General features: G+C 37.8%; 2 protein-coding genes across 3 annotated transcripts; one reads left to right on the forward strand and one right to left on the reverse strand.

The window, feature by feature from the left end:
• Positions 1-6,278: 6,278 nt before the first annotated feature.
• On the forward strand, positions 6,279-25,020 carry TDO2 (tryptophan 2,3-dioxygenase). Its single transcript, XM_045997857.1, has 12 exons — positions 6,279-6,542; positions 6,765-6,870; positions 8,092-8,182; positions 10,317-10,387; positions 11,832-11,959; positions 13,593-13,779; positions 15,417-15,524; positions 18,940-19,051; positions 20,214-20,271; positions 21,844-21,923; positions 22,658-22,748; positions 24,454-25,020. Exons 1-12 carry the CDS (start codon positions 6,451-6,453, stop codon positions 24,605-24,607), a joined length of 1,278 nt encoding a protein of 425 aa, XP_045853813.1. The 5' UTR covers positions 6,279-6,450; the 3' UTR covers positions 24,608-25,020.
• A 3,349-nt stretch (positions 25,021-28,369) lies between these two features.
• CTSO (cathepsin O) lies at positions 28,370-58,312 on the reverse strand. Of its 2 annotated transcripts, none has more exons than XM_045998057.1 (8): positions 58,143-58,312; positions 49,931-50,039; positions 48,825-48,964; positions 39,827-39,994; positions 38,239-38,360; positions 32,847-33,010; positions 32,198-32,290; positions 28,370-29,780 (listed from the first exon to the last, which is right to left on the reverse strand). In XM_045998057.1, exons 1-8 carry the CDS (start codon positions 58,287-58,289, stop codon positions 29,746-29,748), a joined length of 978 nt encoding a protein of 325 aa, XP_045854013.1. In that variant the 5' UTR covers positions 58,290-58,312; the 3' UTR covers positions 28,370-29,745. The 2 variants fall into 2 exon arrangements, with proteins under 2 accessions (XP_045854013.1, XP_045854012.1); XM_045998056.1 differs by having other exon boundaries at positions 32,847-33,013.
• Between the last annotated feature and the right edge of the window lie 13,777 nt (positions 58,313-72,089).

Consider the following 72,089-nt stretch of genomic DNA (forward strand, 5'->3'; position numbering starts at 1 on the left):
GGAAATTATAAAAGTTTTAGGAGTTGTATCAGAAGCTAGGGTCAATGACCAAATATTAGAACCAAAAATGTTCCTAGTGCTCTTACCACTTAAGAAATTACAAAAAAAAAAAAAAAAGATATGAAGTCTAACAGTTCAGAATTACAAGGCAGCAGATGTGGGAGAAAGGGAAAATACTTTAGAATGAGCGTTATCTGCTTATATTCTGGCTCTGTCCATTACCAGCATCTGTGGTCTCAGTTCTCAGAGGACAGAATCCGTGAACCTATGGAACAACCCTAGCATAATGCCTGGCATATAGCAGATGTCACAAAAACACAGTTATTTTCTATTTATTGAATTTTCTCCAACCATTTGTGATAATCATTTCACAAATATTGGCCAATTACTTGGAAGGATCAATTTAATCTCAGACTCATGAGAATTCAAAATGCACAGAAGATCATTAACTGCACCTGAACTTTTACTGAGAAGGTACCTAGCAAATTATTGACTCACTGACCTGGCTTTGTGCACAGATTAAATATTACAATACAACACATGGTACCTGAAGCTTCATAGTTTTGTTTTGTTTTGTTTTGTTTCAAAATTATTTATTTGAGAGAGAGACAAAAGAGAGAAACAAAGCAGTGGAGAGGAGCAGAAGGAGAGGGATAAGCAGACTCCATGCTGAGTGCAGAGCCCAAGGTGGGACTTGATAGAAGCTTCACAATTTTTAAACAAACCTCATTGACTGGTTATCTATGTTTTACCTTCTTCTATCCATGTTTTACCTTCTCATGTGTCTCAGTATTCTCAATAAACTACTTCTCCGCTTGATACCTGAAGTTTAAAATGCATCTTTGACTCTGTTGGACAAAGGTGATGAAAAGATGAGATTCCATTTTGTTGAGAAATAGTTGTGTCTTTATTTACCTGGCTTGAAGCAAAAGTCAAGAAGAACACACAGTACTACTTGTCTCCAGGAAATAGGACCTAATGAGTAAAACAGGCAGAAAACTCAAAGATAACGATGACATGGGATTAAATCTAAGAATTTACATACAAAGTGTTGTTGCGTCACTGAAGAGGTGGTAATTATGTTACCTAGGGTACATCTTTTTTTTTAAATATATTGTTTTTATTTTTTATTTTTTTAAGATTTTATTTATTGTTCTTTCTGGTGACCCTTTTTTAACAGACAGAGATCACGAGTAGGCAGAGGCAGGCAGAGAGAGAGAGGAGGAAGCAGGTTCCCCGCTGAGCAGAGAGTCCGATGTGGGGTTCGATCCCAGGACTCTGGGATCATGACCTGAGCTGAAGGGAGAGGCTTTAACCCACTGAACCACTCAGGTGCCCCTACCTAGGGTACATTAGAAAGAGGAAGTAATATTTAAAATGTCTTTTAAAGAATGGGTAAGAGTTCAGTAGGTGGAGGGACAGAGAGATTACTCTAAGCAAGGAGAATTTAGAAGATTCCAGAACTTAGTACTATGCTTGGATTTATTTCAAGACATTTGAGTGGGAAGTGATAGAGAATGAAAATTGAAAATTATACAGTCTAAGAGTGTGAAGTCTTGGGTTCTCTGCTAATAAATTAAGGCTTTATGTATATTTTGTTGAATATTTAAAGATACAAGTTTATTGCAGTAGCATCAGAATTTCCTTCCCTCTTCTTTTTTCAAAAAACAGACTTGTCTATTTCAGCATTTTGCAAAATTTCCAGAATCAAAACCCCCTTTAATAGTATTTTTATGCACAGTATTAAATATTACTTTAATGATAATAAGATGAACCATATGAAATTGCTGATATCAACCATTTGGACTTAAAAACAGTAATTTCAGATGATTCGAACTATATTATGGCTACTGAACTTAAGCTTTTTCATCATTTCATTGATTTTATTTGGTCAATTGATTATAAAGTATGTTCTTAATGCTTTCAAAACTTATTTATGAAGATTTTATCATAGTTTGTTTCTGTACAAGTCATACTAAACAGATAATGTTAAAATCATTTCTCATTTATAAATATTGCATTCATCTAAAAAATTTATTAAATGTGATAATGAAAAACATTAATTTGTGACAAATTTGAAATGACAATATATCTAATTTGACCTGGGGTGAAGAATAAATGTTAAAATGTCGATTGGAGTTTTACAACACTTTACATCATCAAAGTGGATAAAAAACAGTTTTCATAACCTTGAATTCGAAACTACTACAATTTACTGGGATGCCTGGGTGGCTCAGTTGGTTAAGCAACTGTCTTCGGCTCAGGTCATGATCTTTGAATCCTGGAATCAAGTCCCACATTGGGCTCACTGCTCAGTGGGGAATCTGCTTCCCCTTCTGAGCCTCCCCCTTCTCGTACCCATTCTCTCTCTCTCATTCTCTCTCTCTAAAATAAATAAATAAAATCTTAAAGAAACTACTACAATTCACATTTGAAATATCAATGGAACTTTTTTTTAATGTCCATGGTTCTTAAGAAATAAGGAAAATAAGGAAATAAAATATGAGTTTATCCGTAAACATTTTCCACAAATATCACATTCCATAGTCCAGGATAACAAAAAAGTCACCTGGTTCACAGCTCTTTTCTGATACTTTTGCTTTGTGAGATACACAGTTTTCTCACCTACACAAAGGCTTAAGGCCACCCTTACATAAACACATCTCCCAATGTATTCTTTTTCCCCTTGGAAACCAGTTACCTTAAATCCGCATGAGTAAAGAAATAATCTCCTAATTGATCCCTTCCCTTGAAATTAGTGTCCTAATAGTTTCTTGTTTGTCTTTTCTTGGATCTGTCCTAATAATAACAAGCAAATATCACTTATGCATGGCCATACTCAAGTTTATAAGATTGACTTTGAAAAAACTTCTATTGTATAACTAAACCCCAGTAAAGGGATTTAATTCTCTTCGGGCTGCCATCTTTGAGAATCAAACAAAACAGCAGCAACAACAAAACAGTATCAACAACAAATGACTACTTTATACAACAAATGGTAACTCACTGTATCAAACACAGAAACTTCTTAGCTGAGAAATTAAAAAATATTTTTAAAAATAAAAAAGTAAGTATTCAGTTCCTAAATGTATTAGATCTCACAGTGAGTAAGAGCTGTATGTATTAGTTTGGCTTCTCCAAAGCAATGCCTGAGACGAGGACCTGGGAGACATTCCCAGGAATAATAGCAAGAGAGCAGGGAGCATGAGACAGGAAGGGAAAGAAGAAAAGCCAAAGGATTCCTTAGTGAGGTTGGTGCTGTGAATAACTGGGATTCCTCCAGGATATTTGGAAAAGAGTGCAGAATGCCTTCAAAAGAGGGTTTTGAAGGGGTGGGGAGGTGGGAGGTTGAGGAACGAGGTGATAGGGAGGGCACGTACTGCATGGAGCACTGGGTGTGATGCCAAAACAATGAACACTGTTATGCTGTAAATAAACAAACAAACAAACAAAACTATCTTCTAGAAAATAAGATGCTGGAGCATTTATCCATGAGAACTCCTTTCTTGGCTTGACATTTCTGTGTCTGCCACAACACTTAACTGTTGACTAAGAAAAAATGTGAACAGTTGGGTTATAGAGCAGGGGTGGAAGTTGCAGGACTTCTAAGCTTTGAGGGTTATGGAATAGAAGAACGTGTAACATTTTATAACTGGTTACATAGAGCCTTTTTTTGGGGGGGGGACTAATACTGTGATGGTTGAAGGAATAAAGAAAATTCCTATTCACTTTGCAAATTTAGCCCAACACCTAATCCTGCTAATTCTTTCTTTGTTTCATCTTCCAGGCTCACTTCTCTATGTCTTAATCTTAAAAAAACACAAGGAAGAACCAGAGATGTCTGTTTTGGTTTTAGTAGTCTTAATTTATTGTTTATATTCTTTTATGAGATAAATTTTTAAAAAAAGTTTCTTTCTTTCTTTCTTTTTTTTTTTTCTTTTGGAGAAGGAGAGAGAGGTGTCAGGGAGGGAGGGAGGGGGAAACAGAGAATCCTAAGCAGGCTATACAGAGCCCAGTGTAGGGCTCGATCCACAACCCTGAGATTATGACCTGAACCGAAATCAAGGGTGGACACTTAACGGACTGAGCCACTTAGGGTGTCTCTCAGGTTCTTACTATTTTTACTTCTAAAACAGATTATGTTGTTCCTAGGCTCAGAATTGGTCATGCTCTATGTCTTCCAAATAGGCTTATCAGTCCATTTTACCTTTAGCATAGTCCTTCTGTAATTAGTGTGTACACAGAACTCAATGCATATACAATGAGTGTAGATCTTACCACAAATCGTTGCCTTTTACCCATACGTTCTCCTCTATTTAACTGCTATAAAGACTGAGGCTCTCATCCTTATATTTGATTCTTTGAGTGAAAGTGTATTTCTAGGAAGTTTGTGTAAAATATCTGTACGTAAAATATCTTGGGGGCAGCAAATACTGTATTGGTTAGATGTTTTTCATCTGATCATTAAGGAAAAATTTTTTAATCCGAGGTGAACATCAGATTGAGATTGGTTTCCGGGGCCCCTGGGTGGCTCAGTGGGTTAAGCCTCTGCTTTCGGCTCAGGTCATGATCCCAGCGTCCTGGGATCAAGCCCCACATTGGGCTCTCTGATCTGCAGGGAGCCTGCTTCCTCCTCTCTCTCTCTCTCTCTCTCTCTCTCTGCCTACTTGTGATCTCTCTTTCTCTGTCAAATAGATAATAAAATCGTTTAAAAAAAGAGAGAGAGAAACTGGTTTCCAAGTGGCAAGATTTAAGTGTTGGCAAGATGCTGACCATATATTTATATATTTATAACCAGTCATAAAACTTATAATACTTTCAGTTGCAAAAATTAATGGGAATATAAGTATTTGAGGGAACTGCCATTATAGTTACTGTCCCAGCTAAAGGCAACAATACTTTCTTAGATTAATTTATAATTTCTCTAATGCATTAAATTTAATTTTTCTAATTTATAGTGAAAAGAACATTTCCTCATTTCTTTCACTAGTATGTTCACCACCAAGGGAAGTCCTCTTCTCAGCGCCAATTATTTGAATCAATTATTTAGCTGTATTCTTTGTAAACACATACCTAGTTGAACAATGATTTGGGGAAAGAAGAGTTATTAAACACTTTCTGCTACCAAACACCATGGGCCAGGGCCCTAAGGACAGTGACTCCAGCTCTCCCACAAAACCCCCTCTCCAATGTATGAGCAAGGCCAGAGTCACCTGTAAAATCCCCAAGGGAATATGAGGGGTCCACGGTACGGTTTTGATGATTTCTCAGTCCTCTTACAACACAGCACTTTTGTGTGGTCTAGCATTCTGTAAACTGCAGCAAACACGGTCATTTATTAAGAATTTCATAAAATCAGGATTTGGGGGTGGGTCAGGATCTTTGAATTTATGATCAGTTTTGAACACTTTCATTTTTTTGGGTGAGGAAGTTGATACTTGGAGAAGTACTTTTCCCCGAAGCATATGATTCATCAGTGGCAGAGCGAGGACTAGAAATAAAGTTTAGAATTTCGGTTTAGAACTGAGACCATAAATAATGTGTTCTAGGAAAATACACTTTATCACTGACATTGTTCAGAACTGTGGGCCCTTTATTACTGTTCTTAACTTACCTCCAAAGTACACCAGTGTGGATGACCCCCAGGGTCCTATAATTGCTCTGCTACAGTTAAATAGTAAATGAATAATGTCCATGTAAGTTCTAATACAATACAGTAGCTCACAGGGTGCCTGGGTATCTCAGCAGGTTAAGGATCTGCCTTCTGCTCAGGTCATGACCCTGGGGTTCTGGGATCGAGCCCCCTGTCAGGCTCCCAGCTCAGCGGGGAGTCTGCTTCTCCCTCTCCCTCTGCTCCTCCCCTTGCGTGTGCTTACTCTGTCTCTGTATCTCTCTCAAATGAATAGATAAATAAAAAATATTTTTAAAAAATACAGCAGCCTAACTGCTGCTAGTTAGATGAGATTTAGGCCAGACGAACAGTAAAAATGAGATGGAAATGGGATTTGTGCATGAACTCTGCCTCTGTCATGCTCCAGGACAGCTTTGGCTTAACAGTTACAAGAATATCCAAATCTGAACTGAGAGACTAAATATTTGTTTTTCTTTACAAGCTCACTATATTATATATGCTAACACTATGCCAAGTGTGTCCTTGGAATAGAGTAACTCAGTGTCATTTTAAAAATTTGGCCTCCATTGATTTATTTAATGTTTGCTTTTTGGGATATAAAAGCAGAACTTAGCTAGTCAAATGATCTGGTCTGGCGGAATGCTCACTTTTTTAGCAAACATACTGTCCCCAACACGGACCTCTCCAAAGTTTACAGAGTTCAGCTTCTGTCCCAATTGAAATAAGATCCTGCCTAAGAGCACACAGAGAGGGCTGATTGGCTGGTACAGAGAGAGGAGGAGAGATAAAAGGCAGCTGTAGAACATCTGGGAAGGTCAATGATATCATCGTTCCAGAGTCAAACTTCAGTGCTTCACGGACGGTGCATTTTCACCATGAGCGGGTGCCCATTTTTAGGAAACAACTTTGGGTGAGTATTTACCTCTATTTGAAGGATGGTCAGGATCTTAGAAATGCCAAGTAAGAACACTGCAATTTCTGATTTTCAAAAGCATTCAAAATTGCCAACCTTCTTCTCTTGTTAAAAATCTCCTTTAAAATCAATTAGCGAGAGAATTTTGATCTCTCATATTATTAGTTATTACACTTTCTCAAGATCTCCTGTTTTTCTTCTCCCTTATTAAATCTGCAGGGGTGCTTTTAAAAAATTATCCATAGGAGGCAATGAAGAAGACAAATCACAAACCAGTATGAATAAAGCCAGCAAAGAAGGACTTGTCTACGGAAACTACCTGCATGTAAGTGGTAGAGCTTAGCTTCCACGGTTAGGTGCTAAATTCTGCGAAGTAACATTTTCATGTTTTGGATGTTTTGTTTTGTTTTGTTTTTCTCATTCACCAAAAAGTTTTCTGGGTGTGAAGACACAGATGTATGCTTTTCAACTTTCGTCAGCACAATTCAGGTGACTCCTATATGAAAATACACCTCTCTGACAGAGATACGGTCCAAGCAGAGTGCAGAATCTTAAGCAGCAGAGCGTAAATGATAAGATAAAGTGGAGATAACTGGCAGACATTGCACAGATAGGACATAGTCTGTATATCCCAGCCTGGATCATTGCAAATGTATCCAAAAAGATGATGTTTTTTAAATCCCTTATTGGAAAGCAGAAATGTTGAAGACACATGTTTTCTTGAAATCATTAGTAAATGCAAGAAGGATATTACAAATGCAGTATTTGGAGACCATAAATGTGGTCTGTTTGTCTTCTGTATTTTTTTAGAAGTGAGATGTTTAGAGCCTTTGATGTTTCATTGATGGATTTCTAGGGATGAGCTGATAAAGAATGTTTAAATCTTCTTAGAATAGGCTCTTTGGAGGATAAAAGAGTAGAAGATAAAGAGTGAGCTAAGTAAGTTACCAAGCTTTTATCATACTCATTTCAAGAGATAAAAGGGTTACGAATTTCTCGCTGAGTACAGCTGTTCTTTTATGTAGAATCCTACCCAATACAAGTTGTTCTGAAAAGAATAAAAATCATAAATTTAACTCATTCTTTATGATTAAGACTCATGAATTGTTTAAAAGATTGCTTCTGGATAATTTGGGAATTTGGGGATTTTTTTGATATTGTATTCTACTTACTAAAAATGATTAAAAATAAGATTTACAGTTTCAAAATTAATTTTTCTTTTTTTAAAAAATTTTTCAGCTTTATTGAAATATAATGGATGTATAACATTGTGTAAACTTAAGGTATATAACATGTTAATTTGACACACTTATATATGGCAAAATAATTATCACCATAACATTAGCTAACATCTGCATTGTATCACATAATTACCATTTTTTTTTTGTGGTGAAGACATTTAAGACCTACTCTCTTAGCAACTTTCAAGAATATAATAAAGTTTATTAACTATAATCACTATGCTGTATATTATGTCCATCCTATAACTGGAAGTTTATACAAAATTAGTCTGTCTTTTTTGTTTGTTTGTTTGTTTTGTTTAAAGTTGGAAAAGGTTTTGAATGCACAGGAACTTCAAAGTGAAATAAAAGGAAATAAAATCCACGATGAACATCTTTTTATCATAACTCATCAAGGTAAGTTGCACAAAAGATTGGATGGTAACTATTCCACAGGTATTTCCCAACGATAATGAGGAAAGCATGCTGAAAGATCAAGGAATCACCTCCTGTAGAAATGCTTCAGAAATATTTTGCTGCTGGGTGAATTTTCATAAAACATATAATCTATAACAGTCTTCTTTATGTTACTTTACTGCTAATTGGACCAGGTAGGACTTTAGCTCTTTCTTAAATCCAAGGGAATTTTCTATCTCTTGGAATTCACAAGGAATTTGCAAGATAAGGTGGTACTGGTTTTCAGCTTGGAACTTTAAATAATTATTTTCAAAGGATGTCTGGGTGGCTCAGTTGGTTGAGCGACCAACTCTCAGACTCCTGATTTCAGCTTAGATTATGATCTCAGGGTTGTGGGAGGGAGCCCCACATCAGGCTACTTGCTGGGTGGAGTGTCTGCTGGAGATTCTCTCTCTACTCCTTTCTCTGCCCCCCCCAAATAAATAAACTATTTTCGAGAATTAGACATTCAAATTTATTGTGACTTTACATAATTATATGTAGTACTAAACAAAAATATAAAATTTGTCTAAAGTGTGCATTTATTCTCTCCAGACTTCTTACCTCTGGGCAGTGGTTTTTAATGTAGGAATACATGATTTCAGGAGTTTGGAAAGTACCTGACTCATTGAAATTGTGCACAGAATTAATGAATATGTGTCTTAAAGAGGTCTGTAAGCCCAGTGTATTAGGGTTTACTCTAAGATTGTTGGAGGCATAATAGTGTCCTCTGTCTGACCAGGTCCAACGATTCATACTAGTCAGTGCCCCATTTCTAGACATGTTTTCTTTCCCTACCTGTTCTTTGTGTCTTTTCCTCAAATGACTGCTTGCTTCACCGACTGGTTAAAATGATCAGCTCCTTAGAGTAAAAAGATGAAGGTGGAAAATAATTGAGTTGACGTGTCACCTCTCCTGTTTTCATGTTACATTTTTATTGGTGATTTAGGCTAAGACAAAAATCAATAGAAGAGGAATCATGGCAGGGTAGCACATATTTGGAATCAGAAAATTGTTCAGAATCCTCTCTCTACCACTGTAAATTTATGTGGACTTGGTCAGGTTTCTTGAGCAATAATTCTATTTCTCCACCTGTAAACTGGAGACAATTATTTTATCTTCTTATTCTATCTTCTTATTCATGAGTTTTTGTGAAGATAAAATGAGCTAATGTGCATTGAGCACTTAGTCGAAGTCTAGCACAAGATAAGCATACAACAAATGGGAGCTGTCATGATTTGATAAGGAGACTGTCCTCCCATCCTTCAGTTATGACACACGGTCAGTGGTTCATGGAACTAGTCACACAAAGTTAAACCTGAATAAAAAGATACAGAAACTGATTAATAAATATTTGATTTTCTCTTGGTCCAGATATGAAAATTAGATTCCTGGAAGTCTTTTAAGATACAATTTAAAATTACGATCTGATTCCTCCACTTAGCCATAGCCTTTACCCATACAATAGCACCAAATAGAACCCACCAGATATCTCTAAGATTTTTGATATTCTATGCTCATCTAATGACTACACTGGCTATTTAGTTCATTTATTCATAAAATGACCACCCAATGTTTATCTCATGAAAGCACTGTGCTAGGTACTCAGGGATAAATACAATGAAGTTTTAGACTATTCACAAGCTTGTCCTCTCCATAATATTCTAAGCGTCCAGAAAACAAAATTTTGTCATATTCTTCAGGTTAGTGATTATTAATATCTCAGTATAAAATGGAGATGAGTGTTACTTCTGCTTTCCCATAAACCTCCAGCTTCCACACAGGAAATTGGAATTAGATTATGTGCTAGATCTTAAAAGACCTAGACAATTTATTTGTTGAAAGAAGTCAAAATAATAATAATGAATATGAAGCATATTGAAAACATGACGGGCAGAGTAAAACATTCAATGAAAGAAGACTATTATAACATTAACACTAATATTTGTTTATAGTATAAATATAATATTGTATTAGCATTTATTGTTTTAAAATTACATTTATTTCTTTTTTGACGTGTTAATTGTCTTTTATGTAATTATTGTAAAAAATGCTGCCATAACTTTTGAGTTGATGATGATTTTTCTCATTGCAGCTTATGAACTCTGGTTTAAGCAAATCCTCTGGGAATTAGATTCTGTTCGAGAGATCTTTCAGAATGGCCATGTGAGTTCTCATGTCACAATGTTGGATTTATACTTTTTTTTTTGAGAATGTAGAATACTGTTAATTAGAAAAACTTATGACTAAATGATGGAATTATTACTTAATGGAAACAATTAAAAAACCCTTCTGAGTGGACAAGTGTGTAGTCATACTTTCCCAGTGCCTGTTACCCTACACATTGCTTTAAGATTCAAGCTTAAGATTTAAGCTTTAAGCAAAGCTACACATTGCTTTAAGATTCAAATTTTAGGGGCACCTGGGTGGCTCAGTGGGTTAAAGCCTCTGCCTTTAGCTCAGGTCATGATCCTGGGGTCCTGGGATCGAGGCCCGCATCGGGCTCTCTGCTTGGCAGGAAGCCTGCTTCCTCTCTCTCTGCCTGCCTCTCTGCCTACTTGTGATCTCTGTCTGACAAATAAATAAATAAATAATCTTAAAAAAAAAAAAAAGATTCAAATTTTAGTTTCAGGCCCCTTGTTTAGAACTCGATTTTTTTTGTTTTGTTTTGTTTTGTTTGCCCTTAAAGGAAGTTGTTATATATGATGGTAGATTGCCAAGATAGCTAAAATAGATCCTTTAAATAATAGGTACCAGAATTCTATTTCTGTGTGTGTGTGTGTGTGTGTGTGTTTTTCTTTCAAGGTGTTATTTCTTTTTTTTTTTTTAAATATTTTATTTATTTGACAGAGAGAAATCACAACTAGGCAGAGAGGCAGGCAGAGAGAGAGGAGGAAGCAGGCTCCCTGCAAAGCAGAGAACCCGATGGGGGGCTCGATCCCAGGTCCCTGAGATCATGACCTGAGCCGAAGGCAGAGGCTTTAACCCACTAGCCACCCAGGTGCCCCAAGGTGTTATTTCTAATGAATACTTGCTGTGGGGAGATAGGAACAATGATGAGGAAAGTGAAACAAGAAGAGAGAGGAGCGATAGAAAAGAGAAGTGGTAGAAGAAGAAGAGGACACTGAGTGGCACAGTCAGATAAGGGTCTGCTTTCTGCTCGGGTCATGATCCCGGGGTCTTGGGATGCAGCGCTCTTCCCACTTATGTTAATGGCCACTTTGAGGCTCTCGGTAAAAAACAGATTTATCCAGGTGTTGCTTAATCTTCACCCAGAATTTGCCATGTTTCCTCGATCTTTATTCCTCAAAGCCAGCTAAGAGAGAGATTTACTTTGACATCAGTGGCTGTTGTGTTCCGAAATTGACCTCTCATTTGCTTCCATATAATTTTCTCTTTTTAAAGAAGTAGAAATGACTCCTCTTTTGCAGACAATCTTTGCACACAACTCAAAGTGGCTATTATTTCAGTATATGCTTATGGCAATTTTTAATTCCCATGTTCCTCTTTAAAATAGAGAAAGTTCATAGAGGTACACTGTTGTTGATAGTCTATTGTATCTCCCAGAAAACAGGATTGATTGCTCGATGTTTCATTTCTTAACCATCAGGTCAGGGATGAAAGGAACATGCTGAAGGTTGTTACTCGGATGCACCGGGTGGCGGTGATCCTGAAACTACTGCTACAGCAGTTTTCCATCCTGGAAACCATGACGCCTTTGGACTTCAACGACTTCAGGTGTGGACTGGTGGCTTTGTAAGAAGGGTGATGGGCATTAAGGAGGGCACATGTTGTGATATGCACTGGGTGTTACATTGAACACTACATCAAAAACTAATGACATTCTAGGGGTGCCTGGGTGGCTCAGTGGGTTAAGCCTCTGCCATTGGCTCAGGTCATGATCTCAGGGTCCTGGGATCGAGCCCTACATGGGACTTTCTGCTCAGCAGGGAGCCTGCTTCCCCCTCTCTCTCTGCCTGCCTCTCTGCCTACTTTTGATTTTTCTGTCAAATAAATAAATAAAATCTTTTAAAAAAAGAACAGAAATTAATGACATTCTATACGGAGACTAACTGAACATCATAAGAAAATAGTTGTTAACTTTAAAAAAAAAAAAAAAAAAAGAAGGCAGTGGTGTTTGCCCTTTCATTCCTATGGGATAAAAGAGGAACATGTGTTCTGTGTAAAAAGCCTGTCCCACTGACACTGTGGTGGCCCTACAAACATGAAGGAGTCTTAATCACAAAGCATTTGAGAAGTTAATAAAAATATTTCTTCACTCACATTTACATATGAACATAGTATGATCGATTAATTTCATTTCATTGTTGTGTGCCCTGTTTTTATCTGAAATGGATTTTACGCTTGCTCTTACCCAAAGGTTGAAAAGCCATTAAAAAGAATTTTAGATAACTTATCAAAATGACAATATCACTGACACAACACATATAACTAAATTTTTTAAAAATTTCAAACTAAAAATAAAAGAGAAACAAGAGTTGACATGAAACCTGTCAGCAAAAGTGTCAGTTTAAGTTATGGATTGAACTATAAATGTTAACACTGCATTTCCAGATAGCCAAAGCCATATACATGTATATATATATTTTTTAAAGATTTTTTTGTACCAAAATCATAGAAGAGCTTTTCTTAAGAACATTGGGTGCATTTAATCATGTAATAGGCAGTGTCTCAAACATGTGTGACAGTCAAGTAGAAATGTACTAAAATTCCTTTATGTTGGTTTTAAAAAATTGAAGTCTTAAAACCAGTTAGATGAAAGAAACTTACAAGGATGTAAGAGTTTGGGTGACTGTAGGGTGGGAATAATAACATTTTTGATGGCTTATTTTGTGTCAGGCAATATCTCATTTGTTTTACTGATAACATCTCATTGTGTTTATAATGATGCTAGATAGTGAGATCAATGATGATATCCAAGAATATAAATTTTAGGAGGGATTGAATCTGTAAAGAATCTTTTAGTACTATAGAATAGGAAATATTGCACAATGTCCACGTGTCTTTATCTCAGGAAAAAGTTAGTACACAAACACATAAACATATATGTGTATATATGTATGTGCGTGCTTATGTATACACATATGCACGTGCATATATGACATTTCCCACACTGTGTACACATTCCATCTTTAAACTGATTAATTGACAGCAACAATGACGTTTAGGGGGCTCAATTTTCTTTCTTGGGTAAGATCAAACCGCAGGTCCAACACTAGGCAGTTATGTCCCTGTTCTTGGTGATACCTAAGAGAATAAAACTGATGACCTCTCAATAGAAGAAAGCATAACAGTGATTTACAATGTCAACCCTTCTCTTCTCTTCTCTTGCCTTCCTCCATTTATCCAGAGAGTACTTATTTCCAGCATCAGGCTTCCAGAGTTTGCAATTCCGACTCTTAGAAAACAAGATAGGTGTCCTTCAGAGTTTGAGGATCCCTAACAGCAGAAGACATTATCGTGATACCTTCAAAGGAGAAGATAATGAACTGCTACTTAAGTCGGAGCAAGAGAAAACACTACTGCAGCTAGTGGAGGTACATAGTCAGATATTATCTTTGAAGTCCTTCCCCACGTCTTGTTACTTTAGTTTCCGTTAGATCAAAATTTTAAAACTCAAGTGTTTTGTCACATTCATTGTAAATAAAAACAGAAGAATTTATAAAAATACTTAAACTCGACTAATTAAAATATTTAAAATATAAAGAACTCTCCTGAGAGTTTCAGAAATATTTATATAGTAAGCTGTGTTAATATTTAATAGCTTCATCTTATAAAAAATAATTCTTTAAAAACAAGCCTACTAAACCACATTTAATTAGCTGATTTTTTTTTCATTTTATTTATTTTTTCAGTGTAACAGTATTCATTCTTTTTGCACAACACCCAGTGCTCCATGCAAAACGTGCCCTCCCCATTACCCACCACCTGTTCCCCCAACCTCCCACCCCTGACCCTTCAAAACCCTCAGGTTGCCCCAACCTCCCACCCCTCACCCTTCAAAACCCTCAGGTTGTTTTTCAGAGTACATAGTCTTTTATGGTTCGCCTCCCCTCCCCAATGTCCATAGCCCGCTCCCCCTCTCCCAATCCCACCTCCCCCCAGCAACCCCCAGTTTGTTTTGTGAGATTAAGAGTCATTTATGGTTTGTCTCCCTCCCAATCCCATCTTGTTTCATGGGGGGGTAGGGGGATAGGAGAAGAGTAATTAGCTGATTTTTAAGCTGAGTGTAGTTAATTATTAAATGAGGTTTACTTCTTTAAAATATTCCATTATTGAACAGTTTTGCACGTTGTGTCTTCTTCTCAATTAACCTAAATTACTAAGAGTATAGTCTTCAGAATTTGTTCTCTTCTTAACTTAATTCCCTATGGATCTATAAAAGGTCTTAAAGGATTACTGTTTCTTCATAAGTAAATTATTAAATAAAGATTACATGGTCTTAATTTCCTTCAGAAGAGGTTTTTTTTTTTTTTTCTTTGCAAATTAAAATTATCTTTTAGGTACTTCTACTCTGCACACTAATCCCCTCAGTATTGTAAATGTGGATTTAGATTAATACATTGCATATAATGCCAAAAACAACTCATAAAGATAGAGGAAGAAAGAATCACAAAGCTAATTTCAAAATGAAAAATAGGTTAAATGAGAATCCAGAGATGCATGCATTTTGTTTCATTTTTACATTAAAAAAATCTTGTATATGTTCACTCTCCTGAAATTAAAGTAAATTTAAAAAAAAAAAGTCTTGTGGACTCTTAAAATAATCAAGTTGTTAATTGATTTCAAAGTTGCTAAGTACACCATGCTCCTACATTCTTCAGCTCCTAAGCCATAAGGTATTTTGAGAATAAACCAGAAGACTTCAAAGAACATTTAGATATGTTCATAGATTTATAGAACAAAGTTGGATTTCTGTAATAATCTATTTCTTAACAAATAAAGAATAAATATTTATCAATATGATTGCTTTAAAGATTAAGAAGTGAAATATAATAAATTGCTATTCTTTATATGAAATAGAAGCGAAAGATAATATTTATACACAAAAAAACATGTGACATATGTTTCACAAAATTAAGAAAATTTCCTGTTTCAAGTTCATAGATGTTAGGCACAATGTATTTTACATATTTTAAATTTTATAATTTATTTACTTAAAAAAATACTTCAGGCATGGCTGGAAAGAACACCAGGTTTAGAGCCACATGGATTTAACTTCTGGGGAAAGTTTGAAAACAACATTGTGAAGGGCCTGGAGGAAGAATTCACAAGAATTCAGGTATTTATGATGCCATAACTAAAGATAAGTTTATTACAGATGAAATATTGAGAATTTAACAAATCTCTAATTTTCTCTTAAACTTCCATTTTCCTTATATTCTTTTCCTTTCATAAATGTATCTGTAAGAAATAAATTACATAATAGACTTTATTTTATTTATATATAATAAAAAGTAAATTAAGAAGTTCATTATAGGGGCGCCTGGGTGGCTCAGTGGGTTATGCCACTGCCTTCGGCTCAGGTCATGATCTCGGGGTCCTGGGATCGAGTCCCGCATCGGGCTCTCTGCTCAGCAGGGAGCCTGCTTCCCTCTCTCTCTCTCTCTCTCTGCCTGCCTCTCTATCTACTTGTGATCTCTCTCTGTCAAATAAATAAAATAAAATCTTTAAAAAAAAAAAGAAGTTCATTATACATAAGATTTTTTTTGGATAAATATCAGATTAATAGACCTTTTTACTTGTATTGAAAATTTCATCATGACCAATTCTAGACAGAAGTAAGCTCACAAAAGACCAGTCAACCAAATATATTTAACCATATAATTTTCCCAGGACTCATACATATTTGCAGGGCCCTTCTTACTGGCTCTCAATTCAAATTTCTTTCGTCTTAAGAAAGATATTGTTGATTCTTCATTTCTCATCTTCTCTACACGACTACATTTCTTGAAAGAATTGTTCCAATTATGTATCTGGAGAGGCTGTATCAGGTAGCACTTAAAGCTGGAACTTTTAAGTCAGTCATACTGCATGGGTTCAAGTCCCACCTTCAACTTCTTACTGACTGACATGGAACTTCTTCTGTTACTTAAACTCTCTTTGCTTCACTTTCACCAATGGTAAAATGGAAAGTAAGAGTATCTTCCTTGTAGGACTATAATGAGCATTAAATTAGATGAATATCTGTAGGGTATTTAGAACATGGTTAGTGTAAGTATTTCTTTATCATCTAATCCTCAACACAATCCAGTCTGTTTTCTTGTCCCCTCATTCACAGATGGCCTCCGAGTATATAAATCCAACGGCCATTTTCATTCTACTTCATCTCCTAGTGGCGTTCTATAATGACTACTTATTCTTTCTTGGATATTTTCTTTCCCCTTGGTTTGGTACAACATTACCTCATTTAATTCTCTGGCCCTTATTGTCTTGATTTTTTCCCTTTACTGGCTCAATTTTCTTCTCCAACTGATAAGTAGTAGGATTTCCCAATGCATTGGCTTAGACACTTTATTCTCTCTCTATACTCTCACCACATGAACTCATTCATACCCACTGTTTTAATATCTGATTCTAAACCATAACTCTCTAACATTCATCTCCAGCATAGATAGCTCTTTAAATTTCAAATTACATATTTCACACCCTATTTTATAATTTCCTCCTGGTCCTCTCAAAAACATAATCATAAAACCACACTTAAAATATTTCCTCCTCCTTCCATGCTCCTATCAACTCAGTCTTCTACAAATTGAAGAAATTTTTCCGTTACAAACCACCTAATTTGTCAAGTCTGTAAGGTATAATTGATTGTTGGCACCTCCCTCTTCCTCAATCACTTCTTCAACTTATCACCAAATCCTATCAGTTTTACCTTCTGAATAGCTCTCAGGTACCTCCATTTTATCTATCACCCTAATCAAATACAAACTGCTTTTGTTTTTCACCTGGTCTCATAATTTCTCTCAACTATCCTTTACTTCTCCCCAGTGTGACTCCATTCCAATTTATTTTGCATACCGCAGTTTGAGCAATCTTCTCAAAATGCAGATCTGATCATGTTCTGCTTTTGTTTTTTTTTTTAAAGATTTTTTTATTTGACAGAGAGAGACACAGGCAGAGAGGGAACATAAGCAGGGGGAGTGGCAGAGGGAGAAGCAGGCTTCCCGCTGAGCAGGGAACTCGATGCAGGACTCGATCCCAGGACCCTGGGATCATGACCTGAGCCGAAGTCAGATGCTAACTGAGTGAGCCACCCAGGTGTTTATTCCTCCTTATTGTTTTTTTTAACAGTGGGTATTTTTATTTTTTAATTTTTTAAATTTTTAAAAATTATTATTAGCATATACTGTATTATTTGTCCCAGGGGTGCAGATATGTGAATCATCACGCTTACACATTTCACAGCATTTCGTCCTTACTTTTTTTTAAAAAAAGATAAAAATCTTTAACATAGCCTTTCTTCAAAGTGATTCATGGTCTCATGTGGCCCAACCATATTGAATTTCTTTAAGATGAATTTAGTTCTTTAATTTATCACCACAGAATCTTTTTCATGTTATTCTCTGGGCTTGAAATAGTCTTCCCCAGGTAACTTGTTCCATTATTCAAGCTCAAGGAGAACTTCTTCAGAAAGATATCCCCCTGGTGCACCTCGGTTGTGCAGTCTGTTGAGAATCCAACTCCCGATTTTGGCTCAGGTCGTGGTCTCAGAGTCCTGGGATCAGGCTTTTTGCTTAGCGGGCAGTCTGCTTGAGATTCTTTCTCTCCCCCCTTCCTGCTCCTCTCCTTGCATGCTCTCTCTTTCTTTCTCTTAAATAAATATATCTTTACAGAAAAGATCTCCCTTGACCTCTTGACTGCTGTTAAGTTGTCATGGCATTATACGGCTCCTGCTTTGTACTGTCCACACTTGCAATGTAATGACTAGGTGATTATTTGTTCAATGTCTTATTCCCACCAGATGATGTACTGCATGAGATCAGGGAACTCAATTTTGCTCACAATTTTATCTCTATCACCTTAGCATGACATTTACTAAATAAAGGAGTAATTAATTGATAATAATGTGTTTACAAGTTCTCACCACATGAGTGATTGTTCAAACTAAAAATAATTGACTTAACTGATCTTTGCTTCAGCTCAACTGAGTTGTAAGTAAAACATTTGTAGTAGGCAGAACTATAAGAATTTCCTTAAATGAATCAATTGATAGCATATGAAAAAAATATCTATGGGTGGAAAAAGTCTAAAAAATCATACTTACAATATATGATACTGAATATAGAATTTTAATTGAATAGTTTTTTTGACTGGAAAGTCTTCATTTTTCCTAAGTGGAATTACTTTACTTTCTTTTTTAAAAAATACTGTCTAAAATTAGATCATTATCAGCCACTTGTAGTTATCTGTAGTTTTGTCCCCTGAGTCCATTTCTCATGATATTTATGAAAATAATTTTTCGAGATTAACAAGTCATATAAATGAATAAAAGGATAGAACTAGTGAGTGTGAGGAAAACCCATCTCATAAGCTACAGGTTCCAGGTTGTATTAGATGAGATGGTAAATATTCCAAGTGCAGCTTTTCTCCTCCTGGTGAGTCTATTTCTCAGAAGACATGTTTTGGGAAATAAAAATCTACGAAATAAGAATCCCCTTTTTGGAGATATTAATGCAACATCTTCCCCCAAGGCTAAGGAAGAGTCAGAAGAAAAAGAGGAACTAATGGCTGAGTTTCAGAAACAAAAAGAGGTGTTACTCTCCTTATTTGATGAGAAACGTCATGAACATCTCTATAGTAAGGGTGAGTATTTTATTCTAAGGGTCCTTTCCGCAGGATGTATGACTATGAGATCAAAATATCAAATCTTACATTTGGGAAATAAAAGGAAAATTTATATTACACTCATAGAAGCAAGAACTGGGTTAATTTTATCTGTTATAACCTTATGTGGTAGGTTGACATGCCCAATCTATCTCAAATATGTTGTAGTCAGAAGATTTCATAATACGTGTCAGACATGCAGGATACCAAGAGAAATCAAATATGATTTTGCAATTTAGTTCACAACGTAATAGGTATGGAAATGAAGAAAAGCTGTGCAATTGTAAACAGTGCAGTAGTACAGAGCGGAGGAATAAGTATTATGAGGGCAAGGGTGGCTTTGCAGAGGAAATCAGTTTCCCAAGCAGACCAGACTTTCTAGCATAATTAATGTAAGGCTATTATTTTCTGAAGTTCATTGACCAGTGTCATCAATACCTTCATATTTAACTCTTCTTTTATATGTTTGAAATTTTTGTGTTCATTAGTATTTGGAACTTTTATTACAAAATGTTTATAAATCTTTTACAAATGAGCAGAGGTAAAAATTATTTTTTTAACACAGGTACAAGGCATAACAGTATATGCACTTAATATGAAATGCTACAAACTTTAAGATTGTTAGTCTCTTTTCTATACAACCTCTGTGAAGAACAGCAAAATCTTATTTTTCTGCAGATAGAGCAAAAAGCCTTTTTGTAGAACACACATATGAGATTTTATATAATGGTTGTACTCCTTGAAGCCAAGTGATTCTAAGTAATTAAGTAATTTTAAGTGAATTAGAAAAAACATATTTTAGTATGGAAGTAAAGTATTTTCTATATCAAGTTCTCCTAGCATGATACTTAAAGATTTTGAAAATTTAAAGTGCATATATTTATATTTTAAATGCATATGTTATATAAATAAAGTATGTATATACAATGTATGTATATATATTATATATATTTGAAGTGTATATATATGCATATATAGATATACATATTAGTTTGATTTTTGAATCTAAGTAATAAAAAATTTAAACTGAAACATTGTCTTCTAAAAACACATAAAACTTAATTATTTAGGGTGATGAGGCCAAATTAAAATGACTTCCCTAAATTGCTCATTAAATTGAAACTCACTATGTATCCTGCAGGTGAAAGACGACTGTCATACAGAGCGCTTCAGGGGGCCTTGATGATCTATTTTTACAGGTAAAAGCAAAATAGAAGAGTAGAACAGAAGTTGAGAAGTGGGTACAGATAATGTATCAGGTATAAAGGTTATTTGGAACTTTTATCAATTTAATCATAGTTTTAAAAAGTCATTAAGTTTTGGAGGAAAGCTTGGAAAATAATTGTAAAGGTTCATTAGTGTTTGTCTTTTAGATAGTAGGCGTATAACTTTATCCCTATAGTGGGTAGAAATATACATATATATACCCACTAATTAATTAAATATCTTTTTTATTAAATTTTACAGTATATTATATGACATTAAGTGTCCTAAACTGCCAAAGTTTAATCAACCTCAGAAACTGCCATAAAATATCTTCCATCATTAAATGATGTAGTTATTTTTGTTTTATGAAATTTAAAAAAGTGGATAAAGTGAAAACAACTTTATAAATTGTTATCTTTATTTTGCAATTTCAAGTAAAATTGTCCTCACTGTCTAAAGTGCGTGAGGTGTCCCTTAAATGTCCATATACTTGCATTCCATGTGTATGAAGGCCTTATCTTCATGTTTCATAAATTAAATGTGTCAGAAGAATGGAGAGCATACTAGCAAACATTGAAAACAAAACCAAAACAAAACCTCTATTTACTGGACCTCTTGTATTTATTTGATTTTTTAATCTTCTCAGATTCTGGGGCACCTGGGTTGGCTCAGTCAGTTAAGCATCTGCCTTTGGCTCAGCTATAATCTCAGAGTCCTGGGACCAAGCTCTGAGTCAGGCTCCCTCTTCAGCAGGGAGTCTGCTTCTCCCTCTACCCCTCCCTGTGGCTTGTGCCCTCTCTCTCTCAAATAAATAAAATCTTTAAAAAAAACTCTTAAATCCATTTCTTCAGAAACATCAACAAAACATTTTTTACTCTTTTCCTAAAATCCTCCTCAGTTATGCCTCTCAAGTTTATGTATCTGAAGCAGAAATTGTACTGAGAGTATTGAATAAATGGATGAAGAAAGGAAAAAAAAATATGTATTAGGGGAAATTAAAAGCAGTTTTTGTTTTTGAGTTTTTCTTAGAAGAAGCTGGTGAATCTGATGTAGAATATATGTCTACTTTTTTCTTTTTTTTAAGATGTATTTTTATTTGAGCGAGAGAGTGAGCAGGCACGAGTTGAGGGGAGGGGCACAGGGAGAGGGAGAATCTCAAGCAGACTCTGTGCTCAGTGTGGAGCCAGATGCAAGGTTGATCTCAGGACTCTGAGATCATGACCTGAGCTGAAACCAAGAATCAGACGCCTAACCAACTGAGCCACCCAGGCACCCATATGTCTACCTTTTAACAAGAATCAATGTTGGGTGTGATTCTGCCTGGTTACCTTGCATATATTACATGGAATATTCTAGACCCTTTAAACAAATGCTATAAGTTGAGTAATAGTATCCTCGTTTTTGAGATGAAGAAACTAAGTTTGAGAATAATTCAGGGCTGCTATAGCTCTCAAGAGGCAAAGTTGACATTTGTCTCCAGAGCCAACAGATTATAAAACTCTTGGCCTTCTGAACACATTGGATTTGCTTCAGTAGATTTCTTCTTATTATTATTTCTTCTTTAGGGAAGAGCCTAGATTCCAGGTGCCTTTTCAGCTGCTGACTTCGCTCATGGACATAGACACACTCATGACTAAGTGGAGATGTAAGTCTCCCCACCCCTTCCACCTCAACCCCGATAATCCTTCCCTCCCGTCTTGTTCCTTTATTCCTTTTCTCCATCTGTCTGCTCTCCTTCCTGCTATCTTTTCTTTCCTCCTTTGTGGGTGAATGAGTTTGTTTTTTTGTGTTCTGTTTTTTTTTTAAATCAACCCAACATTTATTCTCTCCCAGGGCCATTTACCCGTCATACACAACAAGCATAGTGCCTAGGGCCTGGACTCTCTGTGGGGGCCCATGAAAATGTTTTATTTAATAATCAGAAGAAAAAGTTAAATTTAGGTTAGGTAGAATGCCTTCATATATAATCATAACTTACTCATCTTTATGCCAATGCAATTTTAAAATATGATTCATATATATATATGTATATATACACATATGGTTTTTTTTTCTTTAAATGGAGGAAGGGACCCATGAAGGCAAAGGCAGCGAGGGCTTGTGAAAGTCATAATATTGCCCTTCTCTTCCCCTGTTATGTTCACAGGCTAGTCCATCATTATGTTGGATGGAGTCACATGCATATAGCCTGAACCAAGTCGGGTGCCAGGCAACCTACTGGTCTCATCTGGCTCTCACATGCAAACCTTCCATATGGCTAAGTGATAAGGGCTGAAGCTTTTCTCAGAAGCAATAATCATTACCAACCCCTTGTTTTTAGAAAATTGTAGAACAAATGGCAGAAAAATATCCATGGAGTTAATCTGTGTGTTTGCCTAGATAACCATGTGTGCATAGTCCACAGGATGCTGGGCAGCAAAGCTGGCACTGGTGGGTCCTCTGGCTATCAGTACCTGCGCTCAACAGTGAGGTAAGATGGGGGAAGTTCACCTGTTTTTCTTGCTGGAATCGCTGATTTTTGGTTTCTCTACCTACGTTATCTAGGAAATGTGATTTCTACTTGCTTCCGTCTGAACTCCTGACAACACATTTATACTGGTTAGATTAAGGTATTCCTACTAGAGAGGTCATTTTAAAAATCCTTAGTTTTGGAACTTCATAATTCTGATCCTGAGATGAAAAGGGGCATGGTACCTGTGGTCACACGACTTGTGAGGATATGAGGGAGTTCATCCAGGGAGGAACATTTTCAAAACAGCCTGGCTCAAGTTCAGACTAGATTCAAACACTGATCATTCATTCCACTAAAGTCCTCTTGCCCTGTGGATGACACAGCTGAAAAATAGTTTCTTGCTTCCTGGTATGACTCTATTTTATAAAAACTACTCTCGTCTACTCCAGAGAGTTCCCAGAGGGTGTTTACAAGGAAACGGGTTGAGATTTATCTAGCAATTAGAACACGCTAGAGAGATTTATAGGACATTTATATTGTTAATTTATTTACTGTTCCCAACATTATAGATGGAGATAGAGATAGTTGCATACGTACGGAAACCAGGAAACTTACAAGGTCCCTCGGAAAGGTAGAATCAGCTCAAGAACAAATTAGATATTCACACTTAGTCTCCAAAATTCATGTTGCACATGGTTTTCATTCCTAATATTACTACAAGATTGACAGTTATAAGACATGCAGGTTCAATTTTTCATCCTTTTTATACATTTTCATTTTCCCTAGGGACAAACTCAAGACTAAACAACTTATAAAATTCATTGGTTTGAATTTTCACAATCATCACCTATTTTTCTCTTTCCCTGGGGATAAATTCTGTAAGCATGAAACAGTAAATGATTGTACCACATGGACCTATATATCAGTGGATGGTGGGAATAATGAGCACTTGCAGCATTTCTAGTGTTCCATTATCTCATGAAGGCTTCAAAAAGGCCTTGTCAGAGGAAGGGGTTGTAGTTTTTATTTTTATTTTATTTAAAGTGTCTGGAACCAAAACACTGAGATTTAGATAACTTGTCCAAGGTCACATGGTTGCAAGTTACAGGGCAGAATTTGAGCTCTCATTTGACCTCAAAGGCAAATGCTCTTTCTCTATAAAACTGCAACAGTTAAAACAGTTGACTAATGCATACAAGAGTTGTTGTAAATGTTAAGACCACATTTGTAGACATTTACTACGAATCTAAGTTGGCATTTCAATTTATTAATCCATTCATGTCAGTTACTTGACAGCTACTTTTTAGGTGGGAAATATTTTCTTACGAACAACTAGGAATTTTGTATGCTTAAATGTTTTTGAAATTCTGTATATCATCCTTTCAAAGTCAGAAACAAGAACACACCCTTATTTTTATGAAGGTAGCATGACAATCATAATAAGACTCTGGGTTTTAGTCTGAACCAGCCTGGTCAGGATCAATGAAACACATAATACTGTTTTATGGGCATGAACTTTGGATGTGGAATGAAAAGTAGGTGATCTTAATGCTAATATTCCTTAACTCCTTAATATTACATATATAATATGCACAAATATAATATATAATGTATAATGAAGCATAATATTAAATGCTAATTATGGCAAAAAGTCATTATCTGAGAAATTTTAAATATTTCATGTCAATAAATCTATACCATCTGTATATTTGTGTTTTTCCAGTGACAGATACAAGGTGTTTGTAGATTTATTTAATCTTTCAACATATCTGGTTCCCCGACACTGGATACCAAAGATGAACCCAAGTATTCATAAGTTCCTTTACATGGCTGAATACTGTGACAGCTCTTACTTCAGCAGTGATGAATCAGATTAAAATAATCTGCAAAAATCTATGAAGACATCGATTTCCCGCCTGTTCTTTTAAAAATTTTCTGTGAATTTTCATGATACACAAAGAGTCCTACTGTATTATATGTATATATACAGGTAAGCACTGTTGTGCTCTGACTTAATCCTGTAAATAATTTTATTAACTCATTTTTGTGATAAGACTAAACATTAAGATAAGAAGTGAATTCAATTAATTAATTAATTCAACATTGTACATAGAAGATTTTCCTATTGAAACTCAGTGTCCCCTTATACCTTAGTATAACTACTTAACACAATCATTATCTCATTTCATAATATAATGGACTTGTAAACTTCAGCTATTTCAAGTATTTTATGGAGTAAAATGTGTCATTCTGTATAAGGACTTACACAATAAAAATTTTTAAGAAATAATAAGAATCGGTCTCTTTTCCATATATTGTTTTGGAAACATTGCTTGTATTTGTTGGGACTCTTGATGACCAAGAGCAGAAATCTACCTGAAGTTTGCCTCGAAGGGACTTGCTGGACAATTCCACTAGCTCGAACAACTGGGAGGAGCCTGGGGATGGAGCCAGTTCCTGGAATACTACATTCCTGGAACACTTGGAGGACCCTTTGTGTCTCATCTCTTCTTTTCCCTAGGGGTTGGCTTTATTCTTCCTTGCTGTAGGCCAGCTCCTTCCTCAAGCAAGGTCCCAGCTCCCAGCACTTCTGGACCAGAAAGTCAAAGGTGCTCTTCCCAGCCCTGGGAGGCACTCAGTGCAGGATTGAAGTTGGGAAAGAGTGATAGTTCCTTCAACTGAAGAATGTTGCTTCCAGAAGAGAGAAAAGAAAACACACTAAATAGTGATTTAGTTCATTTCTAGTAACAAGTACAAGATTAAGAGTTTAGATCAGACAGGAATTTTATTCTTCTTTTTCTAGATTGGCCTGGATATTGGCAATACTTAGCTGAATTTCTTTTATGAAGAAAGTGCAAAATTTTATCAAAGGAATCCAACCTTGACCTAGGGTGATTATAAGCAAGCAGCAAATTCTTGATGGAATTGAACTATTCTTTGATCTCAATTACAAGTTTTTTCTTATGAGGATCATGTCATCTACTTAGTCTCTAGATAAACAATTTCATATAATTGCTTTTACCTACAATGCCCTCTGTGTGTGTGTGATTGTGTGTGTGTGCATGTGCACATGTACAGAGTGCCTGAGAGTGGCTAAGCTGAAAAATACAGAGACAAGTAACACGGTGGCTAAAGGCAATGGCTTTGAAATCAGTGAGCATGGAAACAAATTCTGGCACTGCCATTTATTAACTATCCATTCCAAATTCCAGTTTAAGCCCCAGGATCTATCTATATGATGGGGATAAAAATATTTATCTCAAAGACATTTGGGTGGCTCAGTTGGTTAAACATCTGATCTTGGCTCGGGTCATGATCTCAGGGTGCTGGATGGAGCCCCATGTCCAGCTCCCTGCTCAGCGGTGAGTCTGCTTGTCCCTTTCCTTCTGCTTCTGCCTTTTCCCCAGCTTGTGCTTCTGTCTGTCTCTCTCAAATAAATAAATAAAATCTTACTTACCTCAATCTTTACTTGTCTCATGAAGTAATATTTTTATTACTATTATTTATTACTTAATTACTATTTTTTATTACTCATTATTACTTATTTATTACTTATTATTATTTATTATTTATTACTTAAGATTGAGGTAAGTATATTCTGTCACCAAGATGACTTGGAATCTTAGAATAAATCCTATTTGTCAAGATTTATTCTTCTAACAGACTAAATGATTTAACTTAACTCTTTTTATTTTTATTTCTTGGTGTGACTAAATTAGATAGTTGTTAGAGTTTTTTTCCAACCCCCCAAGGGATATATCAGTAATTCTTAATGTAAAAGTCAAAACCATTTATAATGCCAGTTACTTGCCCCCACTCAAACTTGCTTCTAGTGCTAACGATCCACTTTAAATTATAATTTTTAAGTAAGTCACAAAGTCTGTGTAAGGTTGCCTAATTTTTTTTTAAGATTTTATTTATTCATTTGACAGACAAAGATCACAAGTAGGCAGAGAGGCAGGCAGAGAGAGAGAGGGGAAGCAGGCCCCGCATTGAGCAGAGAGCCCGATGTGGGACTCGATCCCAGGACCCTGAGATCATGACCTGAGCCAAAGGCAGAGGCTTAACCCACTGAGCCACCCAGGTGCCCCAAGGTTGCCTAATTTAGTATTCACTTTGAGATCTTTGCGAAATCACATCCAGGAACATCTTGACGATTTTCATTATGACTCCTAACTATTATGTGTATGACTCCTAACTATTATTTGAAAATCCCGCTGCTTTCCTTTTAGCCTCACTGGGGGAACTTCAAGAAGCTTACTATGGCTGGAGCACAGCGTATGTCCTCATAGAACAGCAGAGATTGAGGCAAATAGGTGTTAAGGGGCTTCTCTATGAAAGGTCATTCAAAAGAGTTGGCATGTTATCTTTTAGGCATTTCAGAATTCCTGAATAGTTTAAAGCAGGGAAATAACATAATATCCTACAGAAATGCAAATCCAGGTGGGGTGCCTAGGTGGCTTAGTGGGTTAAAGCCTCTGCCTTCAGCTCAGTTCATGATCCCAGGGTCCTGGGATCAAGCCCCACATCAGGCTCTCTGCTCAGCAGGGAGTCTGCTTCCTCCTCTCTCTCCCTGCCTGCCTCTCTGACTAGTTGCAATCTCTGTCTATCGAATAAATAAAACCTTAAAAAAAAAAAGAAATGAAAATCCAGGGGACACATAGTAAATGGATTATAATAGCATCCATCAGAATCACCTGGAGCACTTATAAAAATAAAGTGTCTTGGGGTGCCTGGGTGGCTCAGTCTGTTGAGTGACTGACTCGTGTTTTCAGTTCAGATTATGAGCTCATGAGTCCTGGGATGGAGCTCTGCATTATGCCCCACAGTCAGCAGGAAGTGCTGTTTCTCTCTCAAATAAATAAATAAAGTGTTTTATAAGTCCTCACGTGGCTTCGGGTCTGGGGACTATACTTTGAGAACCTCTGTGTTAGAGGACATTGGGTTTGGTGACTACTGACTAGTAGAGTTGAGACATAACTAAAGAACATGCATCTAGGAAAGGAGGGTAGAAACGGAAGGTAGGTGATTAAGTGATGGGTTACTAAAGTGTAGTTGGCCTGATTCAGTAACATTTCCCTCACGTCTACTGACTGGGTGATTATATATTATTGATGCTGTTAACCAAAATAGAGACTCTAGGAGGTGTGGAAGTTTTTTCCTTTTTCTTTATTTTTTTCTTCTTTTTTTAGAAGGGGGGAAGCGAAGGGGGTAATTTTATAGACACTGAGGTTCAGGTGTCTATAGAGAAAACCAAACATTGAATATATGGATTCGGAACTGAAAAAAGCTTATGGGAATTAAGCACATTAACACTGTTCGCAAAATGTAGGTCACGCACTCATCAAGAGTCTTCTTCAACCAAAGTCAAATATAGATTGTTTTATTATAAATGTCATCAAAATCCAGAACAACTGAGAGGTATTAATCATTTTGTAATTTAAAAAGTCTTTAACATTTGAAAAAGAGTATCAGGAAAGCACTTACAGTGTATAGAAATCAGTAAATAAATACAAGCTAAAACAACCAGCACAGAGTCCCCTTCTGACATATTTGGATAATTAAAATGTTAATCAGAATATCAATATTTTTCTTCCTGAAACATTTCTAAATTTGAGTCAATGGTATTTTTTTTTTTAGATTGCTTCTGGTTGGTGTAAAACAAAGAAATACAGTGTTTTGTTTTTGATTTTCACTTTCTAATAAAGGGGAGAGATAAAGCTCAAAAGTGAGAGGAAAAATGGGAGGGCTTCAATTTTTTAGTGGTTGCTGTTACATTTAAAATTTTGTTTTCGTTAAGATAGTCTACATTAGAAAGCAACTATAAGTTTCAGAGAAGAAATGTTTGCATATGCAATATTTGATATGATTTTCTTATATTAATCCATTGAGTATTTATACTTATTGTACTTATATTTAGTCAGAAGATCAGCTCTTCTGCTCTAAGGTTCTTACACTGCCACACACCCACACATGATGACTTCTGCAAAAGAAAACATTGGCATCAAGAACCGGAACCACGTAGAAGCCAAAAGGATACACAAAAACGTGGTTAGTATGGGAGTCTGGGAAAAGTAAGCAGAAAAGTGGGAAAACAGACAGATTGGGAAAGTCAGTTTGACTGATAGCCCAGATTGCTAGGCTTGGGCTTTGAAGGGGGTGGTGCCTAGGAATGAGGGGAGGAACAGATAGTAAGATCCTGATTTGATAAAGGCTTAGAGACAAATGGGGCCCAACAAATGGTTATAAAATAGAAATGGAAAGTGAAAAATGAGCCTTCTTTAGCCAGGGAAGCCAAACCACCCGGAACGTTTAGGAACATTACAGTAAAGAACAAGCAAAAAAGAGTAGGAGGCATCCTCCTCAATACAGGGAGGGCAAAGGAAGAAATAAGACCCTACTGGAAGCCTATTGACAACGAAATTTTCCAAACAGTAATTTGTCGCTCAGGCAATGCTCCTGGAATTTTTCCTACCACACAGTCACCATATTGGTCCTTTAATTTCAATCCATTTCTCTTAAAAAGCGGTTTTGTCCTTTTGTTGCTTTCTATATGACCTTTCGACTATTTCAAGGGTAAGCATCTTTTGTGGAGGTAAAGCAATTGGCCTTTCAAAATCTTTAAGAAATTCCATCTCTGAGGGCTGTGATTATAACTATGAGAAGCATACTCTATTCTAGGCTGACCATTTTTGTATATAAATGTAAGCTATGGCGGGTACCTATATTGTACATGATATTGTACACAGGAAAAGAAATTCTTATCCCCTCTAATCCTACTGGAAGTATATCATTAAAGACAAACAAAAACAACAATCAAGCCAGATAAAATCCTCTTCAAATTGAAGAGATTCCTAAAGTGACCTTCATCCCAGGGTCCAGAAACTGTTCCACAGAGTCCTCCTAGGCCATGGAGCCAGTGGCCTGAAGGCGAACAGCGCTGGGAATGGAGTTCTTTGCTACATCTCATTATGAACCTTCATTTTTGTCGCTGTCCATTGATCTTCCCAACATATCACACAAATACAGCAGAAACAGAATCTGCAATACCTAGAGAAAAGGAAATTATTAGTGCTAGCCTAATTCCCTCAAAAAAAAATGTAATGCTTGTGGCTGTCAGTATAAACATGGCGACTTCAAAAACAGATATTAGAAGAGACAACTAACAATTTTGTTTCAAGAAACTACAGGGGCACCTGTGTGGCTCAATCAGCTAAGCAACCGAATCTTGATTTGGCTCAGTTCATGATCTCAGGGTTGTGAGGTCAAGCCCCATGTATGGCTCTATGCTCTGCTTGTCCCTCTCCTTCCCTTCTAGCCCCTCTCCACACTCATGTACTCTTTCCCTCTCTGTCTCTGTAAAATTAGTAAATAAAATCTTTTTTTTTAAAAGAAACTGCAAAAAAAAAAAAAACCAAAACAAAAACCCAAAGACTTATTATCTAAATAGATTAATGTATCTGAAATCTTTATGGCACTCATACGTATTGCTTAGAGGAATACAATAATTTATAGGATTGTTTTAAATAAAATTTGAAACTTCAAACTCTAAGATTTGAACTTTAGCAAAATTTAAATAAATCACAAATGTGCTAGGCTTTCTTAGCACACAAGACCACAGATCTCAATATCATGGTAAAAGCAATAAATAGTCCATTTGAAGACTGGATTTCATTGTAATAAGCTATTCTCTTGGAGCCATGGAATGCTATCTGTGTTACACTGTTGTTCATAAGAGAAATGTGATCATCATCAGGTATTAACTTTTAGGAAATATTCATTTTCTGGAATGATTTGGATCCCTGCTTAATTACTAATCAGGCAGGCACGTGGAGGATCCCACTGGAACACGAATAGAGAGGAGAAATTATTCCAACTCACCCTGGTAGCTGGGGGCTGAAGAAGAGGTGGTTGGGGGAGGATACAGAGTCATAATGGAGGCAAGTATGAACGAGCATCTGAATTATGTTCTTGCAACTCTCTTGCGAGAGCCTTGAAAAAGCCAACCTTCACCCAGGTCCAAGTATCACCACTTTGACAGTTAGAGATAATTTGGGTTTAGCAGCAGAGGTTCAATGAACGGCAGCGGTAATATATCAGCAAGTTCCAACAACAGAAAAGCCCCCATGATGCTAAAAAGTAGAGGCCTGACTGGTTTGCTAGTGCTCTGGCTAGAAGATTTCTGTAATGTTGACTCTCCTTCATAGTAATTTCAGAAAAATATTTTATTGGGGTGATAGGCCAGACCACTGATTAACTCTCATGGATCCTACTTTATGATGCCTTTGGCCAGTGTTCACTAGATTGAATCAAAATATAAACTCTTAAATTTTTCTTTCTTTTTTTTTAAAGGTCTTATTTATTTATTTGTCAGAGAGTGAGCACAAGCAGGGGGAGGAGTGGAAGGAGAGGGAGAAACAGACTCCCTGCTGAACAAGGAGCCCAATGCAGGACTCAATCCCAGGACCCCGAGATCATGACCTGAGTTGAAGGCAGATACTTAACCAACTGAGCCATCCAGGCATCCCAACTCTCGAACTTTTCTCTAACTCTCTGGAAGGTTCTACAACTTTTAAAAAGTTGTATGTATGTTAGGAATCATTGTAATGAGAAATTAAATGATTGCTTTCATATGCAATATAGTTTAAGTCAAACTTGATTCAGAAACTGTGCTGATTTCCTAGATCAAAAATTTTAGAACATATGATTACATATAGGTTTTAGAATACAGTTTAAAATACTTGACTAGTTATTTTAATTTGGTTTGTGGTTAACCAGAAACAAAATTGTTATTCAGCAAAAAAGCGTATTTGGTATTTGCTTCAGCCCCTCAATTCCGGTGTGTGTTTTGCTTGAGTCTGTAGGTAACAAGGGTCATATTAAACCAGAAACAAGCCTAATGTTCAGATTTTCATGTATTTTGATACAAAGAAAAAGCAATTCTTGATATCCTTGAGCAGGTATTGTGGTGCACAAATTAGGAAAATTGATTCAATTATAAAAATTAAATTAGGGAGATGCCTGGCTGGCTCAGTCAGTGGAATGTGAAACTCTTGATCTTGGCGTTGTTAGTTCAGGTCTCAGGCTGGGTGTGGAGCCTACTTAGAAAAAATGAAGGAAATAAGTAAATTTTGGAGATGTTTTCAGAGCATCTCAGCCTCTTGGTAAGTTAGTACTCTATCTTATTAGTACTCTATCTTATTATATTTTGCATGTTATACTTGTTACCACTACAAGCCCTCTTCCTTTTCAAAATGTGAACATGTGCAATGTGTCTCTTCAAGGAACACTATTTTATTTTTATCATTTGGCTACAGAATGAAAATTATTACTGTAAAAATGGTCTGAGTCTATTGGAAGCTGACTATGGATTTAAATTACGAGCATACAGGTTTGTAATTTTAATATTTTCCAAGTGTCTGCCTGGCCATTCAGCCTGAAGTTTTAAACATGAATTCATGACTCACCACAAATATTGCCTCCCATTTTAACATGGGCATAGCCATCTACTCCCCATGAACTTCCCCATGAGTTCCGCACAATCCAATATGGAGTACTTCCTGCAAAACATAACATGGTAACACACCATGAACAGTTAAAATTTTGTTGTGAAGCATATTCATTTAAAGAGTTAGTTCTTGATAGGTATAGCAGCTCTGAGCAAAAGATTAAAAATGTAATGTGATTCTGGCTAAGTAAACTTGAGTTGCACTCAGTGTCACACTCCAGGTAATGGAAAAATATATATTTGAATCAGATAGCATGAAATGAAAACATACACACAATTCCAGGGAATTAGGAAAAGGAAAAAAAAAAGAATTTTTAGAAAAATATGATTAAAATAACAAACACTTCTTTTCCCCCAACAATTATTCTAAACATTCCAGGTGGAGAACGCACATTATTTAAATCAAGAATTATTGTTATTTTAACAAGGTTGTCCTCAAAATTGATAGGGGGGGCCCATGACAGGGTATTTATACCTGGAAGTCTACTGAAAAGTTGTAAAGGTCTTAGACATGGAAGGACCAAATTTCAGCATTTAAAAGGGTGGTGATCATTTGTCAGTCAGAGTTCAAGCTGTAAAGCAAACAAGCAAGTCTTATCCGCACTTACCTGTTTTATCAAACCCAGTTATGAGAACTGCGTGATTTGCTTCTCCACTAGAGCAATGGTGCTGTATTATTCCTCCCAAATAATCTTGCCAGCTTACTGCATCTACGACCACTACCAAGGGGCCAAAGGTAAGAAGTGCTTTTGCCATTTCATCTTCTTGGTCACTACCGGAAGAGGAAATCCATGGTTAAGGAGTTGATTTTAAGGTAGAGCTATTTTATAAAAAAATAATCTATTTAATCTATGTATGGTTAGGAGTAGGTTTGATTGCAATTACAGAAGACCTAAAAGATGGAAACTAGAGGTCTGAGAGACTGGGTAGTCTAGTACGTCTATGGAGCTCCAAGGCATCAGGAAGCCAGAATCTTTCTGTATTCTGCTCTACCATGGGCGGTTTCCACTGTCAAGGTCAATTAATGGTCCAAGGTGGCTGCTGGAGCTCTCGCCATTTAACATATATTCCAGACAGCACAAAGAAGAAAGAAATACAATATTCCTGTTGAAAAGACTTCCCAAAAGTAACACACATGCTCTGCGTATGTCTATATAGATAACACACACGCTCGGCATAGGTCTATATAGATCTCATTGGCTAGTACTCAGTTAAGAGGCTAAGTTTAGCTTCAAGGAAGATAGGAAATGGAGTTTTGTATCTAGCTGGCAAAGTATCAAGCTATAAAATAGGGGATTCTGTTAATAAGGGAAGTGAGAAGACTAAATGCACGAGATAACTGTGCCATACCATGTGAGAATCAAGAGACTGACCAACTTATGTGAATGAATGCCAAATGCAGAAATCAGAGGGGAGCATTACACAAAAGTGGCAAATGTCGTTATACGACAGAAGCAAGGATGTACTATACAGTGGCTAACAGAACACAATTAAAAAAAAAAAAAAAGAAAAAAGATCTAGAAAAATCTGAAGCAATACCAGTCAACTTCTTTATATGTCTCAGTTTGGGGAAAATAATATCTTTTCCATAAAAGTGTGTTACAGGTTGCCATGTAATGGGTTTATTGCTATTATTTTAAAATAAAGCTATAAATGCAGATTAAAAAAAAAAGATGCCAGGAGAAGCAGGGCTAGATTGTGAATTCTGTGAAAGACCCAGTTATTGTTCTCACACGTGGACACCTACTGATAAAGTCTGTTACATAACATTTGGTCATCATCGATCTTGGGAGTATGTGATTAAACCATTATTTACCCTTTTAAAGGTCAGCCTGATGAGTGAAGGACACTGAAACCAAATTACTGATATTTCAAGCCATTAAGATAGCATTTGGTATTTTATTGCTGCAGGAGGCCATGGGTAGATTAGTAGCTCCAAAGAGTAAATAACCTATTATCAAAACCTGCTGAGGATCAGTTTCTACCAAGGGGACATTTTGCCCACAGATGGGGAAAAAATTGAGTGCATAAGAGAATTTATTGAGATAGAAACTGCATGCACATTCATTCTAAATGTTTATTCATATGACTTGTTAATGTGAAGATCTTTTTCTGGAGATCTATAAGCAGTCAATTCTAATTTTCGCTGCTGTAATAATAACCTGTATTCATTAAGACTATCCTGAGACAGGCAAAATTACAAAATTCCTATAAGGCTTCATGGTAGGGTATAGGCGTTGAAGTTCTGCATAGCTGGGTTCAAATTACAGCTACAGACTGGAGTCATTCCAGTCACACTGGAGTCGGTGACTCTAGCAGGTGACTGAAGTCACCTCTGTCACAAAATCAATCTAAGGAGAAAATTGCAGGTATAAACTTATAGCATGCCTAACATAAATTACACTCTGAATTTAAAAGAAATAGCTCCCTTTCCTCATTTCTAATTACCTGGTAAACCAGTTTTGTTCAGCATATGTTTTAATGTAAAATGTATATTTTATTATATTCAAATTTTTGAATATTTTGTTATCCAAGTATGACAAATAGGATTATCTCTGTTAAAGAGTATATAGGCATCTCTACCTTTGTAAGATGACAAAAGATAAACTGTAAATACATGACATCAAAGCTCCAGGGACTGGGAGAGCATGATGGAAAGGGAAAGATCAAGAAGGAAAAATATTTTTTTAGAATGCAGAGGGTAATTAACATGGTAAGATCAAAGAAACAACTGAGTAGTAGTCTCTGCTTTGAGGCAGAACTAAAAAAAGATATCAACAATATGAAACAGGAGGATATGACATAGTCCAGAAATGTTCCATTTAGTCCCAGAAATAACTTAGTGTTATCTCTTGAGTTTCAGAAAGATGTTGGCTTTTAGCAAGTTAAAATATACTCCTAACAGCACCTTTATTTCCACTATTAGCCCAATAAAGAACTACAACTGACCACTGGACTGGCGGTTAGGGTTGCTGAACCCCCACACAGTCAAAAATCCGCAATTAACTTTGGACTTCCCCAAAACTTAATAGTCTACTGTTGACCAAAAGACTGACTAATGACATAAGCGTCCATTAACACATCTTTTATATATTATACGTACTTAACACTGTATTTCTACAATAAAGACAGAGAAAAGGTTATTATGAAAATCATAAGGAAGAGAAAATACTGTACTATACTGTACTTTTTGCGGAAAAAAACGCTTATAGGTAGAATGTACAGTTCAAACTCATGTTGTTTGGAGGCCAAATGTACTATGAAAATCCATATTGTTGATAATGGATATACTATCAAACCTTTTTCCATATGCTTAATGTGGCCCTATAGTTACCTCACTAGTTCTGTGACCCTCCGAGTCTCAGGAACCTCAGATGTGTCAGGGGCCTGGTCCGGGGCATTACTACAGCAGTTGTTCTTGGAAAATCTTCCCACATCCTCTGGCCCTAACCACGGTGGTATAATTGGCCAGGTTTCCAACAAGGAGGCCTGAAGCTCTTTTCCTGAGGACCTTCTCTCTTAAAGAGCCAGGAAATCAAGCTCACCCCACATCTCTTTCTTAGCAGCACCCTCAACTGACATGGAAGGTAGTAAACACCAACTTGGGTGAGATAACTCTGAAATGTCTATTTAACCTTGGCCCCAAGAGTTCCCCAGTAGGATCGGTAAGTACCCTCAGTATCAATGTGTTTGGTAGGAAAACCCTGCTTTCCTTGTTAGTCTCATTTCTCTATTTCCCTACAGTGTTTCCAGGGATCACTGCTCAAGGTCGATATTCCTTCCTGAATTTGTTCCTGTCTCAGACTTTCATGTCTCAAGTAAGAATTTATTCCGTTCTTTCAGTTGTTCAGGCCAAAAAGCCTAGATTCATCATCCTTGACTATCTTTTCTCTCATCCCCTCCATAAAATCCGTCAATATATTCTGTGGGGCTTTATATTCTATGAGGGGTAATAACCTATGATGTCTCAGGTCTAAGACCGTTTTTCTAACACCGCTCCAAGGGTATTACCCGATAACCTTTATTGCCTCATCTCCGACTAGTCTGGTCCATCTGCAGTCCCGTTGGCTTCCTCATTTTTCTTTAAATATGCCGCACATGTTTCTGTCTCTTTGCACTTACGGCTCCTTATGCTTGGAACAGTTGTTCCCCAGATGTCTACATGGTTACGTTCCCTCACTTCTCCAGGTCTTTGCTCAAAAGTCAAAAGGAGCCCCTCCCGGCCACTCTTTTTAAGACTGTATACCCCCCTGATATTTCCTCTTCCTCCCACTGTTTTACTTAGTTCTCTGTAGAAATGATTACATATCTTTGTTTGTTTTCTTTATTGTCTGTCTCTATCACTAAAATGCAGTCAGGGTTTTTTGTCTGTTTTGTTCACAGCTGAATCCCCAGAACCTGAAACAATGTTCAATACATATTCAAATGAATGAGTAAATCCATGAAAGATCTTCTTGCAGAGTCTAATACCATTAGCACTCTATGATCAGAATGTTTATGTCCAGTGTAAACACAGTTTTTTCCGTTGTTTGTTTGTTTGTTTGTTTTTTATCGGGACCTCTTTCTCCTTAACCAAAGCGTTAGACAAATCATGCTTCAGGTTCAATGCCAGTGACTTTTACATTCTCCCTCTCCCTCTCTCTCTAATTCAGACTCATGCCTATTCTTCTTCATGTTTCCCTATTTTTTTTTTTTTTATTTTGCTACTCATGATGAGGGATTCCCTGAAGTTTTTAAGTGACTTTTTTTTTAACTTTTTAAGTGATATTTTGAAAATCTATTTACTTCTTGTGTACATGCTTCACTTATACTCTTAAGGAATGGACAGCTTATAGAGACACACTTCCTCATTTTTGAGCGTTTCCCTCAAAAAAAGATGTAGAACAATGTATTCAGTGACTCTGAACATTTTATTACAGACTCTGTGTAACCTGCCATCTGTGGAATTGGGACTCTCTGGTATGTGGTTCCTAGGGTCAACCCCGAGAGCCCTTGTTGTAGGTGGGAGCTGTGCCGACAATCTGTCAGGCCTCTGGTACACGTATGCTTGCTTAGACGGGTTCCATTTTGTTCAATGATCCAATTTCACCCTTGATTTCCTTCAGATCTCATGGGTTGGCACCATCTGGATCAAGAGATTCTTTTATATTCTGTATTGGTATGTTTTGGGGTAGTCTGTCACCTCAGCTGAATATAATTTACTTTCTGCTTTCTCTGTTTCAAAAGATTGTGCTAAGATTCCTTTACATATTTTTTAAATGAAAAAAGAAGCTATTTGAATCTTCCTTTGTCCTATTATCCCTGAACCCCTGTTTTGTACCATATCAAATGGTCACAATGGTTTACTAGCTGGCTTTCAGTGTTTCATGCATTTTTAAAGCATTTTTTAATGACTCTTCACCCCTGAACCTATTTGAAGTCATCATACCCTTCAACTTCCAACACTAGTCCCTTTCCTTTGCTTGTCTTTATCTACCCTGCATGCCCATCGTGCCCGTAGTTTGTGCCCCATAATCCACCTCTAGTAAAATAGTCTTACTTGCTTGTAATAAGAAAGTTTCAGCTCACGCTTTTCTTATAGTTGATGCCTTAAAAAAAAATGCAAGCATGTTCAAAATGATATTTCTTGGTAAGTAGACTGCTTGATACTCACTGGGGAGTCTATACAAAACAATTTTGGATCACTTCAACAGTGAGACTGAAATATACAAATGATAATCACGGCAATTCCGTTTGTTAGAAGGAAGGTGGTAAGGATAACTTATACCTCACACAGATTTAAATGTGTTAATGCTATTATAAACACAAACGGAAAAATAAGGAGATCACATTTAAGAAACATCTCTAGACAGCCCTCCATTAGTCTCTCTAGCAAAAAGGTAGGTCTTAAAACAATGACTAGTATTCAGTAATGCCTTCAATCCAGTTATTGATTCCAAATGGTCAATAGATCAGAGATTACGAAACGCAGACAGAGACACAACAGAATAAGACAATTACCTGAAGTCATATGAAGAATAACCTTTGATTGAAAATCCAGACTGTGAATCAGAAAAGTAATGGCACAAGCCATTCTGTGCTTTAAATGGGTATTCTGAATCGCTCACCAGTCTTACTTGCGTCTAAAAGAAAATAATCATCCAAAGCGTTCTCTATTTAAAACACAGTTGTTTTAGAAATCAAACAGCAATTACTACGATGTGTCCAAATAAGATTCAACTTGGCCACATCCTTGTCATGTGGCTATTTTTTAGGTTATCTTAATAACCTAAATTCATAAATAACCTAAATTCGACAATTCAACCTTTAGGTGTTTGTTATGGTCATACTAAGTTGACTCAGTATCTTTCTCTTCTACTCTTGTTTTTCCTCTAACTTCCTTTCTTAGAGCCTCCTTACATTTGATACTAGTCTTACCATTTTTTTTTCTCCTGAGGTTGCAACAGGGCAACTCATTTTCCTTCCAGAGCTTCTGGTTCTGACAGCAAGTCTCTGAGACTCACTCAGCCCAGGCAATGGCCGATCAAGCATTCTTTCCACCCACATCTCTCTGTGCCATACATCTAGCATATGTCACATATTTTTTAGCTGTTGACAGACAATCCTCCTTTTCTGATTCTGGGCTTATAGAAGCCAGGGAAACACACAATTCCTTGTTGTCCCTGATGTGTACAGAGAAGCTTCCAGCATGTAGTAACTCAAAATACAGCAAGCGAACAAGGAAAGAATATTCCGATTTGGGAAATTCCAGCTTGACAACTTTTACAAACCATAACAACATTCTCATTGGTTGGCTTCATGCAGTTGGCCCTGGATACAGGACAATGTCAGAGAGTCTCCTAAGAAACGGAGGATATTCTGGAGTATGGATAAAGCCCTCCATTGAGACAGAAGACTTAAGACACAGTTCTGGCTCAGCTACAGATTTGGCCACGATCTCACCTCTCAGGTCTCATTTCTTCACCTACATAAAAAGTTATTAAATTTGCTGATTTCTATTGTCCCTTATAATTGCAATATTCGAAGATTCTATAGAAATAAGTAATCACAGGCTCTCATCTTTCTGGGACATTAGGTGAGCGATAACTATGAAAGAAAGTATTCACCTGCCAAGAAATGCTGAGAAAGAAACACACGTATTTTTCTGAAAACAAATCCAGGCAAGATTTTCCACACTTTGATTGCTTAGTAGCTGACTTGCCTGAAAGCAATTCATTTTTAAATCTTCGAGGGAGTCAGACTTTGGCCATCAAAATTTCTGAATTTAATAACATACTTTGGGGGCACCTGAGTGGTTCAGTCAGTTAAGCATCTGCCTTCGGCTCGGATCATGATCTCGGGGTCCTGGGATGGAGCCACTCCATCGGGCTCCCTGCTCATCTGGGAGCCTGCGTCTCCCTCTTCCACTCAGCTCGTGGTCTCTATCTCTATCTCTGTCTCTCTCTCAAATAAATAAATTAAATCTTCAAAAAAATAAAAAATAAAAACATTCTTTGGTATATATGAGAGCAAACTGATTTAATTCTGAAGGCATGTTAACTAAACCAAAGAGGAAATGAAGAGTTTAGAAGGCTGAGAAACTAGTCACCTTATTCAGCCAGTTCAAAGCACTGAGAGTGGAGCCTCCCTGGCAGCCGTAGTTATTATAGGAACAGTCGATGACCTGCTGTACACTCAGATCCTCCAAAGGCTTCCCTTTTATTGCATATGCTGATTCCACGGCACCCACCACGCTGAAGGCCCAGCATCCTCCACACTGTCAAAAAGAGAAACAGCATTGTATTTATTATCAAATAATGTTCAAACCAAGTTCGTCCACATCGCTTATTATCATGAGTTAATAAGTCAAGTAAAGTGGGCAGAATCTGGGTGCCTACAAAACATTAATGCCCAGCCTATAGATTTTCAAATTGACAAAAGAAAAGAAAATCCAGAATTCTCACTTCAGCCCCAAAATGTAACTATTAAAGATAAACATGTAAACACCCTGGTCAACGAGACAGTGCAAGATAAAAGTGAGATTCAGAGACTTGCAGTCAAGATGGCAGGGAAGTAGGAGGAGGCGCCGTTTCAACCTGTGCCCTAAAGTGAGCTGATTACCTACCAAAGAACTCTGATCACCCATGAAATCAGCCTGAGATCAGAATTACACACGTCTGGATCTCTACTGGAGCAGAAGACGCCAGTGGCAGGTAAAGCAGAGTGGGAACGTCGGACTGATATCGGAACATAAACAAAAGGGGGAGGGAGTCACCAGAGGCGAGTGACTGGAAAGTTTATACCCCAATACGACAGTGCCCTGTGTCTGGGGACCAGCATTAGCTTGGAGTCTGGTTGAAAGCACTGAAAAAAAAAAAAAAAAGAGCAAAGCATCGTGGGGGGAAATTTTGGGAATTGGGGCGGTTAGGGACAGGGGCTTAAGTCCCCGGACCCAGGACAGCCTCCCCTGGCGCTGAGCCAGAGAGAGTGCTGTGGAGAAACCAGGGCTTGGTCCCTGAGCCCCCAGCGCGCCCCAGCCGCCAGCACCTCCGAGAACGCGTGGGGTCCGGCTCCCGTGAGGGGCTGGGAGCCTGGCCAGATGACATTCCTGAAACGCGCGTGTCTCACACCCTCCCCTGGGAGAGGTGCGCGCAGGTGCTAGCCTGGAGCTCTGGTATCCTGAAAAAGCAGGCATTCCTAGCCCAGGCCAGCGGGAAAATCTCAGTGTGCGATCGCTGCTTGGAACCTCTCTGGCGGTCTGGAGCTGCCTAGACAACCACCCCTGCCCTGGTTTTGGGTACAACGAGGAGCTCCTGCATCCCCAGGGACCGTGACTTGGAACCTACTCTGCCAGCAGCTCTGCAGAGCATTCTGAGGCTCCTCTCTGAGAGGGAGGTCTGGGTGTGCAGTTTGCTCTCCTCTAAACCTCCAAAAACCATCAAAAGCTGTCAAGGCAAGAGAAAACAGATGAAAGAACATGAAAACATCCAGAGAACAAAAGCCTGAAAAAAAACCGGTTTCCTCAGCGCCCACCCCCTTGAGGGGGGCAGGAGGACCTAACTCAGGGAACATCATTGACTGAAAACCCACGTGGCAGGCCCCTCCCCCAGAAAACCAACCCGGAAGGAAGAAAAAAGAAGACGACAAGAGAACAACCACCACTACTTCATAAATACAACTTTTATTTTTAACTCTTTACCATTATTCTGGTTCTTTTTTTTTATACATATAGATAATTTTTTAACCTATTTACTATCACAGTGAGATGTCCAGTACATCAAATCCCTTAATAACCTTCTAACCTGAACTTTTTGAAACATACACCCGTGTTTTTCTTTTGCTTTTCTATTTTTTTTATTTTTTTAAAAATTTTAATTTAGTTTAGTCTAGTTTATTCTTTTTTAATTTTTATTTTCTAATATACATATAGAGTTAAACTTCAAGGTAATCCCCTTTCCTCAATCAATGCTACCCCTATAGGCAAACCAATTTTTTTTTCTTTAAAAAATTGTAATTGCCATTTTTTTTTTAAAGATTTTATTTATTTATTAGACAGAGAGAAATCACAAGAGAGGCAGGTAGAGAGAGAGGAAGGGAAGCAGGCTCTCCGCTGAGCAGAGAGCCTGATGTGGGACTCGATCCCAGGACCCTGAGATCATGACCTGAGCCGAAGGCAGCGGCTTAACCCACTGAGCCAGCCAGGTGCCCTAGGCAAAGCAATTTTTAAACCCCCTTTATCTTAGGAAAGTTGAGTCCCTTAACAAAAATATCAAGATACATCCAGGAAGAATCAAAATAAACTTCCTTGCCCACACTGAGAATTTATAACCACTCTCCCATCTTTTCCTTCTGCCAGTGTTTCTCTGTATTTGTGTTTGTCCTGATAGTATATAAAACTTATACTTGGGGTTCTTTCTGATGAGGTTCTTCCTTTTTTTTGGCATATATATATACATACATATATATATATATATATATATATGTATATATATATATATGGTTTTTCTTTTTTCATATACTTTTATCAGTCTTTTTGTTTGTCTGTTTTTGTTTGTATACTTCATAAATCTTACCTGGGGCCCATTTGGGCTGAGCCTTCTCTTTTACTTTCCCTTTTTTTCCTGTCTCTCTCTCTCTCTCTTTTTTCTTTTCGTTTCTTTTTTTTTTCTTCTTCTTCTTCTTCTCTATTTATTTTTCTTTTATTTTTTCTCTCATTTGGGTGGGGAATCCTGATTGCACAGAAGCGTTCCAGGGTGCACCTTGACTGCACCACAATCGATACATCCAGCTGCATCCGTTCAGTCATATTTTACCAAAATGACTAGGAGGAGGAATGCCCAACAGAAGAAAAATACAGAGGATGGACCTTCTGCAACAGAGCTAATGGCTATCAACATAGACAATATGTTGGAAAAGGAATTCAGGCTAACAATTATCCAGGCAATAGCTAGGTTGGAGAAAGCCATGGATGACCAAATGGAATTGATTAGGGCAGAACTGAAAGCCACCAGGGATGATGTCCACAATGTTAGGGCAGTACTGAAAGCCACCAGGGATGATGTTCAAAATGCTCTCAATGAGTTCCAATCTAATCTAAATTCTCTAAAAGCTAGGGGAACTGAGACAGAAGACAGAATTAGTGATCTGGAGAACAAACAGATAGAGAGAAAGGATCAGGAGGAAGCCTGGAACAAACAACTCAGAAGCCACGAAAACAGAATCAGGGAAATAAATGATGCCATGAAAAGATCCAACATCAGAATTATTGGAATCCCTGAAGGGGAGGAAAAAGAAAGAAGTCTAGAAGATATAGTGGAACAAGTTGTCTATGAAAATTTTCCCAATCTCACGAATGGAAACAACATTCATGTACTAGAGGCAGAGAGGTTCCCCCCAACATTTTAGATTCTCGAAAGTCCTCGTGACACCTTATAGTTAAACTGAAAAATTATCATTCAAGATAGACCCTCTTAAAAGCAGCTAGGACAAAGAAGCTCCTTACATACAGAGGAAAGCCCATTAGAATAACGTCAGACCTATCCATATAGACCTGGCAAGCCAAGAAGGGCTGGCAAAATATATTCAGAGTACTAAATGAGAAGAAAATGCAGCCAAGAATACTCTATCCAGCAAGACTGACATTCAAAATGGATGGAGAGATAAAGAGTTTCCAAGACCGACAAGGCTTAAAGACTGCAACCACCAAGCCGACACTGCAGGAAATACTAAGGGGGTCCAATAAAAGATAAAAAATCCTAAGAATATCATTAAACAGAAATACAGAGACAATCTACAGAAAGAAAGGCTTCAAAGGTAACATGATGTCAATCAAAACCTATCTATCAATAATCACTCTCAATGTGAATGGCCTAAATGTGCCCATAAAATGACACAGGGTTACAGATTGGATAAAACGATAGGACCCATCCATATGTTGTCTACAAGAGACAAGAGAACCTAAGGATACACCCAGACTGAAAGTGAAGGGATGGAGAAGCATCTTTCATGTCAATGGGCCTCAAAAGAAGGCCGGGGTAGTGATTCTCATATCAGATAAATTAGATTTTAAACTAAAGACTGTAGTCAGAGACACAGAAGGACACTACATAATTCTTAAACACCTGGAAGCTAAAGACCACCTTGCTTTAGAATGCTTGGATCTACCAGAAGATCTTCTACCAGAAGATCAAAGAAGAACTTAAACAATTCATGAAAACCAATGAGAACGAAGACATTTTGGTCCAAAACCTATGGGATACAGCAAAGGCGGTTCTAAGGGGGAAATTCATAGCCATCCAAGCCTCCCTCAAAAAAATTGAAAAATCCAGAATACACCAGCTGTCTCTACACCTTAAAGAACTGGAGAATCAACAACAAATCAAACCAAGTCCACATGCAAGAAGGGAAATAATCAAGATTAGAGCAGAGATCAATGAGGTAGAAACCAGAGGTACAGTAGAACGTATCAATTAAACTAGAAGCTGGTTTTTTGAAAGAATCAATAAGATCGATAAACCATTGGCCACACTAATCCAAAACAAAAGAGAGAAAGCCCAAATTAATAAAATTATGAATGAAAAGGGAGAGATCACAACTAACACCAAGGAAATAGAAGCAATCATCAGTACCAACAGTTATATGCCAATAAGCTAAGCAACCTAGATGAAATGGATGCATTCCTGGAAAACTATAAACTCCCAAAATTGAACCAGGAAGAAACTGACAACCTGAATAGACCGATATCTAGTAATGAGATTGAAGCAGTGATCAAAAACCTCCCAAAAAACAAGAGTCCAGGACCTGACGGATTCCCTGGGGAAGCTTTCAAAGAAGAAATAAAACCTATTCTCCTGAAGCTGTTCCAAAAAATTGAAGCAGAAGGAAAACTTCCAGATTCTTTTTATGAAGCCAGCATTACCCTGATCCCCAAACCAGGCAAAGACCCTACCAAAATGGAGAATTTCAGACCAATATCACCGATGAATATGGATGCTAAGATTCTCAACAAGATCCTAGCAAACAGGATCCAGCAGCACATTAAAAAGATTATCCACCATGACCAGGTGGGATTCATCCCTGGGTTACAAGGATGGTTCAACATTCGCAAATCAATCAATGTGATAGAACAAATCAATAAGAGAAGAGAGAAGAACCACGTGGTCCTCTCAATGGATGCAGAAAAAGCATTAGACAAAATCCAGCATCCATTCCCGATTAAAACGCTTCAAAGTATAGGGATAGAGGGAACATTCCTGAACTTCAGAAAATCTATCTATGAAAGACCCCCAGCAAATATCATCCTCAATGGGAAAAAGCTCTCAGCCTTCCCGTTGAGATCAGGAACACGACAAGGATGCCCACTCTCACCACTCTTATTCAACATAGTATTAGAAGTCCTAGCAAAGGCAATCAAACAACAACGAGAAATAAAAGGTATCCAAATTGGCAAGGAAGAAGTCAAACTCTCTTTTCACAGATGACATGATTCTTTATATGGAAAACCCCAAAGACTCCACCCCCAAACTTCTAGAACTCATACAGCAATTCAGTAACATGGCAGGATACAAAGTCAATGTACAGAAATCAGTGGCTTTCTTATACACTAACAATGAAAATACAGAAAGGGAAATTAGAGAATCGATCCATTCACTATAGCACCAAGAACCATAAGATACCTGGGAATCAACCTAACCAAAGAGGTAAAGGATCTGTACTCGAGGAACTACAGAACACTCATGAAAGAAATTGAAGAAGACACAAAAAGATGGAAGACCATTCCATGCTCTTGGATCGGAAGAATAAACATTGTTAAAATGTCTATACTGCCTAGAGCAATTTATACTTTTAATGCCATTCTGATCAAAATTCCACCGGTATTTTTCAAAGATCTGGAGCAAATAATCCTAAAATTTGTATGGAATCAGAAGAGACCCCGAATTCCTAAGGAAATGTTGAAAAACAAAAACAAAACTGGTGGCATCACATTACCTGATTTCAAGCTTTACTTTGATCAAAGCTGTGATCACCAAGACAGCGTGGTACTGGCATAAAAACAGACACATCGACCTGTGGAACAGAGTAGAGAGCCCAGATATGGACCCTCAACTCTATGGTCAAATAATCTTTGACAAAACAGGAAAAAATATACAATGGAAAAGAGACAGTCTTTTCAATAAATGGTGCTGGGAAAACTGGACAGCGATATGTAGAAGAATGAAACTTGACCATTCTCTTACACCGTACACAAAGATAAACTCGAAATGGATAAAAGACCTCAACGTGAGACAGGAATCCATCAGAATCCTAGAGGAGAACATAGGCAGTAACCTCTTTGATATCAGCCACAGCAATTTCTTTCAAGATATGTCTCCAAAGGCAAAGGAAACAAAAGCAAAAATGAACTTTTGGGACTTCATCAGGATCAAAAGCTTCTGCACAGCAAAGGAAACAGTCAACAAAACTAAGAGGGAACCCATGGAATGGCAGAAAATATTTGCAAATGACAGTACAGACAAAGGGTTGATATCCAGGATTTATAAAGAACTCCTCAAACTCAACACACACAAAACAGATAATCATGTCAAAAAATGGGCAGAAGACATGAACAGACACTTCTCCAATGAAGACATACAAATGGCTATCAGACACATGAAAAAATGTTCATCATCACTAGCCATCAGGGAGATTCAAATTAAAACCACATTCAGATATCACCTTTCACCAGTTAGAATGGCCAAAATTAGCAAGACAGGAAACAACGTGTGTTGGAGAGGTTGTGGAGAAAGGGGAACCCTCTTACACTCTTGGTGGGAATGCAAGTTGGTGTAGCCACTTCGGAGAACAGTGTGGAGATTCCTCAAGAAATTAAAAATAGAGCTCCCTATGACCCTGCAATTGCACTACTGGGTATTTACCCCAAAGATACAGATGTAGTGAAAAGAAAGGCCATCTGTACCCCAATGTTTATAGCAGCAATGGCCACTGTCGCCAAACTGTGGAAAGAACCAAGATGCCCTTCAACGGATGAATGGATAAGGAAGATGTGGTCCATATACACGATGGAGTATTATGCCTCCATCAGAAAGGATGAATACCCAACTTTTGTAGCAACATGGACGGGACTGGAAGAGATTATCCTGAGCGAAATAAGTCAAGCAGAGAGAGTCAAGTATCATATGGTTTCACTTATTTGTGGAGCATAACAAAGAACATGGAGGACATGGGGAGATGGAGAGGAGAAGGGAGTTGAGAGAAATTGGAAGGGGAGATGAACCATGAGAGACTATGGACTCTGAAAAACAACCTGAGGGTTTTGAAGGGGCAGGGGGGTGGGAGGTTGGGGAAGCAGGTCGTGGGTAAAAGAAAGGGCACGTATTGCATGGAGCACTGGTTGTGGTGCAAAAACAATGAATACTGTTACGCTGAAAATAAACAAACAAACAAAAAAAGATGTTAAAAAAAAAAAGTGAGATTCAGAGATTGAGAGAACACCTGGACGGTCTTTTAAAGGCTCATCCGTTCACTGGACATGAGTTCTGTTTCTAGGTGGTGTGCCAACTCCTGCCCACTCTTCAATCCCTCTTGTTTCTCCCCTCTCTGCCTCTATGGCATCTGCCATTTCCACCCTAAAGGGCAGAGGCAGTGATGAGATGACATGGGGTGAGGATATACACATCATCCAAGCTGTGCTCATTATTTGATTGACTCAGGAGCTGAATGAATTACTTTCTAGGCTGCCAAAGTGCCAGTACGGGCATATCACAGATATGCATGAAACGTCATAATGATCAAAACCCATACTGGCCATTCCTCATTCAAATGTCAGCTGACAATCTTCCTCATTCTGGATCTATTAACTTGATTTTATTGGACTAACTGGAATGAAAGAATGAAAGGGTTGGTCCTGAAAAAAATAGGGAGAAAATGGAGGAAATGAAATCAAGTTTCATGCACAAGGAAGAAGGATCCACAGAAATGGCAGAGGTAAGAGTAAGATTTGAAGTTCGGCAGAACTGACTTTATCCCAGGACATGCGCTACACAGTGAGGCAAAGAAAGGAAGAACAATCAGTAGGATCGTGGGGTAAGTGGAGTCGTGTTGAGCGACTTTATGGCTTTAAGGGTCTTATTATGTCTATATGTCCAGTGCCTATGGCATAGGAAAATAGGCACTAAGGAACTCTATGTCCGGGTCTCCACCCTTTGAGAAAAGTGAGTACAGGTTGCTGACACCATACCTAGAGCTAGCTTTAGTTTATCTCTCAATAGCTGCCCCAGGAGGGCAGTTTCTGCTCAAAAATATCTCTACAGTATATTTCTTTAACTCAAGATTACTAATGAAATTGTATTCCTTTAATACAAAGTAGACACTTCCTGGAAGGATTCCGTTTCTGACTAATTCACTCTTCATTATGAATTTAATAATAAAGCAAATGATTCGGTGGTAAAACTTAAATCATAATAATACATATATTAAAAAAAACAATAGATTTATATTCTGAGGAGAAAAAGAATCATCCTAACTAGACGGTGACTGAGAAACTGCTTGGTCTAAAACACCTTACATGAGGAGGCTGAATGATATGGTAAGTTTTCCACTCAGATAAATTGAGACTATATCCCTGCAGTTATGGGGTCGATTTTCCCCGGTCAGCTGTCATTCCTTATGCCAATTGGGTACAGAGGAGTAGGTTTATCTTTAAAATAAAAATCGACCTTGGGGCGCCTGGGTGGCTCAGTCAGTTAAGCATCTGCCTTCTGCTCAGGTCATGATCTCAGGGTCCTGGGATCAAGCCCCGCATCGGGCTCTCCGCTCTGCAGGGAGTCTGCTTCTTCCTCCTCCTGCTCCTGTGCTCTCGCTTGCACGCTCTCTCTCTCTCTCCCTCTCAAATAAATAAAATCTTAAAAAAAAAGAAAATTAGGCCTTGACATCTGCCTCTCATTTCATCAGAGATTCTCCCTTCACTGTCATTTTTGGATAATTGGAGTGTGGTTTTACCCAGAGATATGGCTTCTGTTACAAGCTTGATTGAACTGGACTTCCCATGCATGCTAAGATGATTTTAAAAAGAAAAAAAAAAAAAGAAAAAGAAAAACCCTAAAACTCACAGTCTGCTGGTTCCTCACTTGGGTCACAACATGTTTGTCCCGCCAGTCAAATCTGGATGGTAAAGATACATTGGGTATGGATGTTTGCACCTCTGTTTGGTATCGGGGCAATCTGGAAGACTTGCTTCTTAAATAAATAGCTGAAAAGAAACAGGAAATGAAAAGACAGCCAACATTACATTATAAGGAGGGCCTCCTGGGATTTTTTTTGGAGGAATTTTTCAAACACAAACAGAAGTTTTCTAGAAGAGCCTGCCATTTGTGGTTTTCCTTTATACTTTTTCATAACTCAAAATGTACTCACTGAAAACTAAGGAATTCCTACAACAGGACTGGAGCTGCCACATAAAATGACTTGTCTGATAGAACTCGGTCAATAATAAAAATGAGTATAATTGATATGATTAGATTTATCGTAACCCATGGAACTGTGGATGTCTAGGATAGAAATAGCACTAAAAAATGCAGAATGGAGGTGCCTGGGTGGCTCAGTCATTAAGCGTCTGCCCTCAGCTCGGGTCATGATCCCAGGGTCCTGGGATCGAGCCCCGAATCGGGCTCGCTGCTCAGCAGGAAGCCTGCTTCCCTTCCTCTCTCTTTCTCTGCCTGCTTCTCTGCCTACTTGTGATCTCTGTCTATCAAATAAATAAATAAAAATCTTTAAAAAAATGCAGAATGGGGGGCTCCTGGGTGGTTCAGTCATTAAGCATATGACTTCGGCTCAGGTCAGGATCCTGGGGTCCTGGGATCGAACCCCACATTGGGTTCCCTGTTCTGTGGGGGTTTCCTCTCTTGTGTTCCTGCTTGTGTTCCCTCTCTCACTGTTTCTCTCTCTGTGTCAAATAAGCAAATAAAATCTTAAAAAAACCGCAGAAGGGGTGAAACATTGGCCCTTACAGCTACATGGAAAAATCTATAACATTTAGATCTTAATTAGAAGATAATCAGAAAACAGTAGCCATGTATTTACATGCTTGACATTTAGTATTTAATAAATGTTAATTATGACTCAATTTACTAGATTCACAATTAAACAATTCCTCACAAATTAAGGAAACAAATCAAAATCAGGAAACCAAACAATTAATAGCACGATATCACAGTACCTTTAAACTCTTCCGGAAACAAATAAGAAAATTGATTTATTCCATAGACAGCACTAGAGTTGTCACGAGGGAATACAGAATTCAAGTATTGATGTCTATTAAGGCTTTCCTAAAAGAAGAAAAAAATTAAGTTACATCACCTATGTTCACTTTGCAGTGCAATGTATGTGTAACTAACTTGGACATATTTTTCAAGTATTAGAAGCAAAGCTTGAATTATTTCCTTACTGATCACAGTGAAAGATTGCATAGGACCTCTAGATCATTTGTATGAAAACTATCATCTGGTTTCAGGTATATTTTTGAGGCTAGGAAAGGTATGTCTTATCCATTTATAATTCCTCTTTACTGGCATGTTGAAAGTACTAAATACGTGTTTGTTGAACACAGTGGAAAAAAACAAAGTGAATTGCAAATAAATACTAGATCCTAGTACAAACTGTCACAAAGAGATACTCATTAGATTAAAAAATTATGAATTTGGAATGCATATATCTTTGTATTTCCCAGCACTATGTAACAAAGCACAAAAAAATAAATCAGTAAATAATAAATAAATATGATTCTATTCCAGCTTTATAGCTCTCTCCGCCTCATTACGGGTAAAAAGGCTTTGCGATAGTGATGCAGCTGCAGATGTTCTGGAAAGACAGATTAACTTGTGTATCTGGAGGGAAAACATGGCCGTGATTTACAGATTCCTCAGCTCTGAATTTTGTAATAATTTATCTTAAGCTTGTCTTTTGTGAGAACATGCCTCAATTTCCTGATGCTGACCAACTGTGTAGGATAAATACAACCTCAGGAGACGACCATCAGGTAAGTTTCCAACTCTAGCTCATGTGTATTTGTTTATGGATCTACGTGTTCATTGTGTGTCTGTCTCACAAACCTCTAAGTAAAATGAGGGTGAGACCTGTCTGTCTTGCTCATCAGAGCATTCCCCACCCTGAGCACATGCCTGGCACACAATGGATGCTTAATTAACATTTTTTGTTGAATAGATACACCAGTGACATTTTATATACATCATGCCCGTAAAAGCTTTAAGCCGTTTACTTTGAAGCAAGTTATTACTAGAACTTATCATCTTCTTACTACATCCTTATTGACCGTGCCTGGAAGGACTGTTAATGAAATAGTAAACAGTTACTAAATGAATTTTACGTTCTTAAGAATAATCTTGATAAAGCAGAGTTCTGAATATAATTTAGAAAGCAGATGCATGAATACAAAAATAGAACAGAAATAACAAAGCACGTATCTATATTCCATGTGACAAACATGAGCCAGAGACTGCTAGCTGCTAAGGAATTTAAAATTCATTCATTTTCTAAGTATTGGTTGAACATCTTTGTGGGCTAGACTAACCAGGGCATTGAGAACGTAGGACACTAAAAATGCATAGGAAAGCAAGTTGCAGCCATGAGATGGGCCTCACAGACTTCCATCTATGGGGGGTTGTGTGCTGCGTGCTGAATTACCACAAGAGAGGCTACGGTTCCCACAAGCTTCCTCTAGCCAATGACTGAGCCCTGAGGTCTCTCTGACCCTTCCTTTGGCTGCACAGCCGTCTCAAGCACTTCCCCCAATCTGTCTTCCCTCCCTCCTTCACTCTAGATCAGAGTTGCGTTGCCATCAGGTAGCTCTCCCAACCTCTCCCCGTTTCTCTCAGCCATTGGTCTTGTAATAAGGAAATGAAAAAGGAAAGGATAAAACACAAATGATCAACATCAAGAACGAGGAAAGGGCCATCACTATGGATGCTTCAGTCATTAGAAGAACAGTATTTTGAAAATGGTAAACTGGGAAGTTTGATGAATATGTGTATGAAATGGACACACTCCTCACGTCACCAATTGCAAAAGCTGAATGTACTAGAAATAGAAAACTCTAAGCCCAGATGTCTTGTTTGGTGAACTCTACACAATTAAAAAAGAAATAATATCAATCTTATACACATTCTTTGAGAAAATAAAAGAGAAGGGAATGCTTTGCAACTTATTTTATTTTAATTAATTAATTGATTTATTTATTTACTTACTTACTTATTTGAGTTAGAGAGAGTGAGTGAGAAAGAGAGCACAAGTGGGGAGAGACAGGGAGAGAGGGAGAAGCAGACTCCCTGCCGAGCAGGGAGCCCCATGCAGGGCTCCATCACAGGACTCTGGGATCATGACCTGAGCAGAGGCAGACACTTAAAAGACTAAGACACCCAGGCGTCCCTGCAACTTATTTTATAAGGTCAGTATTACCCTGATTACAAAACCAGGGGAAGACATCTCAAGAAAATAGAACAACGCACCCATAGCCCTCATGGTTATAGGTGTGGAATCCTTAAGAAAGTATTAGCAAATCAAATCCAACAATATATAAAAAGGAAAATGCTTTATGACCAAGTGAGGTTCATTTAAAAAAATGCTACATTGGTTTAACTTTTGAAAACCAATCAGTATACTATACCATATTAATGGCATTTTTAAAAAGCAAGGAAAATCATATTTTCAGTCGATGCAGAAAATGCCCTTGACATAATTCAAAATCTTTTCGTGACAAAAATCCTCAGCAAACAGTGCATGAGAGCAAATTTCTTGGACGTGATTGGGGAATCTACGAAACCCCTGTATCAACCAGAGGCCAACTTCTAAAAGAATCCCATTTGTGGATTTCGTGTGTCATTCCAGTGCACTGATTCCTGTCATTTCATGGCTGTCCACAGCCTACGCTAAGGATATCTGATATTTATAACATGACCTCTTGCAAAAACCAAAGACCTCTAAACCCAAAGTGCTGTTTTGCCCTCTCCCCACCACTAATCCTCATCCCCCCTTTTCTGATTTTGCAAGACCACCAATAATATTAAAAGTACTTCCCATGAGAATTCTGAACAAAACATAATTCTTTACATTTATATACACACACAGTAAATTTCTCCAATCTCTTCTCAGTTTTGCAACAAATGTCTTAACTACATTGTCATGCAATATTTGGGTATCTACTTAACCTCTTGGGTCTTTATTTTTTTCATTGACAAATGGGGTAATACCGACCTGGCAGAATGTGAGAATTAAATAAGATAATGTTTGGAAAATGCAAATTACAGAAAAAATGTTATATTCAATAGTCTCATGGTATATCTTTTTCCCCCCTTAAACACAGAATATTTTTCCCCCTTTAAGCACAGAACATTTGGACATAGAAAATGTCCTTCAAATATCATGTTTTCAGGTTTTCTTAGATTAATATGGAGCTAATCTTTGTCATGCAATTAGAAATGACCAGTTATCGATCAGAAGAAACAGCTTTCATAGTAAAATGATATTATCAGTATATCTAAGAAAATTTATTCTCCTATTTGCTAGAACAGTAGGACACAAATTAAGTCCCCCTAACAGGGTTTCAAATCACTTAAATTTTAAAAAGCTCTGTCTTTCATTTCCGGAATTGACTACTCTTCCAAGTGACTTTTCTGGTCTACTTCGATTCCTTCTGTGAGAGCAGATTTCACAGAAGCATCACAAACTGTGAGTCTCTTGAGCTCCTCATGTTAACACGCTCTATCATAGAATCAGTCCTAGGTAAAGGACCAATTACCTCATGCTCTTAACATAAGACAATGGAAGAGGCCATAATGGTATTACAGTATGGTAGACTATATCTACAGTAGAGTTAGTGTACCTAAAACCATATAAAATATTAAAATGAAAGACCTGAGCCTTAAGGTCACTTATGAAAGAAGACAGTCAAGTTCTGAGGAGTATACAGCACACAGCATTAGTAGTTTTGAAACACGCAAATGTGTGAAAAACAGACGGGTCATAGGATGGTGATCTATTTTGTACTTTGTATGTGGTGTGTGTTCCCTTAATGAGTTAATGCTTTGCTGGGATAAGCTGTACACTGAAATTACTGCAGAAGCCAAAGATGCTTTGTAAGACGACCCTTTGTTTAGGGCTCTAAACTCATTCCCGCTTCTGTTCTTTAGCTTTTCCCCCAACAGCCCTCACTTGGAGATTCTGAGGTTTGGTGTAGGACAAATCATACACTTCACAGATGGATTTAAAACGTTCTCCTTGCTGGTGCTTTCATTTCTGGAAGTTGCAGGCAGTAAGTCTGGGGATGACCCAAGAGGCAAAATGTTTATATGCAGTGTGGCAGCGTCGCTGAGAATTTCTCTTAAAACTTGAGAGTTGTAAATCTTTGATCAGTGAATCTCAGCTGAGGGACTCTCCCTCCTTCCTCCTCTTCCCTCCCAAGGATTTTTGGTGCTGTCTGCAGACAATTTTGATAGACACTACTGGCACCTAGTGGGTAAAAGCCAAGGACACTGCTAATCACATTGCAAGGCAGAGGACAACTCTCCACAACCAATAATTATCTGTTCCACAATGTCAACAGTGCAGCTGTTGGGAAGGCCTCTACTAGAACTATAAAAGTATATACTTTCATAAATTCCTGCTTTACAAAAGTTACCTACACAAAGGATTTTGTATATGTTGAGCTGACATCTGTGTAAAAATAATATGCATGTATGTTTATCATACAAAGTAAAATAAAAAGAAATATGTAGTCATTTAGTATTTGCTTGTATATGCACACAAACACTGAATTAAAGTGATACTCCTTTGAGAATTGGTTGAAGGAATAATTTTTCTAGTGTATTACTCTTTACATTTTTCTGTTTGTTCACTGAAAAATGGATCCTAGTACAATGTTTAAGTATACAATACCCATTTGTTAGGCTATAATTCTTAGAAGTTGGCACATGTCTTATTCCCCTACTGAATCAGAAAACCCAGATCAGCTCCTTTCACATAGTGAATATCAAAATATTGGACAGATGGACAAATGAATGAACAAACTCTGATCCAAGATTTTAAGTTCCTGATATATTTTCATTTTGGCAATGCAGGCATTAAGTTAGAATCATTGAAAATGGTCACTTGAACAACAGTATCTTACATCAAATTCACCTGTCTGCTAGGTAGAAAATGTACGTTAAAGCATTCTTCCCCAGAGTTCATTTGGAGAAGACAATCCAGATTTCAAGGGGCTGATTATGGCAAGTATCTGTGACTTATTAGTTAGGATTATTCGTTGTAAAATCTACTATTTATACACAAACTACTATTTTCTATTTATACATAAACAATATGCCTAACAGTTATATATAATTTTAACAATGTAGCATATATCATTTTATGCCAGTAATTTTAAAGTGAAGATTCTGAAATTTTATGCACAAATAACATTTGTAGTGGCACATAAACATCATTCTGAAGTGAGTGCATATGACTTTTATTAGTTCCACTACTGGGTCTGTGACTTCTCGAAGGCACAAGAATATGAACTTTTCTTTGGTGAAATAATGAGCATCAGTAAATTATCAGTGCACGGCTGGGTTTCAGCACAAAAAAAAGGAGCAGGCTGAATCCTCCATTCTGATTTTCCTCAGCACTGGAAGTTTCTAAAGCAGTGGAAGAGCAGAGATTGGGGCTGCTATCCGTTTTCCCTCCATCAGTCATCCTGAGAAGCATACCATAACAAACCACGGAGCGGCCCAGTCTTCACCCAACAATAGTGTGGTGATAGTTTGTGAACAAGTGTCATAGATGCCATCTTCCATTTAAGACACAGTCCTAGGAACTTACGAAAATACATAAGGCAGGGATGACAAGACTCTTCCACCATTCTCTGAACCAACACCATGAAAGACATTACTAATCGATTAGACATTTTCTCCAACTGTCTCTAACAGCAATCCCCTGAATACTTTCCAATGCCATATGTCAGGCAGCCACTATTAATCAATCCACTTGCAAACATGATGAGACCTATTAGCTATCCCTAAATAAGAAACAAAGATCCAGAGACTACAGCTCTTGGTCCTCAGGATTTGTCTACTTTTTATGGCATCTATAGATTCCAGCCCAACACAGAGTGTTTTATGATTCTATTTTAATTTTTACACTTTTTAAACAACATTTTAAAAGACTTATTTGTTCATTTGAGAGAGAGAGAATGAGAGAGAGCGCGTGGATGAAAAAGAGTGGCGGAGGGGCAGAGGGAGAGGGAGACAATCTCCAGCAGACTCCCCACTGAGAGCAGATTTTCCCCACGAGGGGGTGGATCCCATGACCCTGAGATCACTATCTGAGCTGAAACCAAGAGTCAGAAGCTTAACCAACTGAGCCACCCATGGGTGCCCCTATTTCTTTTTTTTCCTCTAAACTTTAACTTCACTGTGAAACAAGGACATTTTCTAGATTCTGCACATAATTTACCAGATGGTTAAACAGTGGGGAATCTCTGCCAATTCATAACTTGACATGATCTTATAGAAGTAAAGCATTGTAGAGTTGTACTTATGAGTTTTAGTTATCACATACTTTAATCTCTCCTGCCTGGCCAGAAGAATTCTTCCAAATGCTCATGGGTACCATGGAACCAACGCCTTTTCTATCTTTGCCTGTGTCCAGCCGTCTACTCTGTGTCCGGACAACTAGAATCTAACACCACGAGGTGCCCCACTTTCCAGTGATGTGTTTTGAAGTCTAAACACTTTCGTTTCTGGGCATCCATTTTGTGAAGTAAACTCTCACTAGAAGCAGCAATTGGTTTGAAAACTTTCCCAGGCTTTTTCAACTCAAGATTTTTAAATGTACTAAAAGTCTTCATAACTGACCTCCTCCACTTAAATGTTCCATTTCCTGTTATGGATCCTTGTATTTTTCCTGAGAAGAGTTGAATTTGCAGACATTTGTCTCCTAGGAGCAGCCACTTTACAGGACCAATATGAGTAACTATATAAGTCAATAAATATATATTACATACGCTTTTTAAAAAATTTTATTCAATTTTTTCCACTGTTCCAAAATTCATTGTTTATGCATATGTTAAAAAATGTATTTATTACTCTGGCCTCCTTGTGCCTCCAATCCTCCAACATGATTTTCTTGAGGAAGACAGCAGTGTGCTTATTTATTCAGCCAATGAATAAATTATCAGTATAGAGAAGATTGACTTTTTTTCCCCCTAAAGGGCTTGGGTCACCACCATAGGCAACCAAGCTCAGGAAAGGGGCAGAATACAGGGACACAAAGTTTGTTTTCTAGCAATTGTGCCAGTTCTTCTGGTTTTCAAAGTTATAATGTAACTTGAAAGCAATAAAGCAGAGACAAGAGTACACATCTTGGTTTGGGTAAAAAGCAAGAGTAGGCACAATCAGGCAAGGCTGCGACTTCCTAAACACTGGAATATTCTAGGGGAGACAGGAGGAGCAGAAAAGAGTACAGCTGTAGAAACTCCTGGAGAAATCCCAAGACTATACCAGCAAAAAAACCTTAATATAATTCTAACAAACAGTATTACTAAATTCTTACTTTTGATTCAGAGTGAATCAATTTTCTTTTATAATAAAATGATAACATCTTTCATGATTTAAAAAATTGTTAAGTGGTCTCAGATATATAGAACACAGTGAGGCAAACTTTAAATCGGTATCTCTAGGTTACAGGAAAAACCTATTGATACTCCCCTAACTCAGTCCATTCCAGAGGTTTAACGGGGGGCTAAAATCTAAGCATTCTTATGAGGACTTTCGAAAATGTGAAAAGGAAACGAAATGCTTCCGTTTTTCGAAATCCGTCTCCAGCAAGTCAAGAAGAACTTTAAGGTTGCTACACTAGTTTAAGGAGCCCCAGCTCAGGAAAATCACACAGAGGCAGGGCTCTTGGTTTAGAACAGGCTGACCACAGGCGGTCACCAGCGCCCCCTTGCGGAAGAAAAACACCCATCAGGCTTCTTCCGCTTTTAATCAGCTTCCCGAGACTCTGAAAAGGAACCGCTTTGCAAGGCCATGAGGACAGTCCAGGGCACTGCCAAAACGGGTGCTTCTTCCAATCGAGAATACTTTGAACATATCCATTGATTACTCTGGGCTCATCCCATAGGTCCACGGTGACAAATCTAACCTGCAACATCCCCTCTTTCGGTTAGTCCAGATAGGGGAGAGCTGGCACGTGCGGAACAGAGGGTGAAGTTGGCCTGCGAACTTCTCAGAAAGCCCAAACCCGTCACCAAAGTGCGGGCAGGGTGACCACCTGGAGTGGCGGCTCTCAGTGACACCCCGCCACCCCCCAACCCACTGCCCCAGCCCAGACCCCGGGCAGCAGGGGCGACTAGGAAACAGAGAGCCGCGCGCGCTCGGTACCCGAAAGGCGGCTGCCTGTCGCTCGCGGCTCCGCGGCTCCGTCGCCGTGAAGGTGGCGCGGGCGTCCGCGGGGAGGCCGCGGCCGCCGCCGCCGCCGCAGCAGCAGCAGCAAAGCAGCCAGAACCGCCGCAGCGCCCGCAGCTCCATCCCCGAGCCCCGCGCCGGGCGGCCGCCAGTCCCCCCGCCTCCTCCGGGTTTCTCTTTCGATTCCTCGGCTCCTCCCCCTCCTGTGTTTGCCGGGCGGGAGCTGCGGAGCCGGGTGCGTGGTGCTGGGCACTCGGCCGCTCCCTTAGTCCCCATGGCCCCGGACCGGGGAATGCGATTAGCGGGAAACTGTGGCAGTTTTGCTGATGCTTGTGGCATCTTCATCTCCCAGCTGTTAGAGGAAAGCTTGAGAGTCATTCTTCCTGCGATGCGCGAGAACGCTGACTGGTGTGTCCCCTGCTTCTAGAATGAAGTCCTCTATTCTTCCTTTTATCTCAAATTGAAAGATTCGGGCAGTATTTGAATTTTACTTGGCCTTGTTTCTGTTGTTTCTGCTGCGAAGGTCTCTAACGTTTAGGACCTGATTCTAAAATGTTAGCGAATTAACACAAAGGCATTCATTCGTTCAGCAGGTGTTTATAAATACGTAACAGGAATTTGCAGTTATGAAAGTAAGGCACAATTTCTTTATCTATTATAAGATGGCCATTTCAAAACCTCTCAAGCCTGTTTTTCCATTTTCAAAGGAAGGTAGGGGTAGAACGTACTTCTGAAGTTTGTAGTGAAATTTAAATATAATAATCCACCTTAAACACTTTGCAAGATGGCTGGCATATTTTAAGTGTTCGGTTTTAGCTATTACCTGTTTCAGATAGCTTCCCCCCCCCCTTCATTTTATTATCTTAATTGCTTTCCACCATCTCAGCTTAGTTCGTAATAACTCATTCTTCATGCTTTCTTCTTTTATTTTTTTCAGACCACATCACTTCATATTAACACAATCCTACAGAATGGACCGCAGAGGGAACAAAAGTGATGTTCAAATCAGTTAGCATCCCAATCTGGCAACTTCTCAGATTAGAGATCTTCTGATGGAAGGCGGGGGGAAAGTCCCCTTGAAGGAAAAAACAAAAAAACAAAACACCCAACTCTTTAGAATTTCCATTATTGTGGGTATCCTGGATTACTCTTGGAACAGTATAGGTCAGTCTCTCAAATTTGGAGTGTACAGAAAATATAAATTCTAGCCCAGTAGGTCTGGAGTGGGTCCTAATTCTGCTATTCCAACCCCCCACCCCCACCCCCGGCCAGGCTGCTGCTGGCACAGGTCCCAATTTGAGTAGCAAGCTTTATCCCACAACTACTTTTTTTCCAGTTCTCAAGGGAAGGGGGGTGTGGGGGAGAGGAAGAGGACTGGGGTATGTAGCTCAGAAATTTCTGTTTGCTTTTCTCGTCATTCCACCTCTGTTTCTGTCCTTGGGCAATGAGTAGTAACTGAGTAATATTGTCTTCTTTGGGCCTCAGAACCAGCTGTGTAATTTGTAGCACCCAGTGTAAAATGAAAATGAAGGGTCCTTATCATAAATTATTAAGAATTCCAAGACAGCAACAGCAGAGCATTAAACCAAGTAATGGGCCCTTCTAAGTACAAGCTCCTGTGTGACTGCACAGGCCACACATCCGTAAAGGCAGCGTTAATGGGCCTTTATATGAGAATCTTTTCTAAGCAAGGCTTCCAGAAGTCTTCAAAATTGATGTCATAGCCCTTTTAAACTTTTTAGAACCACCATTTGATTTATGTCTTTAGTTTTGTCTAGGTAAAGGGAGCAATACTATTCTTTGATGCAAACTTGGTAATAAAAGTAATATACATCTGTTTTGAGTATTGAGAGATATGAAAGTCATTTTATATGCACATATGATGAGATATATTGCTCTTAGAATGTGTCATGATAAAGATTTAATTTAGATAATAAGTTCGCAGATAAATCCCCATCTCAGCCTCCTCTTCTGTACCTGGTTCTTTCTGTGAATCACTCAAGCTAACAAGTCTTATATATTTTTTTAAAATTTTATTCATTTATCTGACAGAGAGAGATCACAAGTAGGCAGAGAGGCAGGCAGAGAGAGAGAGAGGAGGAAGCAGGCTCCCCGCCAAGCAGAGAGCCCGATGTGGGACTCGATCCCAGGACCCTGGGATCATGACCTGAGCCGAAGGCAGAGGCTTAAACCACTGAGCCACCCAGGCGCCCCTAACAATTCTTATTTTTAAATGGAGCTTTGCTTTTAGATCATAGCTACTTCTTATGAACAACCTACTGAGTCAGAAAATTTAAGTACAGTAGTAATTCTTAACCCAGGGTAGTTGGTACTATAAAAAAGCTATTTGAAGTAAATTTACTCCCTAAGCTCATGCCAACCAACATTTATTGAGCACCTATTAAGTACCAGGCATTTTTGTAGGTAATGAGGACATGTCAGTACAGTACGCAACTAAAGAGACAAATCCGTATCCCATAGAGCTGGCACCCGGTGAGATGAGATACACAGTAAACTAATAAAAGTCTTATGGAGCAATAACTCGGGATAAGGAAAGTCAGGCATGAGAAGGAGAGGGGTTGCAATTTTAAGTAAGGCGCTTGAGATAGATCTCAGGGTGGTGGAGACATTGATTAATGACAGGAGGTAAAGTGAGGTATTCAGGTATTTGGGGGAAGAGAAGGTAAGATTGAAGGGATAGTCAATGCAAAGGCCTTAAAGTGGAAGTATGCCCAGCATGTTCCAGAAACAGAAATAAGAACTGAGTGTGGATAGAGTGGAAAGAAAGGGGAAAGGTAGAAAGCAATGAGAAACATATAGACTCTATAGGTCTTTGCTAGTTGAAGGGAAATCAAAATGACCTATTAAAAATGAAAAAAAAAAAAGCAATTTGAAAGACTTATATCTTGAAAAGTGAAGGTCACAAGTATTTGCCTATTTTAAAATAAACACTGTAAATGGCATCTATATGAGAGGTGTGAACGTTTTTATTCAATTTGCAAAATAGCACATAGGGCTTCTTCCTTCACCTGCGTAGTGGTTATCTTTTGCTGCATAACAGTAACCCCCAAAATTAACTTCTCAAAAACACTGATATTTTTTATTCCACGTGGTTTCCGTGGGGCCAGAATCTGGAAACAGCTGAGCTAAGTGTTCTGGTTTAGGCTCTCTCCCAGGGTTGCTGACAAGCAGTCCAAGGGGCTGTAGTCATCTGAAGGAAGACTTGGTTTCAAGTTCAAGCAGCTTTTGGCAGGAGGGCTTAGTTCTCTGGCTTTTGAACAAAGTCCTTAGATCCTTCCCACGGGATCTTCAGAGGGCTGCTTGTGGCATGACAGCAGTCTTCTTCCAAGTGAGTGGCTAGAGAGAGAGAGAACGAGCCAGGGGGTGATGGGGTTGGAAGGAGCAAGATCTTCTGCGGCATAACCTTGAGAGTGGAACGCTGTGCCTTCCGCTCCTGTTTTCACAGGTGAGGCCTGGTGCACTGTGGGAGCTGGGGATTGCCCCAGGTGGGAACACCAGACGGTGGGCCTCCTTGGTGTTATCTTGAAGATCACCTACCCAGTCCTCATCTTTCTTTGATTTTAGCAGCCCAGTGACAAAACATGGTCTTTAGGGGTTTTGTTTGTTTGTTTGTTTATGAAAACAATCCGGGACCTCATCCATTTTCACAAATGCTTCTCAACTCCTAGGATATTCCAATCATTATTTATTGTTTCCTACCTGTCAAGAACCTTCTGGGGTTTCTCCAGTTTTTAATCATTTTACTTCATTTTAAAATAGCTTTGTAATGGAGTTATTTTGTTTGTTTTTATTCTCACTTAATAAACCCTCATGTGTTTGTTATGATTTACCAAGCATGTACTAAGCACTTTAATTCATTTTATCCTCATAACACATACTTTTAGTAGATAGTATGATCATTCCTATCTTATTGATGGGGAAACTGAGGCACAGAAAAGTTAAGGTGTTTCTGAAGCCTATACATGTAGTAACCGGCGTATCTAGCGTCTGAGTCTGTGCTGTCTGGCACTAGTCTATGCTGTGCAACCTCTCCTGTTCATCATCATCGTATTTAGAGACTTCGTGAAATCCTACACCTTCTCAGATATGCATTATAAATCTGTTATCCGTGATCACTGTAATTGCATGAGATATTGTAATTCAAGTAATCAGCTTCAGATTGTCAAATAATTTGAAACATAAGCTGAGAAAGATGTTAGCATTAAATTGGGGAAAATAACTGAATGGATATTAATTTTACAACAGATTAGTTCTTCAGTGAACGTTTTCATGATACGGGGAAATTTGCGTCCCCGCAGACCTCACAGCTGCAGGGTTTCAGATAATGAATGCAATGATAAGGAAGTTTGTCCCTTGCCTCTAATACTTAACAACAACCATGCAAGGTAGGAATTATTATCTTCACTTCACAATGAGGAAACGGACTTGTATAGCAATTAAAGAACTTATTCAAGATCCTATGTGGTAAGCAGCCACAGTAAGATGTGAGTTGAACTGGGAGATTTCAGAGCTCATGCCTGGTTTTTCAGCTACCCCAGGCTGCTCTCAGTTACTCCAAGGCATATTATGTGGTGGTTTCTTCTTCTTCTTCTTCTTTTTTCAATTTTGTGTTGGCTTTTCCTTATTAATCCGACCTTTCACAGTGCCCTATGAGCTTTCTACGTTCTAATATAAATTATAGAAAAACATGGCATCCGATAATGTACTTGAGTCATTGTATTATTTCCATGTTGAAAGGTTGGCTTTTTCTTTTTAATTTTCCTCCCTATGTTGTGGGAAGGGATATTATTCCTCCAGGCAGCTAATTAACTAGATGGATTGCAAGATTTGATTATCTTCAGTCTTGGACTTACAGTGAAAATCTTACTAATGCCACAAAATCTCACAAACACACCTGCCCCCTTTTTTGGTTGTTTATAGTCATTGCTATTGTCCTTAACCTCTTGGATTGGCAACATGTCGGAGGGATTTCATATAAATTTTGCCTAAGAAAAGGTGTTAGGTAAATTTCCAGATGCGAGACTTTCAAATTTCTTCTTTGGCCAAAAGAGAAGAAATGCTGTCTGAACAGCTACCACTAATGGGCTCGATTTCTCGGGCTTTAGAAGTAGCTCATTCTAGTTTCTCAGCTGGAGGGGAAAGGCTGGCACAGGGGCTGACAAAAATGTGGTAAAACAAAGGAGAATGTGGGAACTCCACCGACCAGCTTCTAACGAGGAGAGGAAAATGCCATTAATGAAAAGCCATAATGCGTACCTTCTTTCTCCAAACAGTTAATGGAACAAAATGCCTTGAGAAACACCTGAAACCACAAGTGGTTTCTATAGAAACCTCAATCCATTTCTATTCTGCTGACATTTGAATAAACGTGAACAGAGCAACGCTTTAGCTCTGCTACATTGCTGCACTGTGGAGACAGAGCTAATGGGTTATCTTAGAACCATGATTAACTACCAGAGCCAAATAGCGTCTGTTCTCTGCATCGGCTGACTATTTCGTAGTCTTAACTATTTCAGAAAAATCTGGGATTCACTGCTAAAGACAATGCATTTTGCACAACAACAATATTTTGCAGGAGCCTAAAACTCCCTTTCTTCCTCATATAATCATTTCAAATAGAAATTTGTCATTTTCATGATCTAAGAAAATAATTCCGGTATCCTTTATTCCGAGTAGATCATTAATGCTAATGTACATTCTGTTTTATTAACTCTCCATTCCCCTTAAGCAAGATGGATTCTGTGAGAAATAACATATATTTTGGCTTCTATTGCCTATGCAAAAATCACATTGTTCCAAAGATGAGATGTGAGAAAAAAGGAGGACTTGCAGGGAGGGGACAAGTGTGTAGAAAACTGGGCTTTAGGTGAAAATTGTATAGTTGAGGGTGACTCATCCTCACTGGAAATTTAGCTTCACGCTTAGCAATGATAGAGAACTGTCACTCAGGCAGCATATGAAAAAGACAGCTACTTACATTCTAACTACAGACACAGATGCAGAATGATTTAATTTTATTGCTTTGAAGGATTATCTGGTTTCAATAATTTTTAATTTACGTAAACTATTGTTTACAAATTAATAAACTGTTTTTTAGAGCAGTTTTAGGTTTGGAGCAAAATTGAACAAGAAGTATAGAGTTCCCACATACTACTTGTCCCCACACATGAACAACCTTCCCCAGGATCAGCATTCCCCATTATAGGGGTACATTTGTTACAATCAATGACCTACATTGACATAGCATTATTTCCCATTGGGGTTTACTCTTGCTGTTGAATATTCTATAGGTTTTGACAAATTTGTAATAACATGTATCTATTGTTATAGAATCATACAGGATAGTATTACTGTCCTAAAAATCTTCTGTGCTCCTATTCATCCCTCCCCCACTTGACCCTTAGTAACCAACAATCTTTTAACTGTTCAGTTTTACCTTTTCCAGAATGTCATTCGGTTGGAATCAGACAGTATGCAGCCTTTTCAAATTGGCTTCAGTTTCCCTTAGTAACATGCATTTAGTTCCCTCCATATCTTTTCATGGTTTGATAACTCATTTTTTAGTGCTGAATAATATTCCATCGTTCATATATATTACAATTTATTTATTCGCTTTCCTGCTGAAGGATATCTCAGTAGCTTCCAAGTTACCAAGTTTCAGAGCTCATGCATGGTTTTTCAGCTACCCCAGTTTTGTCAATTTCTAAAGCTTCTATAAACATGTGTGTGCAAGTTTTGTGTGCACATATGTTTTCAATTCCATTTGAGTAAATACTAAGGAGTGCAATTGCTGTAGGTATATATATGGTAAAAGTATATTTAGTTTTGTAAGAATTGTAAGCTGTCTTTCAAAGTGACTTTACCATTTTTGCATTCCTACTGTTAGTGAATGAAAGTTGGTCTTGCTCCACATCCTTAGACATAGTGTTACATCACATCACATTTAATGATGTCAATATTTTGGATTTTAGCCATCTTAATGTGTATATGTAATAGTATTTCATTGTTGTTTTGATTTGTAATTCATAAATGACATGATATTGAACAGTTCTTGAATGCTTACTTGCTGTTTGTATATCTTCTTTAGTAAGGTGCCTTTTAAGGTCTCTGGCTCATTTTTAAATAGCATTGCCCATTTTCTTATTGGTGAGTTCTAAGAGTTTGTTTATATATTTTGAATAACATCCCTTTATCAGATGTGTGCCTTGCAAATATTTTCTCCCAATCTGTGTCTTATCTCTCATTCTCCTGACATTGTTTATCACAGAGCAGAACTTTTTAACTTTCATAGAATTGACCTTAGGATTTATTTCTTTCATGGATTGTGCCGTTGGAGTTGTATTTGAAAATCTCATCACCATACCCAAGGGTCTCTAGGATTTCTCTTATGTTACCTTCTAGGAGTCTTGTAATTTCGCTTTTTATGTTCAGGTCTATGATCTGTTTTGAGTTAATTCTTGTGAAACGTATAACATCTATGACTAGGTTTGCTTTCTTGTGTGTGGGTGTTTAGGTATTCTGGCACCATTGGTGTGGAGGCCAATTGTATTGCCTTTGCTTTTTTGTCAAATATCAGTGGATTATATTTATATGGGTCTATTTCTGGGATTTCTATTCCATTCTGTTGAGCTATTTCACCAAGAGTACACTGTATTGATTACTGTAACTTTTGCAAGTCCTCAAGTTCGTTAGTGTTAGTCCTGTTACTTTCCTCTTCTGCTTCAATATCAAGATGGCTCTTCTGAATCTTTGCCTCTCCTTATAAACTTTAGGAAAAGTTTGATGATATCCACAAAATAACTTGCTAGGATTTTGACTGGGATTGTATTGAATTCACAGATTAAATTTGAAAGACCTAATATCTTGACAATATTGAGTTTTCCTATCCATGAACATGAAATATCTTTCCTTCTATTTAGTTTTTTTGATATTTTTCATTAGAGTTTTGTAGTTTTCCTCATATAGATTTTGTATGTGTTTTATTTTTAGGAGTGCTAATATAAATGATATTGTGTTTTAAATTTCAAAGCTCACTTGTTCATTGCTAGTATTTAGGAAAGAGATTGACTTTAGTATATTAACGTATTTTGCAACCTTGCTATGAACACTTATTAGTTCCAGGTTTTCTTGGGTTGATGCTATTAAATTTTCTACATCGACAAATCTGTCATCTGTGAGCAAAGTCAGTTTATTTTCTCCCTCCCAATCAGTATAGCTTTTATTTCCTTTTCTTGTCTTATTGTATTAGCTAGGATTTTAAGTATGATGTTAAAAAGCAGTGCTGAGAGGGAACTTCTTTGCTTTGTTCCTGATTATTACCATATTTATACCACATTTGTGCATCACAAAGTCTTCAAAGTAATCATTGGGCATAGACCTTGGTGGGTGGCATAATGTAGTGGATAAACCATAGTCTTGAATTTGAATAAACATGGGTCCTTGTATTTGTTCATGTGTTGTCTGTGTGACCTTAGAAAATCATTTATCCTTCTTGAGCCTTGATTACATTATATATACACAGGAAGTAATTTCTAATTCTGGTATTGTTATGAGAATTAGAGGTAATAGATAAAGAGTGCTTGGGTCAGAGAAGATGATTCATAATAGCTGTAACATTTTCCTTTTGGACAAGATTAGGACCAACTAGTACACTTGTAGACTTTTTATTCTCTTCACTCTTAAGTCCTTAGACAAAAATATTTTCATATTTGAAGATTGTAGTTCTTCCTTGTTCTTTCTGCATCTTAGTGATCTTCTTTCCTGGTGTCAACACTGTATTTATATTCATATAATTTAATAGCTAGCTATTGCTTTTTTTTTTTTTTTCAGAGAAATAAGGAAATTTCCTAATGGTTCTAACTTGTTTAGGTTTTAGAAAGACAGCCATAATCTCCTCTTAGAAGAACTACTTGACCCAGCAAACTTGAGGAATTTTTGTTTAAGTTTGTATTTCTTTATTTAGAGATATTTAAGGAAATAGGGTCCTTGGAGTTTGGAATAGAAAAGAGAGGTAACATGATAGCAGAGCATGCTTTTTGCATGGGATTTGGGAAAAGAGAATATTATATGAAATTGAATAGCTAGTTCCCTGTGTCTGGGTGGTACATTAAAAGAATCTGATGGCACACACTATCTTTAGGATACTAGAGGAAGAGATAAGACCATTAACCTCAAGTCTCACAGAGGTGGTTGAGAAACAGCTGAGTAAGTTAAGTAAAGTTTAACAAAATAGAAGCCCTCTTCCTATTGGGCTTTTGAAACTTAACCCACAGAGCCAAGAAGTGATTGTAACATTGTTAATGAAAGTGGGCCAAAGATGAATGTGGCCTAAGACTTTTTAGAATGGCTAGGACAATGGAATGAATATAGAAGCTGGCAAAGCGTACACAAATCCTAGAACCTGGTCCCTTTAATTAGGAACTGAGGAGACAAGTCCTAATGAGATGAAGAACACCTAAAGTCACACAGCCAGCCTTCAGAGCTCCAGAAATTAGCAAGGTGCCCCGGCTCCTGCTATCACACTTCTAACGTCTTATGCTGACCCTTTGAGTGGATATACCCTCCCGTTTCTAAAATTGAAAATGTTTCTTTTTTTTTTCTTTTCTGCAACTTGAAACACAACCACTACTGATCTGCCTTATGAAGTCATTCAGTACAGTTGTAAATCTGAAAACAAAATCCCCTTCCATTATTAAATTTTTAATAGATCTTTTTGTATTCACCCTGATAACTTTTTTACAACTGAGAAAATGAGTACTCATTGATTGGTATAAGATATTTAATCTCTTTATCAATTCACATCACTATCAAAAGTGAATATTAATTACTAAATAAAGGAGAATTATACTGTCAACAATAGGATGCATAATTAAAATAAGTTAACATTCTTTGAGCTCTTATTTTCATATCAGACATTGCATTTTGTAATTTTCATACGTATTGTCTCATCAAATTTTCAAGAACTCTTTGCCCAGTTCCTTAGGAATGTCTCCCAGAACAAAGGAATGTTAGGAAATGAGATCTCATAAATATATAATGGTTGGATGAGAATATAACAGTAAAAGAGTTTGGGCTCCTGGATTGATACTGGTCTTCCCATTTATTTACTGTGATGTCCTGACACTTGACCCAATTGTGTTTTACTTTCTGCATTCCGAAAAATGATTCATTAAAAAAGGAACCTATCTTTGGAGAATGAAGTGGATTAAAATATGTAGACTATGAATAAGGCCCAACATTCAGATAGTGTTCATGAATGTTAGCTAACATTAGTACTTCTGTTATTATTCCTACATGAAAACTCTGCATCACTGTGAATGGGTAAAACCTGAACACTTTTAGTGGATGGGTGATTCAAACTGATTTTGTTACTGACCATTTATGAAACTTCATTAAAACAAAATGAAAAAAATGTATTTAGTGGTTTCAATAACTGTGTATTATTTCAAGTCTGACCACATGAGGGCAGCATGGTACCTTTTAAGACAAGGATATAGCCTGGCAGGAGAAAATAAAAATATTAAAGCTTTAGGAATCATAGATACAAAATTAAAATTAGAAGGCTCTTTAATGATTCTCTAATCCAAACTTTCATCTTATCGTTGAAGGAATTGAGCTCCAAAGAAGCCAGTTAGCGGGTCCCCCGTCACACAATTGATGTCTATTGGCAGTGGGGCAGGAACTGGTTCATAACATTATTATTAGCAACAATAACTGCATTATCGGAGCACCTAAGGACTCTAAGAGACTCCTTATTATGTACTAATATTGTGCATGACAATATTGTAAAGGAAGTCAAATAGTTCTGATAATGAATTCGCCGCAGGAATGTTCCTTCCTGGTGAAATATAAAAATAAAAAGATCGAATTTTATTTTTGGAAGACTTAAGTGTGAACTTGAAGGCAGAGGATTGAACTGTATGACTTCTCAAGGTTGTCATTAGTATTTTGCTCACAATGGCATATTTGTGAATTGCCTTGAAACTGCGACACTGTCTCTAAGAAGCAGGAGTTAGCAAGGGAAAAGGACCCATTAGTTTTGCCTGGTCAGTGTCCCCATTTCTTAACCTATTTTTTTCTCCGCATCCCAATCCCCAGACATATAGTCGTGTGAACACTATACACATACAGTCAGTAACGTGCAAAAAAACCCACCAAAAACCAACCAACCAACCAACAAACAAAAAAACCAAACAACACCACCAACAACATAAAAACAACTCTCCAGGGGCAGTACCACAGTGGGCATACTCGGTAGGGGAAGGGTGTTTTAACTTTACGTCCATGCTCATCTGTGGACCGCTTTTCCGAATTTGGGGAGCAAGCGATGGATAATCTAAGTGAATGGAAAATGCTTGCTACACACTCTACTGTCCTCCTTTTCCTCCACCTCTCTAATATATTTACAATGTTTTCAATTCTTTCCTTTTCTACTGCCATCATTATCATCCATTTTCATTACTCTACCAGCCTCAAAAATTGGATACTATGATGGTTAATTTATTTATCAACTTTCCTGAGATGCTGAGTTCCCAGATCCTGGGTTCGAGCATTGTTCGGGGTCTTTCCATGAGGGTGTTTTTGGATGAGGTTAACATTTAAATGGGTAGACTGGGTAAAGTAGGCTGTCCTTCAAAATGTGGGTGGGCTTCATCCAATCAGTTGAAGGCGAACAAAAAGAATATAATAAAATACCTAGTTGGTCCCAAGTAATGGAGAATTCCTTCCACTCAACTGCCTTCAGGCTGGGCTTCAGACTTGAACAAAAATACCAGGCTTTCTTAGGTCTGAAGCCTGCCAACCTTCAAACTGGAACTTCACCATCAAGCTTTCCTGCCTCATGGGCCTTCAGGTTTTGGAATGTGTGCTATCCTTGTTCTCCAGCCTGCAGACTTACCCTGCAGATGTTGGGATTTGCTAATTTCCATAATCACATGAGTAAATTCCTTATACTAAATCTCTTTATAAATAAATAAATACATTAATTTGGCTTTCTTCAATCTGTTTTCAATATTACTGTACACTATTTTATGAATTTGAATAAATAATTAATTTAATACATAATCTAATAAATATGAAATCCCTACTTTATACCAGGCACTGACTTCAAGTTCTCAGTGATCATCAAGGTGCTTGGCATTTAGTGGGGACTTAACAAACATGTGCAGACTGATGAACACATAAATTCTTTTAGTTATCTTGTGAAAGGATTTTTGTTTCTATCAGAGCTCTAACATTTACCTTTCATTTGTATGTGAGCATTTTAAAGTAATTAGCTTAGTACAAAGAAAGTGCTAATTTTTTTTTGTTGGTAATATACTACTTTGTCCATCCACAAAGCTATGCCTATTACGGTTTTAGGCTGAAGGACAAACAGATTCCAAGTACGATTAATATAAAATAAAGAGGCTTAGTAAAACAGTGTCGGTTGTCAGTCAATGTTAGACCATTAGATTTTTGTTTAATTTAATTTTTAAAGGCAATAATGGCATCTTGACAGTGTAGATTCCTATCTTCCCAGGGAAGAAAAATGAGATCCGTAAGACCGGTTCATTCGGTTAAGTTTGCATAGTTAGGGAATGAAAGAGCTATTACTATAGAGAGATAAGGTCTCCAAACACCTGGTCCTTGCTGCTACTTCACAGGCAAACTGCTTCTCTTTGTTGGCCTGTATATATGCTCCCCCCTGGAAACCACTATCCTTTGTGCCAAAACTTCTTTGGACATGACCCTGCCCATCACCCTGAGACCTCCAGCTACTGTGCCCCCCCTGGCTCACTGGGCACCAGCATCCTGCCTTGTCTTTCTCCTGTCTCTTGGACACCAGAGGCTCCATTCCCACGTGAATGCCTTTCTCTTATTCCTCCAAGCCTAGAGATCTCTTCCTGAGATGTCCATATGGCTGCAGACCCACATTGCTTATCTCTGTATTCCTTTAGATTTCAGTCTAAATGTCCTCCCTGAACCCCTAATTTGAGTAGCGCACATACTAGGAGTCATTTTTTTTTTAAATTTCTCTGTGTATTTTCTCCATAAAACATTGAACTATCCAAAAATTACTTTTTGTTTTTAATTTATTTTGCTCTTTCTTATCTGTCTTCCTGGCAGATAATATCGAAAATATAACTGATGACAGAAGCCTTGTCTATACTGTTGTTTATTTTAGTGTGTAATGTTCAATGCTCAATATATGGTAGATGATCCATGAATATTCTCTGGAAGGACTCACTCTAAGTCAGTGAAGAAAAACAATATGAGAATGTAGTTCATGAGAATAAGTCTTTTATGTCAGAGGTTCATTGAAAAATATGATCCAATAAATAATAAAACTTCAAATGTAAAGTGCTAACTAAATCAGCAGTTGTGTCCTTTAAATGTCTTTGTTAAATTTGTATGAAATTTCGGGGCACCTGGGTGGCTCAGTGGGTTAAGCCGCTGCCTTCAGCTCGGGTCATGATCTCAGGGTCCTGGGATCGAGTCCCGCATCGGGCTCTCTGCTCAGCAGGGAGCCTGCTTCCCTCTCTCTCTCTCTCTGCCTGCCTCTCTGCCTACTTGTGATCTCTCTCTGTCAGATAAATAAATAAAATCTTTAAAAAAAATTGTATGAAATTTCTAAACTTTCAGATTGGAGGGATTGTATATGTGTAACATTGGGATTGGTTTTGAATAAAAGATGTATTTTTTATAAAAGGATTATTTATTTTAGAGAGGAAGGGCTGGGGGAGGGGCAGAGGACGAGGGACAGAGAGAATCCTTAAGCTGACTTCGCACTGAGCACAGACACCAACACGGCTTGATCCCAGGAACCTGAGATCATGACCTGAATGGAACTGAGCCACACAGGTACCCCAAAGATACATCAGTCTTTAATTAACAAAGGTAATGTTATGGCCTTGTCTCAGA

This window comes from Meles meles, chromosome 2, assembly GCF_922984935.1.
Source record: "Meles meles chromosome 2, mMelMel3.1 paternal haplotype, whole genome shotgun sequence".
Taxonomy (NCBI): domain Eukaryota; kingdom Metazoa; phylum Chordata; class Mammalia; order Carnivora; family Mustelidae; genus Meles; species Meles meles.

Bases quoted from the DNA above. Each gene is read 5' to 3' on its own strand.
- TDO2 (XM_045997857.1), top strand. From the start codon at position 6,451: ATGATATCATCGTTCCAGAGTCAAACTTCAGTGCTTCACGGACGGTGC. The intron at 20,272-21,843 runs GTAAAAGCAAAA...TTTCTTCTTTAG, and splicing joins TTGATGATCTATTTTTACAG to GGAAGAGCCTAGATTCCAGG. The intron at 22,749-24,453 runs GTAAGATGGGGG...GTGTTTTTCCAG, and splicing joins TACCTGCGCTCAACAGTGAG to TGACAGATACAAGGTGTTTG.
- CTSO (XM_045998056.1), bottom strand. From the start codon at position 58,289: ATGGAGCTGCGGGCGCTGCGGCGGTTCTGGCTGCTTTGCTGCTGCTGC. The intron at 50,040-58,142 runs GTACCGAGCGCG...TTCTTCTTTTAG, and splicing joins GACAGGCAGCCGCCTTTCGG to GAAAGCCTTAATAGACATCA. The intron at 29,781-32,197 runs GTGAGTCATGAA...CCTTTTCTCTAG, and splicing joins AATGGGAGGCAATATTTGTG to GTATTGCAGATTCTGTTTCT.